Source organism: Schistocerca americana, chromosome 11, assembly GCF_021461395.2.
Source record: "Schistocerca americana isolate TAMUIC-IGC-003095 chromosome 11, iqSchAmer2.1, whole genome shotgun sequence".
Lineage (NCBI taxonomy): Eukaryota > Metazoa > Arthropoda > Insecta > Orthoptera > Acrididae > Schistocerca > Schistocerca americana.
Window position 1 is genome coordinate 9980480 of NC_060129.1, and position 72089 is coordinate 10052568.

The following is a 72089-nucleotide window of genomic DNA, read 5'->3' on the forward strand; positions in this document are numbered from 1 at the left end:
TTTCGTTTACTGAAAAGAGGAAAAATAGCACTTTAATTTGAAAGTGATCATTCCTTCCAAATATACCTATTAACTCATAAGACTTTGCTTTATGTATGAACATCTTCATCAGAATTTTGAAAATAAAATTACCAAAAGGCTTATGTGGATCTTAATACTTGATACAGGAGTGGTGCCGTCACCCCGCACTTCCCTCCAGTGCTAAACTAGTGATCCCTTAATGTCTCAGAATGCATCCTGTAACCAATCATTTGTTTTAGTCACCTTGTGCAGGAAATTTTTTTCTCTCCTACTCCATTTACCCATGTAATCTTCAACATTCATCTGTAGCACAACATTTCAGAAGCTTCTATTCTCATCCTGTCTACGCTGTTAGATATCTGTGTTTCACTTCATATATGGCTACAATCCATACAAATATTTCCAGAAAAATCTTTGTAACATGTAAATCTGTAAACATCTTGTGAATATTGCAGTTCTCTTTATTTCTGTGTCTAAGAAAATTGCAGAGAAATTTCCCCTTTTTCTGGGCACGTGTGTCGCTTCGTTCTCACACAAACCCATTCCAGCACTTTCTGTACTATCTGAAGATAGCAAAAAAGGTGCTGAAACACATCTCATTGAAAACAAAGCTACAAAGGTGTCTTGCATAAGTTGCAATTACTCTAAAACCTAAGTTTATATTCAATGTTACAAAATTTCTCTTCTTCAAAAACACTTTCCTTTCCATTCTCTCCCTACATTTTATATCATCTCTCTTTCATCCATCATTAGTGATTTTGCTGCCCAAATAGCAAAAACTGTCTACTAATTATTTGTCTCATTCATTAATCTAATTCCCTCAGTATCACCTGTTTTAATTAGACTACACTCCATTATCTTTGTTTTGCTTTTGTTGATGTTCATCTTGTATCCTCCTTTCAATACACCATCCATTCCGTTCAGCTGCTCTTACAGGTCCTTTGCTGTCATCAGCAAACCTCAAAGGTTTTAATTCCTATTCTGAACTTTTCTTTTGTTCTCTTTATGGGCTGCTCAATACACAGATTGAAAAACATTGGGAATAGGCTATAAACCTTTGTCACTCTCTTCCTAACCACTGCTTCCCCTTCATGCCGCTCAACTGTTACAGCTGCCATTTGGCTCTGTAAAAATTGTAAATAGCCTTTTTCTCCCTGTATTTGACACCTGCTTCAGAATTAGAGAGTATTCCAGTAACATTGTCAAAAGCTTTCTCTAAGTCTACAAATGGTAGAAACATAGGTCCACCATTCCTTAATGCATCTTCTAAGATAAGTTGTAGGGTCAGTATTGTCTCGTGTGTCCCTTCATTTCTCCAGAATGCAAAGTTATCATTTCGGAAGTCAGTTTCTGCTGGCTTTTTGTTCCGTCTGTAGAGAATTTGTGTTCATATTCAGCAACCACAACTTCCTAAACCAACAGTTTAGGAATACTCACACCTCCCACTACCTGATTTGTTTGGAATTGAAATAATTACATTCTTGGTGAAATTGTGAGTATTTCACCTGTCTCATACATTTAGCACAGCAGATGGAATAATTCTGTAATTACTGGCTCTCCAAAGTCTATCGGTAGTTTTGACAGAATGTTGTCTACCCTTCGTCCTTGTTTAAGTCTAGGTCTTCAATGCTCAGTCAAATGCTTCTCACAGTATATCTCCCATGTTATCTTCATCCGTCTTTTATAATGTTGCCATCAATTATATCTCCCTTGTATAGACCCTCTATACACTGATAAGCCAAAACATCACGACCACTGCCCACCGTGATGTTGGATGCCACCTGATGGCGTTACAGGCACACGACACGCTCACAAGGGTATGTAAGTGGGGAGCAGATGCATATGGGGAATCACCCTAGTGAAGATATGGGTTGCAAAAGGGGAAGTACATTGAGATAAATGACTTTCACAGGAGGCAGTATTCAAGTGAATCACTTTATATTGGCTGCTATTTCCAAGTTAATTACTAATTATGGTATTTGAATTTTCAGTACATTGAGGATACAATAAGAGCAGTTTAAACAGTCACTTTTTCATTCAGGACATGCCTCGAGATTACCATGCGACACGTGTCTCATTACAGCATTCGCTGTCGGGCACAAAGTGCAATCTGGCCACTATTTGGGCGTAGCTGGACTCCCTGCAGCAGGAGGCTGAGACAGTCAGAGGTAAGCACCCCAAGGAAAGGGAGCTCATCCAGGAGACGACTGAACAGATGAGACTCGTGTAGGAGCAGCTAACACAGATGGTGAGTAGTTGCAGCAATCTCTATTCTGTTATATATACTATTTCATTAAACTTTAGTTCCACAAGAGTTGTTGGTCCACCTCTATCTGTACACAGACCAGCCAAAACGTAGTAATCACTATCGAGGATGAGACAGAATGTTGCCTGGTTGTATTGCTGGCACATAATATGGTGAAGGAAGTATACCTGAGGGGAGAGATGAATGGGGGATCATTCTGGTGGTGATAGGGGTCGCAAATAAGGATATTGTTTGGAGAAAGTGATTTTGAAAGAGAGCACTTTATTGTGGCTGGCCCATGGGACAAATTCTCACAAGCAGTGGAGCTCGTGTGCCGTATGTGTGCTGCTGTTGTGTCTGTGGAAAGTGGTCGAAGGACTGTGAGGCCTCGAGTTGGCGGTGAAGTGCCGCATGTCCTTGCATGTTCATAAAATTTGAAGATCAGATACTTTTCCACTGTGTAGAGAAAAACAGGTGGCAGACTATATCAGATCCGATAACAGAATATAACACTGGCACAAAGCGAAATTTGTAAGAGCACTCAATTGGGTGTACATTGTCAAGAGTGGTCATTTGTACCAGATCACCACTAAAATCTGCTTTGTCAACCTCATGGCATTTGCATTAGATATGCAGAGCATACAGGGACCGAGAATTGATGTAAATTACTTGCCATTTGGGTGAGAGAGTGCTCGGAAAAAAAGGGTTATGGAAGCGGGCTACTGGAAGCAACATGGTGGTACTAGGACTGACAGAAGGATTCTTGTATGTGTTGAGAGAGCAGTGTGAGAGAACCTTTCTGCAGCTCTTTTCAGCAGAATTTCACATAGGGTTATGGATTGAATGGGTTGATTGTGGCTTTGTTGTCAGAATAAGAATAGAGAGCAGTGTGAGAGAAGCTTACTGCAGCTTCCTTCAGATATATTTCACTTAGTATTACGGATTGAATGGCCTGATAATGGCTTTGTTGTCAGAATAACAATAGAGAGCTGTGTAAGAGAAGCTTTCTGCAACTTACTTCAGAAATATTTCACGTAGCGTAATGGATCAAATGCAATGATTTATGCTTTCTTGTCACAATAACAACAAAGAGCAGTGTGAGAGAAGCTTTCTGCAGCTCTTTTCATCAGTATTTCACATAGGGTTATAGATTGAATGGGTTCTTCATGGGTTTGTTGTCAGAATAAGAATAGAGAGCAGTGTGTGAGAAGCTTTCTGCACTTCTTTCAGAAGTAATTCACAAATGGTAATGGATTGAATTCGATGATTTTGGATTTCTAGTCACTGTAAACACAGAGAGCACTGTGGGAGAAGCTATCTGCAGCTCCTTTCAGAACTATTTCACAAAGGTATATGTAGGGGTTGATCGTGGCTTTGTTGTCACAATGAGAATAGAGGTGTGAGAGAAGCTTTCTGCAGCTACTTTCAGAAGTAATTCACATAGGATTATGAATTGAATGGGTTATTCATGGCTTCGTTGTCACAATAAGAATAGAGAGCAGTGTGAGAAGATTTCTTTAGATTCTTTCACAAGTATTCCACATAGGGTAATGGATCGAATGGGCTGATTTTGGATTACTAGTCACTTTAAATACAGAGAGCAGTGTGAGAGAAGTTTTCTGCAGCTTCTTTCAGAAATATTTCACGAAGGGTAATGGATCAAATGTAATGATTTTGGCTTTCTCGTCACAATAAAAACAGAGAGCGGTGTGTGACAAGTTTTCTGCAGGTCTTTTCAGCAGTATTTTACATAGGGTTATGGATTGAATGGGTTGATCGTGGCTTTGTTGTCAGAATAAGAATAGAGAGCAGTGTGAGAGAAGCTTTCTGCAGCTTCTTTCTGAAGTATTTCACATAGGGCAATGGATCGAAAGCATTGACTTTGGATTTCTAGTCACTGTAAATACAGAGGGCAGTGTGAGAGAAGCTTTCTGCAGCTCTTTTCAGCAGTATATCATCTAGGATTATGGGTTGATCATACTTGTATTTGTATTTCTTTATTGGTCCTGTAAATCGTGTTTAGGTACATATTTTGCACAAACGATGTAGGACAATTCAGGTTGGTACAGTATATATATCATCATACACATTGTTATTTTGAAAGGATAAATAAATATAAATTATTTAATACATGTTGAATATTGATGAGAAATTTAATATAATAAAATAAAGTGATAGACTTATTAAGAATCTTTGAGCAATTACACTACACTTTTCTGATACTCTAAAAACTCGGAAACAGAATAGAAGCAGTAGTCAAGCAAGTGCTCTTTCAATTTCACTTTAAACTTTTGTAAATTTTGCATATGTTTCAGATAGGATGGTATGTGATTGTACAGCATTATGCCAGTATGATACTCCTCTCTTACAAATGTTTATACTTTCTGTATTGACATGCAAGTAATGTTTCTGCCTAGTATCATGTGGGTGGTAATCACAGTTATACTTGAAGATATTTCCATCTTTTAAAATACTTCCTTTTGTGAAATTTAATATTTCATACATATATAAGCAAGGAAGAGGCAGTATACTGAGATTTTTAAATATTGGTCTACAGGAGTCTGTTAGAATAATAAACTATGCTAAGTACACAATCTTTTTCTGTAGTCTAAATGTTTTGTTTGCATCTACGGAGTTCCCCCAAGAGATAATGCCAAACATCAGCAGTGACTGAATACTGCCATTGTACATTGTGATCACAGATGCACGGCTTGTATTTTGTGTGAGGATTCTTACTGCATACGTAAGTGTGTTTAGCTTTTTATTTACATGGTTAAGATGTGTCTCCCATTTTAGGTTTTGCTGTGTATGTATACCTAAAAATTTTGTGTCGCTCACAGATGAGACAGTTTTTCCATCAATCTTAAAAAGTGGTCTTGCAGGATGTAGTTTCTGTGAATTATGGAAATTCACTGTCACTGTTTTTCCATTATTTATTATTAGTTTGTTTGTTCTGAACCATAGTGTCAAATTTTGTATTATACCTGTAGCTGTTTTTTGTAGGCTTTCCTCATCACGTGATTTGATTTCGATATTTGTGTCATTGAAGGCTTTACTAAGGTCAAGAAATATGCCAGACACATGTTGCTTATTATCTACTGCAGTTAGAATTTCATTTAAGAAGGTATAAATAGCTGACTGTGTTGATCTGCCAGTTCTGAATCAATGTTGCGCATCACTTATTACGTTTTCTTTATTTAGAAAGGCTGTAAGCCTTCTAAGAAATAGTTTTTCAAGAATTTTACCAAAGCCTGACAATACTGATACAGGTCTATAGTTTGCAGCTTTATGTTTGTCCCCTTTCTTGTACAGTGGTGTCACTTTTGCCATTTTCAGATTTTTCGGGAATATACCACTCACGAATGATGAATTGAAAATATTCGTTAGTGGTTCTATGATAGATGTTACACTTATTTGATGATAATATCTGGTATTTCATCAGTACCTACTGAATGCTTATTGGGTAACCTTTTTATAATGACGGATAATTCCTGAGGTGTTGTTGGAGACATGAATAGGGTTCGTGTAAGAATTTTTGTATCCAACTGGAGTGTGTTGTTGTCTGGTTGTGAGTTGTAACGTTTGGTAATCAGGTGGTGTGCAACATTAGAAAAGTGGTTGTTAAATTTATTAGCCATTACTGTGGGGTTGATTATTTTATTGTTGTTTTCATGGAGTTCTATATTTTTGTGGGCTACTGATGTAGTACCTGCTTCTCTTTTTATGATACTCCATGTTGCTTTAGTCTTCATCCTGGAACTTTTTATTTGTTTGTCATTTTCCATTTTCTTTGCTTTTGTTATAACTTATCTAAGTATTTGTTTATATTGTTTAAAGTAACTGATAAATACAGGATTTGTGGTTTGCTTTGAGTATTCATATAAGTTCCTTTTATTCTGGCATGATATTTGTATTCCTGTTGTGATCCATTTATTTGGTTTGTGCACAGAATTCATAAGTGAAGTTTGATAAATTTATGGCCACATACAAACATTTTTTTGAAATAGTCTTTCCTAAACAAACTTGTCATCCGTGCTGTTTGAACTGAAACCATCAGTCCAGATTTCTCTTCTCAAGAGAGAACAAAAGTAATCTATGTTTTAATTATTAAACTTCCTCACAATAGTTCTAGTTTCTGGGCTTTCGTGTTTCCTGGAATAGTGATTGTTAGTATTTGGGCATTGTGATCACTAAAACCAGTGTTTGCAGTCTGTGTGTTGCAGATATATTTATCTGTGTTTACAAACACCTGATCTATGGTTGTTGCACAAGTAGTGGTTATATGATTTGGGTTGGTTGTAGGTTAAAGGACTTCAGTAAGTCTTTGATTTCATCTTTAAATTTACGGGGTTTGGAGAAATCAACATTGAAATCTCCCCATATTATCATATTCTTTTAAGGGTGTTGAAGTCCTCTAACAGCTCTTCCATATTATTATAAAAAACTTCTTTATCGCCAATTGGTGACCTATATACACAGATGATTACAGTATTGCTAGTTGGCAGTTCTACTATTGAGAGTTCAGTGTCTCTTTCTTTAGATAAGCTGTCAAATTTGGTTATGTTAGTGAAGTCTATATCTTCTTGAACATATATGCAGCTACCACCATGCCTGAGTACTTCTCTACAAAATGTGGCAGCTAATTTAGACTGAGGTAGGTGTGCTAGTTACATCATGTCTTTATTTAGCCAGTGCTCAGTAAAGCATAAAACAGTAATATCACTCATATCATTTAAGAAGATTTGTATTTCATTCAGTTTATTGGAAAGAAACTGAACATTCTGATGGAACAATTTAAAGTATGAAGCAGGGACTATATTGTGTCTTGCTTGGCCACTTACTTCTTTTTTACCTCTAGTATTGTTAGCTGTAAAAAAATCCTCCTTGATTTGAGGTGTGTCGGAAAGAATTGCTAAATGCCTTCCAAAAAACATCGCAGTGGCATTTCAGAATGGCACATAGACTAAGACATAAACCAGCAACGACAAAACAAATGAAATACAATAATTCCGGAGTATATAAGATTAAATGTGCTGAATGTGACAGTTATTATATAGGACAAACAGGGCGGAATTTTGAAATTCGATACAGGGAACATTGCAGTCATAGCAATCGGACAGCACTTGGAACACACGTAAAAGAGAATAGATATGAAGTGAGTAATATAAATGAACAAATGGAGGTGCTACATAAAGCTCCAAAAAGTGTCTATCTCAACGTGCTCGAAGAGATTGAAATATACGCTCATCAAAGGATAACCCCAGGCCTACTACTTAATGAGCAAAGAGGTTTTATGCACATGAATTATTATGAGATTTTTAAAGACCTGTTTTAAGCTTACTCTTGAAAGCAACAGCACACCCCAGTAAGAAACAGCTGCAGCGGAACGGCCCTCAGCGTACTGGCGGCGAGGTGAATTGGGCGTGGCGGAAGAGGACACGGCGTGGCGGTGTATACGTTCTGACGTAGGAAATCCACTCCACCACCAATCAAAACAAAGAAGAGGAAACGCACATTTTAGAAACAATATCTACATTTTAATTATATTCTAGGTTTCTTTAAAAAGAAATTTTAAATTAGTTTAAATTTTTCGTTTCATGGTCCACTCAAAAAAGATTATTCATATGTTATTGCCTTAAAAAATTGTTTTATTAAAAAGAATATTCGCCATTAATATATATGGTGAAATAATAACAGATGCACAATTGCTGTAGGTAGAGGGCACTTTTTACTGTTACCAATCAGGTTACTCTTAAAAACAGCGATATAAGGTTTTAACAGATTGAAATTTACTTTACTTATGACAGCGAACCTAGTGTTCTGTACGGACATGTTACTCTGTAACTACAATATATGGTATGTTGACATTTAATACGTTCCAAAATTTCTTTTTGTAAACTAAGATGTGATGGGCAGCTAGCCCAAAACAGGTAATTAAAAATAAAGTATAGCGATCGAAGACTGAAATGCCATATTTTATTAATGAATGATTGCGGAATTCCCATTCAGACAATTATGTCTAGTTTTGATAATTAATAATAAATTTATAAGTTTAATATGTCTGACTAATGAGGTGTCATTGGTATAAACTGTGCAAAACATTCCCTGTAGGAATTCCAACACAGAAGACCATCTCATGAATATATAAAGTAGGACCAAGAGTTTTCACATAAAAGGCAGGATAGAACTGTCAAATGGAAATCAATAATTGTAATAAGGAAATAAAAAAGAATTTGGCAAACATCAAATAGATATGGAAATGTGAGGGGGCCAGGGGTTCACATAGTAGGAAGCTCATTGAAGTGGAGAAGTTTGAAGAGGAGATGTAGGTGACAGTACTACTCAGCACATGCTGTAGAGAATGTTTCACAACTGTTTGATTTGATTTGATTTTTTATTGGTCCAGTTTTATCATATAGCACAAATTGTACAATTGATATTGGACAGGTCAAAGATAAGTTACAATAATACATAGTATTAGCAATTAAAATTAGGTACCTACTACAATTAATTTTGTTACTTATTCAGAAATTCTCTGACAGAATAGAAACAGTGCTTTATTAGAAATGCCTTTAGTTTACCTTTAAATATTGGATGAGTAGTATTTTTTATTTCCTCTGGTATCTTATTGTGTAGTATTACACCAATGTTAATTATGCTCCTCTGATAGGTGGTTGTTCTGTGATATTTTTGATGTATATTTGATTCCCTTCTGGTACTATAGTTGTGTACACTTTTGTTCTGTAGCAGTTTGCCTGTTTTCAGGAGGTAGTCCCTAGTCAACAAGATAGTTTCATAAATGAATAAACTTGGAACATTTAGAACACCAAGCTCAGTAAAATGGGATTTACAGGACTCCATCTTTTTAAGGCCACAAATTACTCTTAAAGCTCTTTTTTGCATTCTAAAAACCTTTACACTGTGAGTTGAGTATCCCCAGAAAATGATCGCATATCGATTAGTGAGTGGAACTGTGCATAGTATGCCTGCAGTACTGTTGTTTTGCTTGTTGTACCCTTTAAAATTCTTAGGCCATAGCACACAGAAGATAGTTTTCTACACAAGTTATTTATATGTGTGTCCCACTTTAAGTCTTGCTGAACCCAAAGACCCAAGAATTTTGTGACACTTACATTTTCTAGGGGATAATTTTTTAATTGGGCTTGAATAGACATCTGATTAGTTGGAGGAATTAAATGAAAATTGACACACACAGTTTTTTCAGTATTTATAACGAGTTTGTGGTCCACAGCAGAAAGTTCTATGAAAAGACTCTCTGAGAGGTTCACAAAAAACAAAGTTTCTGGACTGGATCCAGTGAGCAATATGCTGGTGTCATCGGTAAACAGGATAGTTTTTGTGGGACTCATATATTCAACTAAGTCGTCCACATAAATCAAGAAGAGTAGTGGACCTAGGATTGAGCCCTGTGGTACACCATATTTTATTGGTAATTCCCTAGAAAGAAAGGAGTTGTTTGTTGTTTTATTCATTTTGTGCAGTTCATACTGAAGTGATACTTTCTGCCTGCGGTTTTTTAGGTATGAACACAACCAGCTATGTGCTACACCTCTTACTCCTCGTCTTTCTAATTTTTCGAGCAGAATGTTATGGTCCAGGACATCGAAGGCTTTTGATAGATCTAGAAAAATACCTGCAGCTAATTTATGTTGATCAAGGGATTTTAAAATGCAGTCCAAGGATTCGAAAATTGCTGTCTGTGTAGATTTAGACTTTCTAAAACCATGTTGTTGTACTGTAAGAGGTGCATATTTATTTATGAAACTTAAAAGCCTGTCATAGAAGAGTTTTTCTAGAATATTTTAGAAGGAACTTAACTGTGACACGGGTCGGTAGTTTGATATTTTTTGAGAAGAACCTTTTTTTAGCAGTGGTGAAACTTTTGCTATTTTAAAAATATCTGGGAATACACCAGTTTTTAAAGAGAGGTTGAAAATTTTTGCCAAGGGGTTTGCTATGTGGTGAGCACATGCTTTTAATATGAAATCAGGTACTTCATCAAGACCACTTGACATTTTATTGCTTAATGATTTAATTTTACTTATAGTTTCATTGGGGTTTGTTTCATACACATACATAGAAGCATTGAAGGTCACTGACTTGCTGGAGAAACATGGGACTGGTCCTTGACCGTGTACTTGAATGAGGTATTCAGCTAGTGAAGTGAAGTATTCATTGAATTTTTCCACAACTGAATTTGGGTCTGTGACTTTTGAGCCTTCTAGTGTTAATGATACATTCTTTTTCTTTGGCACTGAACTACAAGTTTCTTTCTTTATAACTCTCCACGTGGATCTCATTTTGTTAGATGAGTTTCTTATCAAATTGTCATTCCACATAATTTTCGCCCCTTTGACTACTCTACCATAGATTCTTTTGTAGGCTTTTGAATAATCTGCGAATTCTTGGGTTACTCTATATTTCTTACAAGAGTACTTCATAAATCTGTTTCTCTCACTGGAAATTTTTGTGCCTTTAGTTACCCATTGCTTATTATTGTTAGGTTTTACTCTTTTTACTACTTTTGGAAATGCTACATTAAAATAGTGAACAAAGATGCTCTGAAAACTCATGTACATGCTATCAACATTGTTCTGAGTGGCGATGCTTTCCCAGTTTTCCTTCGCCAGTAAGAGATTAAAAATTCTAATGTTATCTTCAGAAAAGGTTCTTTTTTTAACTACTTTTCCGGAAGTGATACTACTTGTTGGCATTTCTATACACAGCAGCTGTGCCTCATGATCACTATAACCCATGCTCAATACTCTGCTTGTGAATCTGTAAGTTGTTTCTGAGATGAATATTTGGTCAATAATGGAATTTGTGCATTCTGTTAATCTTGTTGGACAGTGTATTGTGGATATCATATTGAATGTGTTGGTCATATTTATCAAAGCATCTCTGCTGTTGCTGTCTTTTGAAAAATCAATATTGAAATCCCCACAAAGCACTATCTTCATATTTAGTGTACTGATCTTGTTCAACAGAACCTCTAGTTTATTCATGAAGACTCACAGGTTTCCACTTGGTGTTCTGTATATGTTAATAACTATGAAATTAAGCTCTGGCAGCTTGGTAATGGAAAGCTCAAAGTCTTTTTCAGTTGAGTCAATATAACTTTTACTGACATTGCAGAACTTTATTTGTTCTTTCACAAAGATAGCAGAGCCACCATGTTTGGAAAACTCTCGGCTAAAATGATTTGCTAATCTATATCCTGAGATTAGCTACGAAATGACGAAGTAAAATTAACCTCAATGTTCAGTAATGCAAATTATATCTATGTTTAGTGCATACTGGAGTAGTGTGATTCTTATCCCTGTGCCTTAAAGTGCCTTGTGTACCTAGTGAGTAACTTGAATGTGCTTTAATCTTAATCACAATTTTAGTGATTATCACACTGATATGGACTGAGAATTTCTTAGTAGGGAGGATGCAGCACGTTATCTCAGATGCAGTGTCACCAACAGATATAGAAGTAAGTTTGGGTCTACCCCAGAGAAATGTACTGTATATTGATGATCTTGCAGACAGTATTAATACTAACTTCAAACTTTACTTGGTTCTAAATAGCTGCATTATCTATATAAAGTTTGAAACTGTATCAAGGTCTGACTGAATGTATGTACAGCTTTGTTCAAAAGGAGGAGGAGGAGGATGGATGGATGATTGATTTTGATTGATGGGGTTAAAGGGATCATCGGTTGTCAGTCCCTCATTCTTTTGTGTATCAGACTGGGGATAGCCCAGAGAGGAAGGACACAAAAGAAAAATCCCAACGGACTTGACTGTACCCAACAATAAAGGATGCAAAGACATAGAAGCAAGTAGAAGTGAGAGAGAGGAAGGTAGGAGAGTTAATATGCCCAGAAAGCAGCTGGAGACCCCTGGGACACAGTATCTGACTGGAGACATCCTCCGCATCTCACAGTTGCTTCCACATCCTTCATTTCCACACGAAAACCAGCTACACAGACAAGACAGATTCATCATCATTGTTCTCTTTCCTGGGATTTTGTCAACCATTGACAGATGTCCGAGAATAAGAAGAATTTTAGGGGTGGGAAGGGCAGGAGCCAGGGTGGACTGCTGAGAAAGGATAGCTGTGGGACCCTCGGGTTGGAGAAGGCTGCAGCACACACACCTCCAAATTCACAAGTGACTGACAAGGCTATTGTGCACTAAGACACAGAGAGGAGTAAAAACCACTTTCACAGATACAAAGTAAAACCAAATCAGCCACTTTGGTGTTGTCTGCTAGCACCAGAGGTAGGTAGTGTGTCAGCAAGTGTAACGCTTCATCTTAAGGTGCCAAATTAGGGCAACCTAGTAGGATGTGGTCCACTGTGAGACCCTTGAGCATGCCTGACATTCTGTATAGTCACATCTAATGGGTGTCAGAGATAGCACTAGTCACCAGCCTGTAGATTAGTCGAGGAGCCACTCTCAATTAAGAACGGCATGCAACTGTGAGAACGAAGGTGGCCAAGAGATCGAGCAATGGCCAACAACCTTGCAGTGAATAGACTGCATCTAACTGTCAGGGAGTGTAGTTCACTGTATCGTGAATCTGTGCAGCCAAAACTGGTTTGTCAGTTTGCTATTAAGCCATTAATATATACAAAACCTGAGTGTGGAAATACATGAAGAATGTCTAGGAACAGACAGTGGAAAACCATAGGGTCTACTTTAAAACTATATATGATTGAGGAGATATGATGGTGGCATGCACACCATTGGGGCGTATGGGATTGCTGACTGAGAAAATCTGCTTGGAAGCAGAATTAGTGACAAACCAGTCGATAGTAATTTATTTCCCTGTCCTGCAGGGTTTGAGGCTAGGTTGAATCCACACACTTTTCTTCCAGTTAAATTAGGAAACAACAGAATGGAAACAGCTTAAAGGGAAATAGGACTTTCTAATTTTGTCATCAAATGAGCCAGAAAAATGCCCATTGAGATACAGTTCCCCATGGCATTGGTTTCATCACATTAATACTATCTGTATCTCAATTAATACTATCTGTAAGGCACTATCCATAGTGATTTTATAGGGCATTTACTTGGAGATAGGGTTGTTAACAATATGAATGTGTCATAAATGTAAAACTTGCTGGCAGATTAAAACTGTGTGCCCGACCGAGACTCAAACTCGGGACCTTTGCCTTTCGCGGGCAAGTGCTCTACCAACTGAGCTACCGAAGCATGACTCACGCCCGGTACTCACAGCTTTACTTCCGCCAGTATCTTGTCTCCCACCTTCCAAACTTTACAGAAGCTCTCCTGTGAACCTTGCAGAACTAGCACTCCTGAACCGGGCTTGAGTCGTGCTTTGGTAGCTCAGTTGCCCGCTAAAGGCAAAGGTCCCGAGTTCGAGTCTCGGTCGGGCACACAGTTTTAATCTGCCAGCAAGTTTCATATCAGTGCACACTCCACTGCAGAGTGAAAATCTCATTCTGGAAACATCCCCCAGGCTGTGGTTAAGCCATGTCTCCGCAATATCCTTTCTTTCAGGAGTGCTATTTCTGCAATTTTTGAATAGTTACACTGAGCTTTGGACAACATGTTTGGTGCGAAAGCTATAGGCACGTCTTTATCTTCAATTCTGTGCGAAAGCACTGCACCGATTCCGTAAGAGGAAGAGTAAACTTGCAGTACAACTGGTTTGACAGGATCAAAGTGAACTAAGCATCACTCACTGAGCAATGCGTCTTTAAGTTTTTTGAAAAGCTACTCATCTGTCCAAACAAAGGGAACGCAGTCGATGCAATGGTGATTTGCGCAGCTTCGGAATGAACCGAATATAATAGTTCATCATCCCTAAAACTGCCTGCAGTTCTGTGATACTGCAAGGAACAGGCAAATCGCGTATGGCTGACAAATGCGACTGGAGAGGCTGTACACCTTGACTGTTTTTAAACCTGAGCTGCAGTATGTTGGTCCTGTCATTAAGATTACACTTGCCCAGTCTACATTTTAGTCCTGTCATAAAGATTACACTTGTCCAGTCTACATTTTAGTCCTGTCTCAAATAACACACGAAACAAACCGTGTAAATTTGCAATATGTTCTTCAGGTGTATGAGCTGCTACGACAGTCAGTTTGGTACTAGTGCAGTCAGGTGTTCCAACTGTCAGTGTGAAATGAAATGGCGGGTGCGGAAGCAGTGCCAAAAGGCAAACGCAAATATTTAAACGAGCCCAAATGAGTATTCACTACACACACTGTTTGAAATTCTTCGTCGAGCGGTATTTGTAGATAGGCCTATGCACTGCGCAAATCAATTTTTGAAAAGTAGCGTCCAGCGCCAAATTTGTCCATAAGATCCTCTGGGCGTGGCAATGGAAAAGTATCAATGGCAGTTTGTGCGTTGACTGTAGACGTAGTCAACACAGGGGTGAATGCGGCTTTAAGGAGTGGGGAGTAAAACTAGTGGACTAGCCCATTGACTAGCTGATGTGGGCGCAATAACTCCACTATGTTGCAAGTCTGTAAGTTCAGCAGCGACTCTGTCCATAATGCAATGGGAACACTTCTAGCCTGGCAAAATTTCGGCTGAACATTATCTTTCAGCGTAATAACTGCGACAAAATCGTTAGCTTTTGCCTAAACCTTCAGAAAAGAGTTCTGGGAATTCTTTTAGCAACCTAGCTACACTGTCTTTTGCATTGAATGCAGACAGTGATAATACGTCGTCTTGAATGTTAAAACCAAAAGAATCAAGACCAAATATGTTCTCATAAACGCGTGATTGTAGCACTGTAAAAGTCACTGTTCACGTATGCGAGCGATACATTGCAGGGAAAGTACATGTTCCGAGAAAGGGAATGTTTTTACCATTGTAAGACGTCAGTTGCGTGCTAGTTTTAGACAAGTGTGGGGAGCCGTAACAGTTCGTATGTGTGGCGATTTATCAGTGTAACAGAGGCACCCGTGTCCAACTGAAGTTTCACACATTTCCCACACATAAGTAAATGAACAGAAAGTTTGTTTGACTGACGAAACTGCACGCATGCTAGTTGCAGACTTGGAGTAGTATACTGCATTAATGACATGGGCCTTATGACTAGATTTTTGTGAATGGGCCGAATTCTTACGTTTGTTCCGTTGCAAACATAGGGACTGTACACGTCCTTTCCTACCATAAGCGTAACACTGAGCTTGCCGGGAGGGGCAGTCTTGGCGTTTGTGCCGTGAGTAACACCTAGAGCAGGACGTCATTCTGTTAGCCTGTGTAGCCACCTTTTCAGCGAGCTGCTTACACGGCGTGGTACGTTGTTTACTGGGCGTAACGTGCGTGAGCTGCCGGTGCAGAATGGGGCGATCACAAGCGAGGAGGGACTCAATCTGACAAACAGTTGGCTGCTCAAATTTAACAGGCAACAAGGCAAAAGAACCGTGCTGGTCTAGTATTTTCACTACTTGCTGAACTGATGGATCGGACTGTTTCAGAATTTGTTCTCTGAGTTTGACATCAGGTTCACTGTACACGATTACATCACGGAAAATAATATCTGAATATAAAACACTACAAGCACATTTAAATTTGCGTTTGCTTGTCACACCCTGAAAATCTGTTACCACAAATAAGAAAACAGAAAATCAAAGTCAGAAATTACAATTGAGTTTTTCCTTCCTACTCACTACCAATTTCAAACAAAGTCTGCATATGATTGTTTTTGCAGAATAAGTGGAACACACATACTTGGAACACCTGCAACAAACTATAGACACTTTTGTCATCTTGTCTTTTTCCTTTTTAGTGTTTTTACTCTTCAAACAGATGTGACATCTTCCTCTTCAATAAAGTTCAACAGACTGAACAGTTGCAGTAACGCTGCGCTGCATTTTCCCTTGAACACTTTTCACTGCAGAGATGACAGAGCAAAGCATATCACGGGTTTACAAAAGCCTCTCTTCCACAGCTGGCCTAAGGAGCTGTTGTCTTAATTCCAGCAGATACGGCCTTCTTATATTATGCTTTATCTTATTCCAGTTTGGGTTCTTTATCATGAAAATTGTTCCAGCTTTGAGAACTACCTTCTCGTCACTCGTTTTACTCAGTGAAGTCGCGTCATTTGATCAATGCTGTCTATGCCCGCTTTAGTTTCATTGTAGTAGAGATTGATGTTCGTCTTTTTTTTCCTCTGTCGATTCATCCACCTTGTTATGATTGTGTTGTGAGGAAAGAAGTGGGAGGTTCTTAGTAGGCTTCAGTTTGGAGGTGTATGAAACCAAGGTAACTGGTGCGCTACCTGTTTTCGCATCTGTGAATAAGAACTTAGAGGAAGATAGCTCTCGACCCTTCGTCTTCTAATTAGCTGTTCTGGTATGTGTGTTCTGTTACTCTTCAATGTTCCCACCTCGGCTAGGTCCATGGATATAACGATCTGTTGTTATATTTCTTCCATTTCTTGCCAGTGGATTCACCAGGCGTCTAACAACTGCCTTTGCACTCCATTGTTCGGCAGGTCGTTCATCCTTCCCTGCATAGACCTCCATTTTTAGAACATATCGGATGTGTGCATCTGATAACATCCTAATCAATATGCTGTACTTTCATAAAGACCATAAAATGACATCTTCCTCTAAATAAGGAGAGCATTTGATCGGTCGTTATATCTGAATTTGGTATGTAGTATTTCACAAACATGTCGTCAATTTTGTCGAAAATTTCACGGAGGTGGCAAAACTTAGCCTGCTTACGTCTTTCGGTTCTTGTTTTTTCATCATCAAATCTAATCAGGGACGGAAGTTCTCCACATTGAATACGACAAATTGTAGCTATGTAGATATTCTTTCCCTATATTCAAGAGGCAGACTACTGTCATTATTTGTGCCCATGCGTATCAAAAGACCAATGAAGGGGTACATTTCTTATATGGCTGTACGTTTTAGGCTCTTATTACGAGCTTCTTGGTTTGTATAGTCCACGATAATCTTAATTATTTCGGGCGTTACAAACATTTTGAAAGATTGACACGCAAGATGTCAAGCCTTCACGAGTCAAACCCTCACGAAAATTCACTATATTTTGTACTGACCTGCGTACTTGGCTTGTAGGCACAGTAATATATTGGTCATCAGGGGATGAATTCCGTGAACCTGACTCATTTTCATCTTCTTGTGAATCACTTTCATCACCTTCACTTGCTTCATTTATTACTGCTGACAGCTCTTCATCTGTGAGAAACCTCTGATACTGACGAGACATTTTATCAGAACTGCGAGTAATGTACAACTGCTCGAATAACAAAGATTTATTTCGAAACGACAAAAGCAACACAATACAGCGGTACCAGCGGCCAGAAAATGTATTTCTTTCTGCTGTACTGAAAAATATTTTAATGAGGAAAGTTGTCCCCCAAAAACTGCCCACACTTAAATGTATATTAAATAATTCACAAAAATTGTAAAATCATGACGATACATACTCCAGATATTTTTCTACAACTACCTAAATTCTTGCTTCTTCACTCCAACAAATAGATATATTACAGAAATAAAACAAATACGAGTGCAATTTTTGACCCCTCCCTCTTATTGGTGCTAGGGTTAACTTTGATTTTTATTGCCCGTTTCCCATCACTTGCGACATTTGTTCTAAATCCAGATTCTAGCTTGCAGTCCTTTGACTTTGAACGCATTTTATTGCTAAGCTTCACAGCTATGAGTATTTTCAAATAATGTTAGCCTTTGGCAAGGAAACATGTAATCTTATTTGTGCCTTGTTTCATAAGCATGTGTAAACGAATTTCCTTCAGAAAGATGTCTGTTTTTTAGCTCAAAGAGAAGTGTTTCCTCTATAAACGTACGAGGAATTGTCAATAAGTCGAGGCTTGAAAATAAAGGTTTGCGTGATTGTCTGTTGTTTATTCCAGTTATAACTCTGATAACTTTTTTGTGTAGCTTGAACACCATGAGGATGCTTCCTTTTTCATCGCCCCAAAAATTAGCCCACGTATTACAACTGATATAAAATATGCATGAAACACAATGCAACTGACTTAGCTGTTACGAAAATTGTTTAGAACCCTCACTGCATAAACAAAACTATTTGACTGCTTCAGCTAGCAAACCACATCATCAGTCCATGACAGATTTCTTGGTGTAACCATAAACGAAAACTTAACAGATACTGCAATGATCAGTTCTCTGTTTTCATAACTTAACTGTGTTGATATTCAACAGTTTGTTTGGTCCTGAAGTGTACAATGTATTCTTGTTAGCTTTAGTTTCGTAGTATTAATATTTATCCAAGTTTCTAGTTGTTGAAGACTTTGTTTAGTTTTCTGTGCTAATTCTCCAGTGTTTTGTACAGCAGATAACAATCATATGCATACAGAATCGTATCTGAAGTTACTTTATCTGGCATGTAATTTACACAACATTGAAATAGTAATGGGCCTAGTATGGACCCTCGGGGCTCACTTGCTTGTATTTCCTTCCAACCAAAGCAAGCGTATCCTCTCTATATACTAAAAGAACAATAACTGGTGATAGTGTTCTTTCCAGGGCATTTGATTGTGTTGATAATGACACACTCTTAGAAAAACTCTATTTTTATGGAACTGACGGTTTTATGCACAACTAGTTTGAATTAATTAGCACAACCTTTTGCATTCTCTTGGTCCAGTATAATTCAGACAATGTAAGAAGGCTGACAATTTTAGTGGCTGAGGAAAATCATAAATGGAGCCCTCACAGTCCAATTTTGGGTCCACTCCTATTCCACATATGTGAATAACTTTCTGCTGAACATTGTTATAATACATCCGATTAGAGATAAATCAACTGAAGAGTTAGCAAATGATATTTCCCTATATTAAGTGGTTCTCTGAAAATGAACTTCCCTAAATTTGAAAAAAAACACACTACATTCAGTTCTGTACAACAAATAGTCATACCAATAATTGCAAATGAAAGAGCGAATCGTCGAGAAAGTTTCGCTGTTATGTATTCAGGAAGGCTTAGAGGGTCTTGCTGGTATTTTAAAATCAGTTAAGCGATTGTGTTCTGAGACTCTGTTGGTAGAAACTTCAAATCCCAACAAGTTAAGAACTCCCAGAAAGCTCATTGCTTTGGGGAATCTTCCATCGAAATTGAGCTGCAAACCACCTTAAATTGTAGCAAACGTGTTGTGATGTGCAGGAATCTGGTGGACATTACCAACGATGAACTGAAAGATGAGTGGACTGTAGAAAGTTTAGTCGACAGAAAAACATTATGAAGAGTGTGGATTGCGATCTTGTAAAATCCATCTCCCTTATCCTGATGTTCAGTACCACGAAATTTCTCGAGCATGTCAAAACTGCATGCTTAAGCAAAGACAACATGCCTTACGTCTAGAACGCAGTGCGTGAAGTCAAATGCGAGCACTCTGAATGTCAGGGGAGGCCATGTGGAATGCCCAGCCATTAAGGAGTGAATTGCTCTGGGGCTCACCTTGTCCAGTGTCAGGACTGCATTCTACCTCTAGAAGAGCAGGATGTACAGGACATTAAGATTACAAAACACATCCCATGTGGTGAGGCCAAAAAGATGTATGAGAACCAAAGGAAAGGTGGTAGCGAACTTTGCTGGTGGGTGGGGGGGTGGGGGAGGGGGGGCAGCATGGCTTTAAACAGCCAACGCAAGAAGCCAATGGTACTACACAGATTAAGATTGCTAGTGTCATCACTAGTACCTGTGTTTGTCAATGTGCTTATGCTGCTGCAGCTATTTCGACACATTGACTTCCCCACAGCATTTTAGAAAAGTCCACGGTTGTCAATGTTGCAGTGCTCCCTGACCCACCAAAGATTCATTTTGGTACACCATCCACTGCTGCCACTAACAAAACCGCGCTTTTGGCTCAGAAGCCTACCCAGGGAAAAAGCTGGAGGCAAATAGTCCACTACTGTCGGAGTCGGGAAGTAAGCAGTCCAATGATGTGGACATCATCCGTTCTGAGGTCTCTCTCTCTCTCTCTGTCCCTTGCATCTTTTTAGAAGCAATGGGCCTATGGACCTTGATATTGGATGGCAACTATCTCGCCCCAAGACTGAGCTTCTGCCTACTGCGACCTCCCCTCCCCAGCAGGAAGTCACAATGAAAGTTCTACCCTCACGATAGATATCTCCCATCCTACAGTGGAACATTGTGTTCGGAACACTTGTGGAGCAACTGAAAATGCTAGCGCAGGAGCGCCCTCAGCACGTGTGTCTGCAGGAAACGTATTTTAAAGATCCTGTGATAGAGTGTATACCTCCATAGGAAAGGGACAACAAAGATGAGTGGGGAAAGGACCAAGGGACGAAATGCTTTCTTTGCCAATAATGCACACCAATCTGCTCTCAACCGAGCTAATGACATGCAAGTGATTGCATTTAAGGTTCATGTATGTCAGAGGAACGCTGATTGCTCACTATATTTACCTCTGCACGTTGTAATTGACTCTGAGGATCTAAAAGGTCTTCCAGAACGGTCCCCTGGCCATTTCTTCTACTGGGAGACTTCAGTGCCCATCATACATTGTGTATTCGACTTCTACTTGCCCTCGGGATTGGGTTTTGGAGAGCCTCGTGACGTCTTGTGAGCTGTGCATTTTCAGCAGACTAACTCTCACTCATTTCTGTGCTACTATTGGGTAATTCTGAGCCATCGATCTATCTTTCTGCTCTCCAGCCCTCTTGGACGCTTTCAGTGAGAAATCACTGATGACCTTCATCGTAGTGGCCACTGGATGGAGCTCTTTCTGGGAGGCTGCAGCCGCAATGATCAGCAGAGCAAAGTGCATGTTGTTAATCCAGCTGGTTGGGTTTGACTGCTGTACAGCATCCAGGAGTGCTCGGGTCACACCATAGGAGTAATCCACTGTGCCGCCGACTTCTCCATCTGAAAGCCCTCTCGTAATCGTAGGTGGACGTGTGTCGCTCAGTAGACTGAAGAATGCCACTCGGTCATTTGGGTCAGACATTCAGCTGAACGGCGGAAAATCTCGCAACCCCTCGACTAGCGAGGGCAAAAGCTTGCTGCATGACCACAGAGAGCAAGAAAAGTTCGTGGCTAGTGTTCCTAGATCTACCGACCATTCCACTTGTCTTACTAAATCATGGAAGGCCGTGAGGAGGATTTCTGGTAATGCAGTTAGTTACCTAAAACAGTGTTATTTAATCACGGGTGGCTCCAAACGACACCTGCAGATGCAGCACAGATAGTGGCAGAGCATTTTGGGCCAACTGTTGCCTATGTCAGCCAGGATCCAACATCCTGTCAGTACTGTGCCTCCACAGTATGGAGTGAGTTGGACTTCAGAGCCCTGCAACTGCCCATTCTGCGTGTGGGAGCTGGGTTCAGCACTGTCTGTGGCTCACGATACTCTGTCCAGTGGCAATCAAATGAGATACAGCACACTGCGGAAATTGGAGTCAGTGTCAAAGGAACTCCTCCCTCAATGTTTTGATTTGATATGGCAGACACACGACTCTTGGAGGGAGGCAGTTTTGATATTTCTCAAACGAGGAGTGGACTAAACTTGCCCCTGTGGTTACCAGAGCATCGCCTTAACAAGCTGTGTAGGAAAGTCCGGCTAGAGGTGGCTATTCAGCAGGCCTTCCTACGTAACTAACGCTGCATAGATATATTTGTTGACACCAGTAATGTGTATGTCACTATTCGACATCGTAGTATTCTAGGGCAGGTCCACCGGTTGGGCTCTGTGACCGTCTCCACTTCTTCATTCGCTCCTTCTTATCGAAGCAGTGTAGAGTAGGTGACGTGCCGTCAGATAGTTTCGAGCAGCAGAACGGTGTCCCTCAGGGCAGTGTTTTACTTGTCGCTCTCTTTGCAATAGCCATAAACGGTATCGTGTGTACGGTAACGAGTCCTGTACGACGTTCCTTATTAGTGGACGATTTTGTAATTTTCTGTTCCTCCTCCAGTACTGCGAGAACTCCTCAGTCGCGACTTACAGTAGAAAGACTGGTAGGCTGGGCTCGGGAGACTGGTTTTATATTTTTTTAAGAGAAGTGGGAATGTCTTCAACGTAAGCAATTCACATAAATTAAGAATACAATGAGAACGATTAAAATGAACGCCATGTTCCGTTTTAAAGACTCTGGAGTAAAAAATGAGGCCCAAAAACCACACAAACTGTCTCGTTACTGTACCCGGAGGACCCAAAGGCGAGGTCCCAGAAGACACCGAACATTTTGAAGTGCCTAGCCACAGGTCTCGGGGAGTGGACAGAGTGCACCGATCCAGCTTAACAGGGGTTTCGTGCGATCATGGCCGGACTACGGCTCCACAGTGTACGGGTCAGTAAAGTCTTGTGTCCACTGTGAGGGTATCGGGCTGGCCAGAGGTGCTTACAGGACCAGCCCTGTACCCAGTTGTCTGCTGAGGCTGGAGAAATGCCGTTTAACACCCAGTGGCATCTTCTGACGGTGTGTCAGACGTGTCAGTTCCCCAGTCGCCCAGTGTACCGTGCGGTCGCTCGTCCAGCTACGGCTCGCCTCTTTACCGACGTGCGCCGGTAACGAGGCAATTTGGGATGTGCAAAGTGTGTGTTGGAGTCCAGGTTTTAACCAACTGTCACCCTGGTTATTGCATATGCCCAGAGTAATTTCAGATTTAGTGGAGTATAGGTGAGACTGTGCTTCAGGCTCTTTTTTTAATACGCTATTTTTTGAGATTTCAAATGAGCATCTGAACTACGTACCTCTATTCACAGACGGACTCTGTCGGTTGCTCTACTGTTTTCCAGATCTCGTCCTCGAGATCCGGTTGCCTCCCGAGTTCACTGCAAAGAAAACTACGTAAGCCGAGCACGTGGGGATCGGCGATTACGCTAGCGACGATATGTGTTGCAAATGCAGAAATCCGCCGAGATAAGCGACTTTGCCAAAGGGCAGATTATCATTAGGAAGGGCCTGTAGCGAGTATCTCGAATGTTCACGAGAGCATCTACAGAAAGTGTTAAGAGGGCAGTGAAACTACCACTGCGCACGAAGTGGCTGGACATCTACGACTCTTCACAGAACGTGCAGTCTGGAGGCTCGCCTGCTCTGTAAAGTGGCGCAGGTGGCAGTCTGTGGCGCCTCTGCGAGTGCCGGTGGAGGCACACGCGTCTCTGAGCACACCGTCCGGCGCACTTTGTCGAACGGGGGGCTCTGCAGCACTCGACGCTACGTATTCAAATGTTGACCCAACGACCACGTCAATTACGGTTGTATTGCACTCGAGATCGTCGACATTCCACCGAGCATCACTGGAAGTGTGTCGGCTTGTCGGATGAACCACGTTTTCGCGACGCCAGGTTGACGGTCGTCTTCGGAAACGCAGTCGTCCAGAGCGACGACCGCTCCACTGACGCAGGCTGGTGAGAGCAGTCTTGTGCTACGATACACATCCTCCCGCGCTTCTATGGGACCCGTGGTAGTGATCGGAGACTCGCAGACAGCTGCGAACCACCAGCATCCCCGTCAGGCTCGATGTCTTCACTCGCGACAATTTCATCGTTCAGCGGTACAATTGTCAGTGTTTCGAAGCCGAAATCGTGCTACTGTGGTTCGAGGAGCACGATAGTGAAATGACGTTAATGTCTCGACCATCAAATGCGCCAGACGTGAGTTCGACGATTCCCATCTGCGACGCTATCGAGCGCCATCACCGCATACACAAATCAGCGGCCTGTTATATACGGGAACTACGTGACTTGGCCTTTTTAGGATAATTGAAACATGGACATGTGACCGTCTTCATTCATAAAGAAGTGCAGTGTGGTGCGTCAGTGCGATACACTTGTGATGGTTGAGGTTTCTGTTCTTCTCATCGTGACGATTGATTACTACAACTATTTTGTTTAAGTATACATTTTCTGCGGATTACATTGCATTTTGAATAAAGACGTCTGTCCGTATGTAGGATTTCAGTTACGTTCCTGTAGCGCCAAAAACGTGCAGATGTGACGCCTAGTTTCTAAACTCGAAGGGCTTCGTTTGAGACTACATTTCAGCGCTACACTTAGGGTTAATCGTTTTTCCGCACCCTGTATATACAGGGTGTTCCGCAGATAGTGACCGGGCCAAATATCTCACGAAATAAGCGTCAAACGAAAAAACTACAAAGAACGAAACTCGTCTAGCTTGCAGGGGAAACCAGATGGCGCTATGGTTGGCCCACTAGATGGCGCTGGCGTAGGTCGAACGGATATCAGCTGCGTTTTTTAAAATAGGAAACCCCATTTTCACTACATATTCGTGTAGTACTTAAAGAAATATGAATGTTTTAGTTGCATCACTTTTTTCGCTTTGTGATAGATGGCGCTGTAATAGCCACAAACGTATAAGTACGTGGTATCACGTAACATCGCCAGAGCGAAAGGTATTTGCTTCGTCATACATTGCCCGTGTTAAAATGGACCGATTACAAATTGCGGTAAAGGTTGATATCGTGTTGATGTATGGCTATTGTGATCAAAATGCCGAACGGGCGTGTGCTACGTATGGTGGTCGGTATCCTGGACGACATCATCCAAGTGTCCGGACCGTTCGCCGGACAGTTACGTTATTTAAGGATACAGGAAGTATTCAGCCACATGTGACACGTCAATCGCGACCTGCAACAAATGATGCCCAAGTAGGTGTTTTAGCGGCTGTCGCGACTAATCCGCACATCAGTAGCAGACAAATTGCGCGAGAATCGGGAATCTCAAAAACGTCGGTGTTGAGAATGCTACATCAACATCGATTGCACCCGTAGCATATTTCTATGCACCAGGAATTGCATGACGACGACTTTGAACGTCGTGTACAGTTCTGCCACTGGGCACGAGAGAAATTACGGGACGATGACAGATTTTTTGCACGCGTTCTGTTTAGCGACGAAGGATCATACACCAACAGCGGTAACGTAAACCGGCATAATATGCACTATAGGGCAACGGAAAATCCACGATGGCTGCGACAAGTGGAAAATCAGCGATCTTCCCGGGTTAATGTATGGTGCGGCATTATGGGAGGAAGGATAATTGGCCGCCATTTTATCGATGGCAGTCTAAATGATGCAATGTGTGCTGATTTCCTACGTAATGTTCTACCGATGTAACTACAAGATGATTCACTGCATGAGAGAATGGCTATGTAAGGTACTTCCAACATGATGGATGTCCGGCACATAGGTCGCGTGTGGTTGAAGCGGTATTGAACAGCATATTTCATGACAGATGGATTGGTTGTCGAAGGCTGCACGTTCACTGGATCTGACGTCACCGGATTTCTTTCTGTGGGGAAAGATGAAGGATATTTGGTATCGTAATCCACCGACAACGCCTGACAACATGCGTCAGCGCATTGTCAATGCATGTGCGAACATTACGGAAGGCGAACTATTCGATGTTGAGAGGAATGTCGTTACACGTATTGCCAAATGCATTGAGGTTGACGGACATCATTTTGAGCATTTATTGCATTAATGTGGTATTTACAGATAATCACGCTGTAACAGCATGCTTTCTCAGAAATGATAAGTTCACAAAGGTACATGTATTACATTGGAATAACCAAAATAAAATGTTCAAACGTACCTACATTGTGTATTTTAATTTAAAAAACCTGCCTGTTATCAACTGTTGGTCTAAAATTGTGAGCAATATGTTTGAGAATTACAGCGTCATCTATCACAAAGCGAAAAAAGTGGTCCAACTAAAACATTCATATCTCTTTGCGTACTACACGAGTATGTAATAAAATGGGGGTTCCTATTAAAAAAAAACAAAAAAAAACCGCTGTTGATATCCGTTTGACCTATGGTAGCGCCATCTAGCAGTCCAACCGTAGCGCCATCTGGTTTCCCCCTTCAAGCAATACGAGTTTCGTTATTTGTAGTTTTTTCGTTTGGCGCTTATTTCGTGAGCTATTTGGCCCAGTCACGATCAGAGGACCACCCTGCATACACTGAGGTGACAAAAGTCGTGGGATACCTCCTAATATCGTGTCGGACCTCCAGTGCAGCGACATTTTACGTCGCACGGACTCAACAAGTCGTCAGTCGTGTGAAGTTAGCACCCCTTTTTCGAGAAATATACATTTTTTTCAGAGTTCTTTACAGATATGGCATAGTTTGAGTTCTTTGTACAAAATTTCAATAGTTCTGCAGAATTTAGCGAAGAAAACAACAAAATTCGAAAAAATTTTCCTATCGAAAACGTTCTTTGGCAATTTCCGCAAAATGTAAATAAGTACAAGAGTTCTGAGCACAGTTCTGAACAGAGCTACAAGAGTTCTTTCGAAAATCCCAGTAACATTTTTTTGTGCAGCTAATAGTTTACGAGATAATTGCATTTTAATGAGAAAATCTTTTCACTTACTGTGAAGTTGGCACCCTTTTTTTAGAAATATATTTTTTTTTCAGAGTTCTTTATAGATATGGCATAGTTCTAGAGTTCTTTGTACAAAATTTCAATAGTTCTGCAGAATTTAGCGAAGAAAACAACAAAATTCGAAAAAATTTTCGTATCGAAAACATTTTTTGTCAATTTTCGTAAAAATTAAACTTGTACAACAGTTCTGAGGACAGTTCTGAACAGAACCCCAAGAGCTCTATCGAAAATCCCAACAACATTTTTCTATGGCGATAATGGTTTGAGATAAATTGATTTAATATGGGACACACTTTCTTTACGGAAAATATAAATATATTCGTACAACAGTTCTGATGACAGTTCTGGACACCACGTGAAGAGTTCTATCGAAAATCCTAGTGAAATTTTTTTGTGCAGGTAATAGTTTAAGAGGTAATTGCAACTTAATTAAGAATTCCATAAGAGCTCCTACTGTGAAGCTGGCACCCTTTTTTTCAGAAATGTATACTTTTTTCGGATTTCTTGATAGATATGCCATAGTTCTAGAGTTCTTTGTACAAAATTTCAATAGTTCTGCAGAATTTAGCGACGAAAACAATATTCGAAAAAATTTTCGTATCGAAAATATTCTTCGTCAATTTTCGCAAATTGTAAAAAAGTACAACAGTTCTGAGCACAGTTCTGAACAGAACTCCAAGAGTTCTATCGAAAACCCAAGTAACATTTTTTTGTGCAGCTAATAGTTTACGAGATAATTGCAATTTAAGGAGAAAATCTTTTCACTTACTGTGAAGCTGGCACCCTTTTTTTCAGAAATGTATATTATTTTCAGAGTCCTTGATAGATATGGCATAGTTCTAGAGTTCTTTGTACAAAATTTCAATAGTTCTGCAGAATTTAACGAAGAAAACAACAATACTCGAAAAAAATTTCGTATAGCAAACATTCGTTATTAATTTTCGCAAAAAGTAAATTCGGACAACAGTTCTGAGGGCAGTTCTGAACAGAACCCCAATAGTTCTATAGAATATCCTAATTACAATTTTTTGTGCAGCTAACACGTTACGATATAATTGCAATTTAATTAGGGAACCTCTTCACTTACTGTGAAGTTGGAATCCTTTTCTTCAGAAATATATATATATTTTCAGAGTTCTTGATAGAAATGTCATAGTTCTAGAGTTATTTGTACAAAATTTGAATAGTCCTGCAGAATTTAGCGAAAAAACAACAATACTCGAAAAATTTTTCGTATCGAATACATTCTTTGTCAATTTTCGCAAAAAGTACATTCGTACAACAGTTCTGAACAGAACACCAAGAGCTCTATCGAAAATCCTAATAACATCTTTTTGTGGCGATGATAGTTTATACGGTAACTGCTTTGATGTTAGACCCACATTCTCCACAGAAAAAGTAAATTCGTTCAACAGTTTTGATGAACAGTTCTGGTTAACACGTCAAGACTTCTATCTATAATCATAATAACATTTTTTGTGGTTGTAATAGTTTGTATGGTAATTGATTAATTGTGGGGCACTCTTACTCAAAAAAAAAAAAAATTATGTCTGTTCGTATGCTCTGATGCCAGCTCTGGATAGCATTGTAAGAGTTCTATCGAAAAAACTAGTAACATATTCTGTGCAGGTAATTGTTTACGTAGTAACTGCCATTATTAAGGAATGCTTATGAGCATTTCCCGTGAAGTTTGAACCCCTTTTACGATAAATATAAATTTTTTTCACAGTTCTTGATATATATGCAATAGTTCTAGATTTCCCTGCTCAAAACACGAATAGTTCTACAAAATTTCGGGAAGAAAACAATAACACGGCAAAATTTTGGTATGGTAAAAAATTGTCAGTTTGGAAAAAATAAATTTGTATAACAGTTCTGTTGGCAGTTCTGGATAGCATCGGAAGAGTTGCATTGAAAATGATAAGAACATTTTTGTGGCGATAATAGTTTATACAATAATTGTTTTAATCTGATACTCACTTTATCTAATATAGCAAAATTCGTAGAATAGTTCTGATGACAGTTCTGAATATCACCCACAGAGTTCTACCAAAAACTATAATAACATTATTTGTGACGATGACATTATATGAGATAATTACTGTGGGACTCACTTTTGTCATGTAAAAGTAATAAATTCGTACAAAAGATCTGACGGCATTTCTTAATACGACCCTAAGAGTTCTACCGACAACTGTAATAACATTTTTTGTGGGAATAACAGTTAATGAGATAATAGCATTTTCGAGAGACCCACTTGGTCTACATTATAATAAATTAGCACAACCCTTTTGCTGACAGTTCTGGATAGCACCGAAAGAGTTCTTTTAAAAACCCTCATAACATTTTTATGGTGCCAGTAGATTATGAAATAGATTGTGTGTTCACTCTGCAGTGGGTGTGCGCCGATGTGAAACTTACTGGCAGATAAAAACTGTGTGCCGGACCGGGTCTCTAACCCCAGGCTGTGACCAAAGAATATCGTCACAATATCCTTTCGTCCAGGAGTGCTTCTTCTGCAATTTTCGTAGGACAACTTCTACGAAATTGGGAACGCAGGAGATGAAGTACTGCTGGAAGTACAGCTATGAGTACGATCGTAAATTCTCACTTTTATTTTGGAAAACCGAAAATCGAAAACCGGATGTATATTCTACTAAATACAAAAAGTCTAAATGTTCAGCACTATACAAATGCCAGTACACCTTCTTAAGACTGACTGTAGTAACTGTAGGTGGAAGCGTGGGATGTGCACGCTTAGATGATTCAAGGAGAGAAGGCTCGTCAGTGCAAAACAAACAGATGGCTGAGAGAGCAGATACATTCACACGCGCCACTAACCAGATGGTGTCACACCTGTCGAGAATCGCACCAGAGGTACAATGAGCTGTGGTGGAGTGCTGTTGGCGTGGTTACTATGCAACTTACTTGATGGGCATCAATACACCGTTATATTAATGTACAATACTTGAGAAACAATGTCATTCACACACTCCGAGTTCCTTATCACTCAGTACTAGACTAAATTACCGGCCTGGTGATAAGCAGCCTATGTACCTCACCGACTACACATCTTCGTGTTATAAGAAAAAAAAGAGAAAAATACCAAGGGACACAAAATATGATTCCGGATAAACCGGAAATCCGGATTATTGAGGACCAAATAAACGAGGTTCTTATTTACAAATTTCGAACTTCTTATTAACTTTAATACTGTATCCCCTCAACATTATAACACCTCTATCAGTCATGTATTGAATTAGGATTTAAACATACTACTTAGTTCGTTTGTACGATATATTCAGTAAATATACTTACATTTCTATACATTGTAAAGACTTTTAACTCTCGCTGTAGTGTAACTCATCAAACTTCCACACCTCCTTTCTAACTAGAACAAATGTTTGCAACAATATTAACGACATCAATTTCAAATTTATTCGTTACACACAGCACATGTTTTTATGTATCCTAGCGGCTGGTGATGTTGCAATATAACTTTCATCCATGAGGGTCCTGGGCATATTTTTAGCTGTTAGTGGGTCCTGGATGTCATGAGAGCTCAAAACAATTACTGTTTTACGTGATAAAATTCATCTGGTTCTTCCTGATTATAAAAATATACACTTCATGTGTGCCTTTCATTGTTGTATGTATGATTCAGTATCGACGCTAATGCTCTCTTGATGAGATATGAGCCGATTGCTCGTTTTTATCCACTGTGCCCTTTCGTATTTCATTTCAGCGATTAGTTTATTTGTTTATCAACGTAGTAAGTAGTACAAAGCTAATCCAGAATGTAAACTGAACTTAAATTCTGTTTGAACTGTTTAATAGTCAGTGTCCACTGTCTGAACGTCAAATATCAGATTAATACACTGCGCCTGGTTGCGTTATTTTATAGGAATTTTATTATTTTAAGTGGGAAGTACTAGATAATGTTGAAGAAATTCGAAGCATATTGTTCGAAGAGCATAATATTATTCGAAATTTACCTGTACCAATAGGTGCAGCCAAAACAGCATTTGTGATGCTGTAATTACCTCATAGATAACGATATTTGTCTATTGTAGTTTTGTATTCCAATCAGAATTTTGAGTGCATGAAAGCCTCATTTCAGCGTGAGAGAGGGGTGAAATCAATAGATGATATTGAATTGAAAGCCTTCATCAGTCTCTTGTTTTTAATTGTTGTTAACAAAAGTAACAGATAAAGCCTGGAAGATCTGTGTGGAACTGATGGTGATGGCATTGAAAAATTTCACCTCGCAAACGAACATAAAACGTTTCAAATTTATTCTGGAGAGCCTTAGATTTTACAGTCGCGCTATTCGTGATGAAAGGAGACAATTAGACAAGCTAACAGCTATTCGGGAAATATTTACTGTGTTTCTACGCAACTACCACAAATCTTACACCCTTGGAGAAAATGTTACAGTAGGCAAGAAGCTGGAAGGATTCTGTGGAAGGTACAGTTTTCGCCAATATGTATCAATCAAAGCAAACGAGTATGGATTCTTAAGTGTGGATTATTAAGTATTTTACCTGTACAATTTGGAAATATACGCTGTGTTGCAACCAGAAGGATTTACCAACTGAGCAATAAACAATTTGATGTTGTTCTGTGACTGTGTAAACCTATATATCAGTCAGGTCGAAATGTGAAAGCGGACAACTGGTTTACTAGTACTGGAATGATAATAGAGCTATGAAGGGAGAGTTTTTCTTTTGTTGGCATGATGAAGAAAAACAAGTGTGGAGATTTCTCTAGAGTTTGCTATCAGTAAAAGAAGGGCTGCCCACATTTCCTTTTTTGACTTCCACAAGACTGAACTCTAGTTTCCTCCGTACCTAAAAGGGGAAGTGAGTGATCCAGGCATCACGTTTGCATAAAGATAATTCGATAGGTGCTGACATTGTAGATAAACGGAAGCCATCCACCGTAAATTTTAAAATAGCGTTAAGTGTGGTATTTTCACAGCGGATAAGCCGAATGCTTTGTACAACGCTGCAAGAAATGTGCGCCGCTGGTCAATGGTTGTATTTTTGTAATGATCAGTACAGTTGGAATCTATGCACAAGTGATTTATTGTGGCAACAGGAAGAATTGTATCAAAAGGAAAGGGTTCCTGAATCAGCTTTGTTATACAATGTTGTTTTCTTCGCTAAATTCTGCATAACTATTGAAATTTTGTACCGAGATCTCTATAACTATGACTTATCTATCAAGAACTCTGAAAAAAATATATATTTCTGAAAAGAAGGGTGCCAGCTTCACAGTAGGAGCTCTTATGGGGTTCTTAATTAAGTTGCGATTACCTCTTAAACTATTACCTGCACTAAAAAATTCAACTAGGAATTTCGATAGAGCTCTTCACGTGGTGTCCAGAACTGTCATCAGAACTGTTGTACGCATATATTTATATTTTCTGTAGAGAAAGTGTATCCCACATTAAATCAATTTATCACAAACTATTATCGCCATAGAAAAATGTTATTAGGATTTTCGATAGAGCTCTTGGGGTTCTGTTCAGAACTGTCCTCAGAACTGTTGTACCAGTTTAATTTTTGCGAAAATTGACAAAAAATAATTTCGATAGAAAAATTTTTTCGAGTATTGTTTTCTTCCCTAAATTCTGCAGAACTATTGAAATTTTGTACAAAGAACTCTAGAACTATGGCATACCTGTCAAGAACTGTGAAAGAAATATACATTTCTGAAGAAAAGGGTGCCAACTTCACAGTAAATGAAAAGATTTTCTCCTTAAATTGCAATTATTTCGTAAACTATTAGCTGCACAAAAAAATGTTAATTGGGTTTTCGATAGAACTCTTGGAGTTCAGTTCAGAACTGTGCTCAGAACTGTTGTACTTATTTACAATTTGCGAAAATAGACGAAGAATGTTTTCGATACGAAAATTTTTTCGAATATTGTTTACGTCGCTAAATTTTGCAGAACTATTGAAATTTTGTACAAAGAACTCTAGAACTATGCCATATCTATCAAGAACTCTGAAAAAAATGTATATTTCTCGAAAAAGGGGTGCTAACTTCACACGACTCAAGTCCCCTGCAGAAATACTGAGCCGCGCTGCCTCTGTAGCCGTGCGGGACTTGTGCACGAACTGAGCTCTCGATTACGTTCCATAAATGTTGGATGGTATTCGTGTAGGGCGATCTGGGTGGGCAAAACATTCGCTCTAACCGCCCACAATACTCTCGAAATCAGTAGCGAACAGCTGTGGCCCGGTGAAATGGCGCACTGTAATCTGTAAAAAATCCATCAGTGTGTGGGGAAAATGAAATCTACGAATGGCTGCAAATGGTTTCAAAGTATACGAACATAGCCAGAACCCTGTCTGTTCCGTGTAAACAAAGGGCACGACATTTTGGAGACGCCATCAGCTCGCACAGTGCCTCGTCGACCACTTCGGTCCACAGCTTCGAGGTGTCTGCGCCCAACCCGAACCGTACCTCCACCTCTTCACCGCCCGAATCGAGAATCGTCTGACCGGGGCACTGTTTTCCAGTCCTCGAACATCCTACAGATACGGTCACGAGCCCGGGAGACGCGCTACGGGCGATGGCGAGCTGTTAGCAAAGGCACACGCACCGGTGGTCAGCTGCCGTAGCCTGTTAACGCCAAATTTTGCCCCAGTGCCCTAACTGTTGTCGGTCGTCTGTTTCGACTGACAACTTGCGCAAACGCCGCTGCTGTCGGTCGTTAAGTGAAGACCGTCGAACCCTGCTTTGTCCACGGTGAGAGGTAATGCTTGAAATTTGGGACTCTCGAATCACTCTTGACGATGTGGATCTCCCGGTACTGAATTCTCTTACGACTTCCGAAACGGAATGCCCCATGCATCTAGCACTAACTACCATTCCGCGTTCAGAGTGTTAGTTCGAGACGTGCCGCCGTAATCACGTCGGAAGCCGTTGCACACGGCCCACCCGAGTGCAGACGACACCCCTGCCAGTGCGCTGACCTCTTACACTTTGTGTGCGCGATGTTAGCGCCACGTGTATATGTGTGCATATCGCTATCCCACGGCTCCCGTCACCTCAGTCTATACGAACGAGAGTAATCGTATTGGCTCCACTACGAAGAAAAACATTTCGTATTACCCCCACACCCAGAAACATTACTCCTTCTCAGTCTGTGAAAGAGATCGTAAAATATTTTACTGATCCCAGACGTTCGATGAATTTGACAAAATCTATTGTTTATAAGGAAAAGTAATCCATTCGAATTTAGACGATTTCCAGGTGCTCTGTCAAATAGTTTAACGAGCAAATCGCGCTCGATTGACCACATTTTACCTCTGTCAAGCGTTTCCAAGAATTTGTGCACTGAAAATAATTCGCAAGACGTGCGCACAAACAATCTAGTCGAGAAGCAAAATGCAATTTCTTCTACGTCGTTATCAGATCCACTGAACTCTGATTATCGCTTGCTCGAGATACGTAGTCGGTTAGTGGATGCACAAATAAATGTGGTGAAGCTATTCATTTAACAGTACTGGAGTGGTACCATAACGAGAAGTACTGTACTGTCACCTTGAACGTGGACCTCCCTGCGATGGAAAACCTGTAAGTCGGGATCGACGTGTCGGCCTGCTGTCTCCACGCTCATAGCATGGAGGGTGGATCAGCAGCACACAGTGTGTGTGTGCGATTCCACCTGGCGGCGGCATCGCACTTGACTACAGTTGTGCGGACTCTATTGTTAAAAAAAAAAAAGATTCAAATGGCTCTGAGCACTATGGGACTTAACATCTATGGTCATCAGTCCCCTAGAACTTAGAACTACTAACGCCCAGTTATCACGAGGCAGAGAAAATCTCTGACCCCGCCGGGAATCGAACCCGGGAACCCGGGCGCGGGAAGCGAGAACGCTACCGCACGACCACGAGCTGCGGACAGACTCTGTTGTTGAGAGGAATTTTAGTGCAATCCGTCAGATCGCACTATACTCTGTAACGTCTAGAGAAACAAAAACAATATATTATGTAGTAATTAGAGAATTAGATGTATCATATTGTGTCATTGTTTAAAATTATGTAAATTTTTTTTATTATTTATTTCTGAAAACGTCTGCGTCGGCGAGTAATAAAACCGACACAGAAGATAAATGTTAAACAGAGATTAAAAAAGGAACTAGTATATAATACGTGTTGAATATGAATGTCATTGTCGTCTTAATTTGGAAGTTGTGCGAGTAAGATCTCCTGTTGTTGTCGTAGAGAACGTCAATGTAGCATTCTTTTGTCGAGACTAAGCAATGTACGCCATTACGTGTGAATTCACAAAGGTCTGTAATCACTGAGATATTTAAAGGTTTTAGTAGAGGTGTTTAAATGAAAATTTGTATTATTTATTGTTAAGCTTGCTTGCATATTATCCCATCCTGTTGAGACATTTTTCAGTTATATAAATATTATCTGTGGTGCTGAGCTGCGTGGAGAACGAAGAGCCGCTGCCGCGGCGTATTTAAACGACTTACGATATAGTTGAGCATACCGCAAGGAAGCGGTAAAATAATAGTAAAATAATATTATTTCTTTTAGCTCCCAGACTGGCAGTGAAGATCAGCAGATTTTATGATGTGTTGCAGATTGACGCGGGCTGCTGGTAGGATATAATTTACAGTGCAAATAATTTAATGTACCTTCAGAATCTGATAGTAATCTTGCTGTGCTCCGTTCTGATCTGGCAAACTTTATAGTGACAACGTATTTTTTTAATGAGAGTCTCATATTCTTGGGCTAGTCGTGGTATGAAATAGCATTTTAACGAGAAATAAAATCCACTGCGAACTTGTGTTTTTGAACGATCACACGAACTGCAACATCAGTGTTCATAACAAAGTAATTTCAACTTTTAATCACTATGAAGTAGGGAAGATATATTGATTCTTAGCATGAGTTGCAGTTATGAAAAATCGTTCCTTAAATTGTAGGCCAGATACAGAACAATAAGACTTCCATATATACATTTTATTCCGCTAAAAGGTAATGATGATAAAGAAAAGCAAAGCACAGCATTGCTAAAAGTATTTCACGTAACTCTTTTCGTAAATGTGTTGTTACAAAGAGAATAAATAAACCAAAGAGCAACAATTTTACAATCCGCGAGAGAGTTGGACGGGAAACTGTCGCCCAAAAACGCGGGGCCCGAATTTACAGTGGCCACAAATATAAAATTTTATGTATTTTTCTTTCAGTGTTGATTGTTATGTATGTGTAGATATATATGTATTTAGTGATAAATGTATGTATGTATATCATGATCAATGCTATGTTTTAATGAATGTGTAAATACTCTTTCATGACAAACCGTACTACTGCAAACGAGTCTGAGAAGACGATCCTGATAGTACTGAGAAGCTGTAACGACTACGTAATCCGGGGGCAGCCGAACCCCGAGATAAGATAAGCTAAAGGTAAGACTACAGTGTAGTTGTCCTGTTTGTAGAAGTCGAGCTCCAGTGAAGTGATCTCATTTCGCTAGTGGTGTGCATATTGTGCGTGGTTTGATGTTAGTGTTTGTGACAGGACAAAGTTGATGGTAGATAGTAATTTTTAGTGTGCAGTTAGTGTAGATAAATTAACGTATTTTGTGTGCAAGGGGCAAAACTGTCAGACTTTGTGGTTTAGTAAGCAATTTATGAATATGGTTAAGTTGCGTAGTCAACGTCCGAGCAATATGGATACTGAGGAACAACAATTAGTTAGTGCAGGAAATGTGGAACCGGGTACCTCAAGTAGTACTAGTACTCTCTTTGAGGATATAACATGTGAGAATGTGGGGGCAGGGGCACAGGAAGTGGTGCCACCGCCCATTAGTCCTCAAGGGGATGTAGAGAAAGAAGTTGTACCACCACCAGAAAAGCAGGAACCAGAGAGTGGTAATCTGCCTGGTGGGTATTCGCTTCAGGCTATATTAGAGCGCGTGCTGAATTACCAGGCAGAATTTGCGCAACAGCAAGTCGAGCGAGACCGCCAGCAAGCTGAGCGAGATTGTAGGCTAGCAGAAAATTTACTTGCCCAGCAAGCTGAGCGAGATCGCCAGTTAACAGAAAGGTTCCTTGCCCAGCAAGCTGAGCGAGATCGCCGGCAAGCTGAGCGGGACCAGCAACTTGTGCAATCGTTAGAAAACATGAAAAAAGAGATTGCAGATATGAAACAGAATTATGAGTCGATACCTAAGACCGTGCAGGAGCTGACTGAACAGGTCAACAACCTGCAAGTAGCAAACACTAACAGGGTAGACGAAATAGGTGTATTAGCCAATCGAGTAGAAAAGCTAGAAACAGATTCCACGCAGCTTGTAGAGCAGAAGTGGAACGAACAAGCAACTAAAATTGAAACAGAATTCAACTCATGGCTAGAAGTGAAGGAGTGTGAGATTGACAAGAACATTAATTCCAAAGTACAAGCAGCCATAGCAAATAGAGGATCCGAATCGTTCAGTACCGCAGTGAATAGTCAGGTACAGAACGACGTGCAAACCATCAAACAAATACTCAGTGAGGATATTCCGCAGTGGCAAGTGAATATGAACAAACGGATATCCGACCTGGAGAAGGGTTTAGCACAAAGCAGAAAACATTTGGAACAGGAACCTCTGTCGCCAACAGCCCATGGTTTTGGCAACGCACAAACTTATACGCGATACAACAATGGGGAATCTGTAGTCGATAATGCGAAGAGCTGTAGCTTCGGCTCGGAGCACACAGCATATGTCCAAGGAGCAAAACCATGTAGTTCAAAAGTATTAGTGGAAGAAAGTTTAATCAAAAATAGACAATTTCAAACGTTTACTACTGAACGGAAATCAGTACACCCAGTAGTATTCATAAAAAGCTTTAAAAATATCTTGCCCAGTGTGTGGAACGAAACACAGAAAATTCAATACGTAATGTCGTACATTCAAGGTGATGCAGCGTTGTGGGCTACAGAAGTAGCAGACAGCTGCATGACATATGAACAGTTCGAAAGGGCATTTCTATCGAAATATAGGTCGCCTTGTATACAAGAGCGGCTAAGAAAAGAAGTATATAATCCCGAACCGTACTCACCTCGTCTGGGGAATTTGAGACGGTATTTTGAAACATATATAAACAAAACACGCTACTGGGACGAGCCTACATCACCAAGAGACATAATAAGACTACTAAAATCACATTTACCCATTCATATCAAAGAGAAATTAATACACGTACCAGAAAGCGATATGGAAAACTTCCTGTCTGTTCTAGATTCTATAGACTTGATACAGGAAGACGCAAAATCAGCGTGTGATCACTCGCGGAATAATGGGTCAGGATATAAACATGACAGAAATAGTAGTGCACAAAACCACAACCATGGAAATGGTGGGGGTGGTAACAAGCGGCAAGAACATTCGCAAAATGGTAGTAATGGTAGAGGCCAGAACGGGTATGGACAAACAACCTATAACAAAAGGCGTCGATTTGACGACAGGTACGAATCTGGAATGTCAGGGACCAACTGCGGGAAAAATGCGCGAGGTCAGTGGCACAGCAATTATAGTGATAGTAATCGAAATTGGCAGCAAAATCAGCGAAGGAGCCCAGAGCGACAGGGTAATGACCGGTATGACAACAATAGACCACCGCCGCAAAACGCGCCTATTGCGCAGCCGTGGCGGCCGACAAATCAGAGTGTACATATAGTGGAGGTCGCGGACAATAGACTTCCAAGTACTTCACAAGTAACTAATTCAACAAACTAGAATCGGCCTCGATATGCTCTCCATCGATGGCCGAGGGATGGAGTGAGAGCAACACGAGTGATAATAATATACCTGGGATACGTGTGCTGCGATACAACGATGGTGTCAGTATGGATAAAGATCTACTGAACGAACCACACGAATGTAAGAAAGATAATAACGAAAATGTGCAAGCTATTATCGAAGCGAAAATCAATAATGTTGCAGTGAATATAATCATCGACACAGGTGCCTCAGTAAGTGTAATGAGTATGGAGTTGTTTAAGGCACTGGGAAAAGGACATAGCATTCCGACTTTCCCGGTTAATAATTGTAAGGTGTCTGGAGCCATTGGTGCACAGAGCCAATCAGTTAAGTACCAGGTGCAGGTGGAGATTTGTAAGGAGGGCGAAGCCATAGTGAGCTCGTTCCTCGTTGTTAAAGGATTGAAGGTGGCCTGCATTCTGGGAGTAGATTTTCTCCGTGAGAGGGATGCATTGGTCGACCTCTCCTTGGGGAAATTAAGCATAGTTAATAGGGGTAGGAGGATTGAGTTATCTATGATGAAATCGAAGGAGGTACTTGTGCCGTGTTGTAATCGAATCAATATCAAGGGTAGGAACTCTTGGGTACTACACCTTGATGATTTGTCACATGCAGCAGACCTCTATTACCCGAATTTAGAGGATCGAAATTTTGAAACAAATGTTGAGGCATTTCAAACCAAAGTGCAGGAATCTGAAGGTTTAAGCGATAAACAAAAGCAACAGTTGACGCAGCTGCTATCGGAATACACTATGGTATTTACCGACCGATCAGGAATAGTCAAAGGGTACCACTATCACATAGAGGTGATGCCCCACAAAACATACTGTCGCGCAACTTACTCCATCCCTTGGTCGAGGAGGGAATTATTAGCTAAAGAGATTCGGAAGATGTTAGATTGGGATATCATTGAGCCCTCCTTCTCTCCATACAGTAGTCCTCTTGTAGCAGTGGCGAAAGCCAATGGAAAAATCAGGCTAGTGTTAGATGCGAGGGACATTAACAAAATTATCATACCTGTCCGGACTCGCCCTGAGAATTTAGATGAGCAGATACAACTATTTCATGGAGCACAGTACTTGACATCGGTCGATCTGAACTAACGAACAGAAATATAATGTAGGGGATCTAGTACTTATTCGTAACCACGCTAAATCCTCAGCCACCTTAAAACAGAATAGTAAGTGGCAATTGCTATATTCAGGGCCTTTTGAAGTAATAAGCGTGCCACACGAATGTAGCTATTTGTTAGCACATCCCCATACGGGGAAGATCAAAGGATTGTATCCACGTAAAGATGTGAAGTTATTTATTCAGTGACATATCACATATAAAGAGTAATAGTTGTAAGAAGATTTTAATTGTGTTTTAGAATATAAGTATGTTAGTATTAAGAAAGAAATTTGTGTGTAATGAAACTTGGAGGAAGTGGATTCAGAAAGTAGGCAATAGCTTACACAGGAAAGATTTTGTTTACAGACAATTAGAGCCATTTAAAAATTATAGGCTCATTAAGCAACGAACAGTCTTCTTGTTGATAAAGGGAGGATTAATTTCTTGAATCATTATACAAAGGATTAATTTCTTGAACCATTTTCTATGTGTAGTATGTAAGTGCAATTAATGATGCAATCTAATATAGCAAGGTAACTGTTGTAATTGTATTAGGATAAGGAACCCTGAGAGAGAGAGTCTTGACTAGCCAAACATGGACTCTGTAATATGCAACAATTATGTGATGTTTGCTGCCAGTAGTGATATGAGAACGACACTGGAGCATAAGCTAATCAAAAAACAAGCCCGTTCCGTGGAAAATCCGCTTTGTATATAACAATGCTTCAATTGAAGCCTGTGTACTTGGTACACGCCCTTGAATATTCATTACACGATACGCGAATTAAGTCAACCAATGTGGAACCTACACTGTAGTCATATAGGAAAAATTATCAAAAATAATGCTAGTGCTAAATGAAGAATTTATTGATCAATATGCCCAAGTCAAGCTGTTATGCACATGGTAAAATCTGTTTGATAGATGGGTGATAACCAGGCAAGCTACACTGATAAGAAAATTAAAAAATTTTTACAAAAGGGCTGTATACGCCTAGTAACAATATGAAAAGTGTGTTGTGATAAGGTAAAAACAAATAGACGCCATGTAGATGAGAGTGAGTATGCGAAGAACAGTTAAAAGGTATTAAAAAATAAACTGTGTGCATAAACAATGGAGGAAAGGACGGAATATTGTGTGTAGCAGGGACAGAAAATGACTGTTGTATCTGCACCAATATATACGTCGATAAGTCTAGTGTTGAGTGACAGACTGTCCTAGTGCAGTGCTCAACGAACAAGAGACAGTGTATAAAAACAGTAGTTATTGATCCGTTCGGAGTCGAGTAAAAACGAACATCGCTCGACGGGGACATTTAGTATGTGTGTTACGAAACATTTTCACGTGTTGAAAGACGCTCTGGCAGTGTACCAACCGTGGAGTGAGTGAAAATGTGTAGTACAATGTGCGTGTGACGAACCTTGAATACCAGTGTCACAATGCCACAAGAAACCTGTTATCACGCCAAACCATCCTGTGCATACCAGTGAAGCGACGGCTTACTGAACAATAAACGCTTTTAACAAGTTGCATCTTCTTCCACAGCTAGTAATCTGTGCCCTTAAAGACAGTACACCGTTGTGGAATGTTTGTTTCATGCGCTACAACGGGGAGCCATGCGGAGAAGCCGAGACGAGTGCCGTGCTGCCAGCCAGCCGGTCGCAGTAAACCACTGCCACTCGCCGACATCGGCGGATGGTTCGCCGCGATTCGCGACTGCTTGGGCGCCACGTCAGCACGACGTCGCTGTTACTGAGAGCCGGTCGCCGAACCCAGCGGCCGTCGGCACGCGGCGTTCCAGACGACGCTACTCAACAATTGCTTCGCGCCGCCCGCTCCGTACAACATTGTTGTCATTCAAATGAACTATCAAATATGTGTTTAATGCACTAACATGAATAGGGTTTAGTGGACACGAAATGACGTGACAAACATTTGTTTTTTTTCTTGAGTTATTCACTACGGGCTCAAAGTATTCATTGGTTCAGTGATATATAGATATAATATGTTTTCGTCATGTTAATGAAGTATACTCGCATGAATGCTGGACATTTTAAACCAATTGTCGCGAGTAAATGGAAGGACGATTCATGATACTACTGTAAAAATGTGTAACAAGTGACTTTCATTACAATCCAAAACACAAATATTATATGGGTAACAAAGAGACTAAAGGTTTAACATGCTCTCACAAAAAGCCTTTGTTATATGTGAACATTGGATAGAATCTGAACTTTTTGTGATCAAACTGGGTATTAAAACAAACCAGACGAGATGACCGTGGCTCCGGCGCAGTTTTCCCAGCTTTTCTGATCGCACGTAGCCCGAATGGGGGAGCCAAATAAATGTAATGACCCTGGGACTAGGTTGACGGTCACCTCGCAAAGTGAAAGAACAGTATAAAAAGTGTAATTAAACCTACAGTGTAAAAGAACTAAAAAGTGTAAAGTGAATGATCCAACCAAGGTAACAGACAATAACCAAACAGACGTTAGTGGCAGCATATTGCCGAACATTTCCAACGTTAGTCAATTGCTGCCAGGGGGCATTGTAACGTCTAGAGAAACAATAACAATATATTATGTAGTAATTAGAGAATTAGATGTATCATATTGTGTCATTGTATAAAATTATGTATTTTTTTTTTTTATTATTTATTTCTGAAAACGTCTGCGTCGGCGAGTAATAAAACCGACACAGAAGATAAATGTTAAACAGAGATTAAAAAAGGAACTAGTATATAATACGTGTTAAATATGAATGTCTTTGTCGTCTTAATTTGGAAGTTGTGCGAGTAAGATCTCCTGTTGTTGTCGTAGAGAACGCCAATGTAGCATTCTTTTGTCGAGACTAAGCAATGTACGCCATTACGTGTGAATTCACAAAGGTCTGTAATCACTGAGATATTTAAAGGTTTTAATAGAGGTGTTTAAATGAAAACTTGTATTATTTATTGTTAAGCTTGCTTGCATATTATCCCATCCTGTTGAGACATTTTTCAGTTATATAAATATTATCTGTGGTGCTGAGCTGCGTGGAGAACGAAGAGCCGCTGCCGCGGCGTATTTAAACGACTTACGATATAGTTGAGCATACCGCAAGGAAGCGGTAAAATAATAGTAAAATAATATTATTTCTTTTAGCTCCCAGACTGGCAGTGAAGATCAGCAGATTTTATGATGTGTTGCAGATTGACGCGGGCTGCTGGTAGGATATAATTTACAGTGCAAATAATTTAATGTACCTTCAGAATCTGATAGTAATCTTGCTGTGCTCCGTTCTGATCTGGCAAACTTTATAGTGACAACGTATTTTTTTAATGAGAGTCTCATGTTCTTGGGCTAGTCGTGGTATGAAATAGCATTTTAACGAGAAATAAAATCCACTGCGAACTTGTGTTTTTGAACGATCACACGAACTGCAACATCAGTGTTCATAACAAAGTAATTTCAACTTTTAATCACTATGAAGTAGGGAAGATATATTGATTCTTAGCATGAGTTGCAGTTATGAAAAATCGTTCCTTAAATTGTAGGCCAGATACAGAACAATAAGACTTCCATATATACATTTTATTCCGCTAAAAGGTAATGATGATAAAGAAAAGCAAAGCACAGCATTGCTAAAAGTATTTCACGTAACTCTTTTCGTAAATGTGTTGTTACAAAGAGAATAAATAAACCAAAGAGCAACAATTTTACAATCCGCGAGAGAGTTGGACGGGAAAACTCCTGCATTCATCTCTAATGCGGGCTACAATGGCATTGGCGGGAACTGCGTATTCAGAGAGGTAAGCAAAACACTTGCTGTTGATTTCTTGTGTACTACCTAAGGATTCCCCCCCCCCCTCCCCCCATGATCCATGGACCTTGCCGTTGGTGGGGAGGCTTGCGTGCCTCAGCGATACAGATAGCCGTACCGTAGGTGCAACCACAACGGAGGGGTATTTGTTGAGAGGCCAGACAAACGTGTGGTGCCTGAAGAGGGGCAGCAGCCTTTTCAGTAGTTGCTAGGGCAACAGTCTGGATGATTGACTGATCTGGCCTTGTAACAATAACCAAAACGGCCTTGCTGTGCTGGTACTGCGAACGGCTGAAAGCAAGGGGAAACTACAGCCGTAATTTTTCCCGAGGGCATGCAGCTTTACTGTATGATTAAATGATGATGGCGTCCTCTTGGGTAAAATATTCCAGGGGTAAAATAGTCCCCCATTCGGATCTCCGGGTGGGGACTACTCAGGAGGATGTTGTTATCAAAGAAAATTGGCGTTCTACGGATCGGAGCGTGGAATGTCAGATCCCTTAATCGGGCAGGTAGGTTAGAAAATTTAAAAAGGGAAATGGATAGGTTGAAGTTAGATATAGTGGGAATTAGTGAAGTTCGGTGGCAGGAGGAACAAGACTTCTGGTCAGGTGACTACAGGGTTATAAACACAAAATCAAATAGGGGTAATGCAGGAGTAGGTTTAATAATGAATAGAAAAATAGGAATGCGGGTAAGCTACTACAAACAGCATAGTGAACGCATTATTGTGGCCAAGATAGATACGAAGCCCACACCTACTACAGTAGTAGAAGTTTATATGCCAACTAGCTCTGCAGATGACGAAGAAATTGAAGAAATGTATGATGAAATAAAAGAAATTATTCAGATAGTGAAGGGAGACGAAAATTTAATAGTCATGGGTGACTGGAATTCGAGTGTAGGAATAGGGAGAGAAGGAAACATAGTTGGTGAATATGGATTGGGGCTAAGAAATGAAAGAGGAAGCCGCCTAGTAGAATTTTGCACAGAGCACAACATAATCATAGCTAACACTTGGTTTAAGTATCATGAAAGAAGGTTGTATACATGGAAGAACCCTGGAGATACTAAAAGGTATCAGATAGATTATATAATGGTAAGACAGAGATTTAGGAACCAGGTTTTAAATTGTAAGACATTTCCAGGGGCAGATGTGGACTCTGACCACAATGTCAATGTCAACTGAAGAAACTGCAAAAAGGTGGGAATTTAAGGAGATGGGACCTGGATAAACTGACTAAACCAGAGGTTGTACGGGGTTTCATGGAGAGCATAAGGGAACAATTGACAGGAATTGGGGAAAGAAATACAGTAGAAGAAGAATGGGTAGCTTTGAGGGATGGAGAAGTGAAGGCAGCAGAGGATCAAGTAGGTAAAAAGACGAGGGCTAGTAGAAATCCTTGGGTAACAGAAGAAATATTGAATTTATTTGATGAAAGGAGAAAATATAAAAATGCAGTAAATGAAGCAGGCAAAAAGGAATACAAACGTCTCAAAAATGAGATCGACAGGAAGTGCAAAACGGATAAGCAGGGATGGCTAGAGGACAAATGTAAGGATGTAGAGGCTTGTCTCACTAGGGGTAAGATAGATACTGCCTACAGGAAAATTAAAGAGACCTTCGGAGAAAAGAGAACCACTTGTATTAATATCAAGAACTCAGATGGAAACCCAGTTCTAAGCAAAGAAGGGAAAGCAGAAAGGTGGAAGGAGTATATAGAGGGTCTATACAAGGGCGATGTGCTTCAGGACAATATTATGGAAATGGAAGAGGATGTAGATGAAAATGAAATGGGAGATACGATACTGCGTGAAGAGTTTGACAGAGCACTGAAAGATCTGAGTCGAAACAAGGCCCCTGGAGTAGACAACATTCCATTGGAACTACTGACGGCCTTGGGAGAGCCAGTCCTGACAAAACTCTACCATCTGGTGAGCAAGATGTATGAAACAGGCGAAATACCCCCAGACTTCAAGAAGAATATAATAATTCCAATCCCAAAGAAAGCAGGTGTTGACAGACGTGAAAATTACCGAACTATCAGTGTAATAAGTCACAGCTGCAAAATACTAACACGAATTCTTTACAGACGAATGGAAAAACTAGTAGAAGCCAACCTCAGGGGAAGATCCGTTTGGATTCCGTAGAAACACTGGAACACGTGAGGCAATACTGACCTTACGATTTATCTTAGAAGAAAGATTAAGGAAAGGCAAACCTACGTTTCTAGCATTTGCAGACTTAGAGAAAGCTTTTGACAATGTTGACTGGAATACTCTCTTTCAAATTTTAAAGGTGGCAGGGGTAAAATACAGGGAGCGAAAGGCTACTTACAATTTGTACAGAAACCAGATGGCAGTTATAAGAGTCGAGGGACATGAAAGGGAAGCAGTGGTTGGGAAGAGATTAAGACAGGGTTGTAGCCTCTCCCCGATGTTGTTCAATCTGTATATTGAGCAAGCAGTAAAGGAAACAAAAGAAAAGTTCGGAGTAGGTATTAAAATCCATGGAGAAGAAATAAAAACTTTGAGGTTCGCCGATGACATTGTAATTCTGTCAGAGACAGCAAAGGACTTGGAAGAGCAGTTGAATGGAATGGACAGTGTCTTGAAAGGAGGATATAAGATGAACATCAACAAAAGCAAAACGAGGATAATGGAATGTAGTCTAATTAAGTCGGGTGATGCTGAGGGAATTAGATTAGGAAATGAGACACTTAAAGTAGTAAGGGAGTTTTGCTATTTGGGGAGCAAAATAACTGATGATGGTCGAAGTAGAGAGGATATAAAATGGAGACTGGCAATGGCAAGGAAAGCTTTTCTGAAGAAGAGACATTTGTTAACATCGAGTATAGATTTAAGTGTCAGGAAGGCATTTCTGAAAGTATTTGTATGGAGTGTAGCCATGTATGGAAGTGAAACATGGACGATAAATAGTTTGGACAAGAAGAGAATAGAAGCATTCGAAATGTGGTGCTACAGAAGAATGCTGAAGATTAGATGGGTAGATCACATAACTAATGGGGAAGTATTGAACAGGATTGGGGAGAAGAGGAGTTTGTGGCACAACTTGACAATAAGAAGGGACTGTTGGTAGGACATGTTCTGAGGCATCAAGGGATCACCAATTTAGTATTGGAGGGCAGCATGGAGGGTAAAAATCGTAGAGGGAGACCAAGAGATGAATACACTAAGCAGATTCAGAAGGATGTAGATTGCAGTAGGTACTGGGAGATGAAGAAGCTTGCACAGGATAGAGTAGCATGGAGAGCTGCATCAAACCAGTCTCAGGACTGAAAACCACAACAACAACCTAAGGATTTCACCTGTAACTAGTCAAAGGAGTAAATACATTAGTAAAAACGTAGCAGATGAAGCGTGCAAAACAGAATACTGACGTCTAAAAAATGACAGTTTTAGGAGGTGCAAAGTGGCAAAGCAGGGAAAAGCAGTCTAGACAAGCAAAGCTGTCGGCGCAGAGATAACTGCTCAGTACTGGTTTGCCCCACGATCTCTTGATACTCTTACGGCTCTTTGTCTTTACTCTGTAGCCTTCTGTAATTTTCTTGTATGCAGAATCATTTCGTACAATAAAGAGGGGAAGGCAGGAAGGAAGGAATATGCAGAAGCACTATATAAAAGGAAAGAAATTTGAAGATAATACGTAGGCAAGGGAAGAATGAAAGTGAGATGGGCGACACTGTAATGTCAGAAGAAATGAACAGAACACTGAGTTATTTAGAATGAAACAAAGCACCGGAAATAGACGAAATTACCTCAAAGTTACTGAGAGCGTTGTCAAACCAATCGCGATATAACATTTACAGACTGTGGTATCCAGTCAAGGTAGGACACGGAATATAACTTCAGAGTTTACGAAGAACGTAATAATCCCAGTGTCGAAGAGCGTGGGTGCTGACTGGCGCGAGTAACTCAAATCTGTCAGTATGATCGAAGTGTGAAAAACACGAAATTCTCTGATACACAATTCCTGTTAGTCATTGATAGAAGCCATACTAGGCAAGGTTCAAGATTAGTGCCTAAATACGCAGTCAATGTGAAACCTACGACTTTTAGTAGAAGATAGACTGGAAGAAACGATTTGCTGATTTAAAAAGCCTTTTGACAATGCTGACAGGAATACCTGAACATTGAAATCTGGATGTAATTTATCCCTCACGATATAATTTGTACGCTGAAAAAGCACTAACGGAAACCGAAAAGAAATACACACACACTATCAAAGTTCGAGGTGAAGAAGTAATGAAAGAAATGACTTGTCGATGACATTATAATTGTCAGGGACGGGAAAGGACTTGCCGAAACGGCTAAACAGTATGAGTAATGCCTTCAAAAGTGGTTATAATGTGAGCATCAACAAATTTAAATCAAGGGTACAGGACCGTTGTCGAATTAAACCAAATGACGCGGAAGGTATTACAGTAGGAAGCTAGTTACACGAACAGACGAGTTTTGGTATTTGGGTAACAAAACAACGGAAGAACGCAGAAGTGAAGAACCTATAAACCGGAGACTGGGAGCAGCAAGAAAATCTCTTCCGAACAGGAAACTATGTGGTAGGAAGACGTTTGTTCGAGGATTTGTTGGGAGATTTTTCTGGAACTGTTTGTGTGGAGGGTAGCCTTACATGCAAGCGAAACTTCTACAATAAACGGTTTTAGCAAGAAGATAGTAGAAGCTTCTAAAATTTGGTTTTACACAAGATTTGATGTGTGGGTCAGATAACAGAGGTAGAGCCTACTGAAGTTAGTCGGGAAGAAAATATTTTAATGACGGTTTTTCACTAAAGGAAGGGATCGGTTGATAGGACATTATTCTTAGACAGCAAGAAATCAACTGCAGTTGAACTTTCTTGTAAGAACATCGGCTATAACGACGAATGGGTCATAACGTTGTGATTTCTATGCTACAGCCATATTCTTCGTAAGGAACATACTTCTCATCCAATTTCAGTCTTAGTTATCAACAAGATATTCCAAATCACTGTACTGTAGAAGGAAATCTGTTGTAATATCGCAGCTTGGCGTATTCACCTCTCTGCCCTTCCGTCAACAGTAGGTACAGTACAGACTCCCCAGTCCTATGTCACCCTAGCGCAGCAGTTATACTGTTGAGGAGTCCTGTGATCATCGCAAGTGATGTCTGTTTCGTAACAATTCGTTACGAAGTGGACGCATTTTATAACAGCATAGCCACTAAAAGAAAAGTTTTAACGGTGGAAGTAAAAGTGAAAAAGATTCATGAAATCGAGAATGGAGCTAAACAGGTTGACGTGTGTCGTCAACGTGGCCTCCCCCCCTGCGGGTCCAGGGTAAGAATAGGCCCGAGGTATTCCTGCCTGTCGTAAGAGGCGGGTAAAAGGAGTTTCAACCGTTTCGGCCTTCCATATGATGGTCCCCCTTGGGGTTTGACGTCCATTTTTCAAAATTCTACAGAAGTACGAGCCTTTTGGGAAAGGACGCCTTATGTGGTGTACCACTGGTCCTCAGTGCACTAAGACCTTGGCACTCAGCATTGTAACAGCGTTGTAACCATACCCACTATTCCTCAAATTGGGCCTAAACGCCTGATGGGTTGCACAAGTCACGCCCATAGTGCGTCCCCATCTGCACCTACGATCATGATGGACTTTCCATGGCACCCGAAATCCAGCACGGTAGCCAGCCCATTGTGGTAGGGTCGTCATGTACCCTCTAGGTTGTAGCCCCCTGACTACAGAGGGATCGTACTGCCGATACCTGAGCTGTACCCTCCCCACGTCGGCCAAGGAGTAGATGCCCGTTTCCTTGGGGCATCAGGACTCCCGGCAATGGTCATCCTGCCAGGTGGCCCTTGCTGAGGCTGGGTGGCGCCCGTGGGGAGAGCCCCTGGTCGGAGTGGGTGGTATTGGGGCGGACGTTTCGCGGATGAAACGTCAACATGTATCAGGCCGCTCTGCAGCCGAGTCTTTTAAAAAGAAAGGTACTGTCTCTGGTTCTGGTTCTCCTGCCCTTTCCCCCTTGGCCACTCCCTGGGAGGAGGGACAGGCCCGCCGGCTTGGGGCGAAGTACTTCCCCCGCTATTTAGTCTGTTCTCGGACCGATGGGGGGACGTTCGCCACCTGCAAGCCCATGTTCTTTGTCCAGTACATCGAGGACATCTTCGGGGAAATCGAGGCTCTCAGAAAAATGCGTTCGGGCTCCGTTCTTATAAAGACCACCACCGCCACACAGTCGGCGGCGCTCCAGGTGTGCGACCGACTAGGGGACATTCCAGTGTCCATTGTCCCGCATCTGGCACTGAAAAGGACGCAGGGGGTTATTTTTCATCGGGACCTCCTGCTGCAATCTGATGAGGAGCTCAGGGCCAACCTGGAGCGCCGAGGTGTGCATTTCGTCCAGTGAGTCCAGCGCGGCCTCAAAGACTGTCGCGTCGACACCGGGGCCTTTATCCTCGCCTTCGAGGGGGACGTTCTCCCGGAGAAGGTAAAGGTGATGTGCTTCCGGTGTGACGTGCGACCTTACGTCCCGCCTCCTCTGCGCTGCTTTTGGTGTTTACGCTTTGGGCACATGTCGTCACGGTGTGAGGCTGAGCCCATTTGTGGCGATTGTGGACGTCCTCTTTGTGAGGAACATACATGCACCCCACCACCTCAGTGCATCAATTGTCCTGGCATCCACTCGCCTAGATCTTTAGACTGCCCCACGTATCAGATGGAGAAGAAGATTCAAGAATTAAAAACTTTGGATCATCTCTCTTATTCTGAGGCCAGGAAGAAATATGACCGCCTCCATCCCGTGACATTGACAACTTTGTTTGCCTCAGTCGTGTCCACTCCTTCCACAGTATCCTCACCCCCTATCCTGCCCCCCCTCCACCTCCTCACCCCATCCGAGGGCTATGCCTCTGCCTCCCAAATCCCTCCCTTCCAAATCCTCCTCCCTCACGGCCCCTGCCCCCTCTGCCCCAGGGTCCACCCTTCCTCCTCCTCCCCCTCCGCCACCTGAGAAGCGATCCTCTTCTCAGGCGTCCATAGGGGAAACGATCCGGACCCCGGCTTCCGAGGTCCGGTGTTCCAAAACGGACCCCACGCGTGAGGACCTTCTTCGGGTCCAGCCCACCATCCCCGTGCCTCATCGGACTTCCAAGAAGGCCTCCAAGAAGAAGTCTTTATCCCCCTCTCCACCCCGGCGCGTTTTGTCTGACGCTCCATCCGCGAGTCGCTGCTCCCGGCCATCCTCTGTTTCGCCAGGACGCTCTGCTGGCCTCTCGTCGGCGAATGATGCTGCCCCTCTTGCGCAACCTGGGAAAGCGGCCGCAGCTGGCGACGACTCGATGCAACAGGATCCGCCTCCCGCCGGTTGTAGCGTTGTTCCCTCGAAACCTGGCCCTCCACGGCCGTCGAGGTGACCCGCTCTTCACCCGTTTCATTCCCCCTTTTTTCTGACTAGCGATGGCTTTGTTACATTGGAACATAAGAGGTATTCGATCCAATCGGGAGGAATAACAACTGCTCCTCCGCCTGCACTGTCCGCTCGTCCTTGGTCTCCAGGGAACCAAATTGCGCCTGACTGACCATATTGCTTTTACCCACTATACCTCGGAGCGGTCTGACCTCACCCCTGTGGACGGTATTCCATCTTATGGTGGGGTCATGTTGCTCATTCGGGACGATGCCTATTACCATCCCATCCCATTGACCACCCCACTCCAAGCAATAGCTGTCCGTATTACTCTTTCTGCCTTTACTTTTTCTGTTTGTACTGTCTACACTCCATCGTCATCTGCAGTTATTCGGGCTGACATGATGCACCTGATTGTTCAGCTTCCTCCGCCGTTTCTATTGTTTGGCGACTTCAATGCCCATCATCCCCTTTGGGGCTCTCCTGCATCCTGCCAGAGAGGCTCCCTCTTGGCAGATGTCTTCAACCATCTCAGTCTTGTCTGCCTCAATACTGGCGCCCTGACTTTCCTCTCGAACTCTACTCATACCTACTCCCACTTGGACCTCTCGATCTGTTCTACCACTCTTGCCCGTCAATTCGAGTGGTATGTCCTTTCTGACACCTATTCGAGCGACCACTTCCCCTGTGTCGTTCGTCTCCTGCACCACACCCCATCCCCACTTCCTTCGAGCTGGAACATACCGAAAGCTGACTGGAGACTTTACTCCTCCCTGGCGACCGTTCCGGACCACGATTTTTTCAGTTGTGACAGTCAGGTCGAATACCTCACGGCTGTTATCATCAATGCTGCCGAACGTTCCATTCCTCGTACTACCTCTTCTTCACGTCACGTTTCCGTCCCCTCGTGGAATGAGGTTTGTAGAGACGCTATCCGTGCTCGACGACGTACTTTACGCACCTTTCGCCGCCATCCTACGTTGGCGAATTGTATTGGATACAAACGACACCGAGCGCAATGCCGTAGAGTCATCAAAGACAGCAAAAAACTTGTTGGGCCTCTTTCACCAGCTCCTTTAACAGTTTTACTCCCTCTTCTGTCGTCTGGGGTGGCCTGCGCCGGCTGTCGGGCATTAAGGCCCACTCCTCGGTACCTGGCCTGACTTCAGGTAATGAGGTTCTTGTTGATCCTGTGGAGGTCTCCAACGCCTTCGGCCGCTTTTTCGCGGAGGTTTCAAGCTCCGCCCATTAACACCCTGCCTTCCTTCCCAGGAAAGAGGCAGCAGAGGCTTGGCGACCTTCCTTCCACTCGCTGAATCTGGAAAATTATAATGCCCCCTTTACTATGCGGGAACTTGAACGTGCACTTGCACTGTCCCGGTCCTCTGCTCCGGGGCCAGATGCCATTCACGTTCAGATGCTGGCACACCTTTCTCCGGCAGGCAAAAGCTTCCTTCTTCGTACCTACCATCGCGTCTGTACCGAAGGTCAAGTCCCCATGCGTTGGCGTGACGCCGTCGTTGTTCCTATACCCAAACCCGGGAAGGATAGACACCTTCCTTCTAGTTACCGCCCCATTTCTCTTACAAGCTGTGTCTGTAAGGTGATGGAGCACATGGTTAACGCTCGGTTAGTTTGGATTCTTGAATCTCGATGGCTACTTACCAATGTTCAATGCGGCTTTCGTCGCCGCCGCTCCGCTGTTGACCACCTTGTGACCTTGTCGACATTCATCATGAACAACTTTTTGCGAAAGCGCCAAACGGTAGCCGTGTTCTTCGATTTGGAGAAGGCTTATGATACAGGTGGGGTCTACGCGGTCGTCTGCCCCTTTTTATTGATTCCTTTTTAACAGATCGAAAGTTTATGGTACGTGTGGGTTCCGTATTGTCAGACGTCTTCCTCCAGGAGAACGGAGTGCCTCAGGGCTCTGTCTTGAGCGTAGCCCTTTTTGCCATAGCGATCAATCCAATTATGGATTGCATTCTACCTAATGTCTCAGGCTCTCTTTTTGTCGATGACTTCGTGATCTACTGCAGTGCCCAGAGAACATGCCTCCTGGAGCGCTGCCTTCAGCGTTGTCTAGACAGCCTATACTCATGGAGTGTGGCAAATGGCTTCCGGTTCTCTGAAGAGGAGACGGTTTGCATCAACTTTTGGCGATATAAAGCGTTCCTTCCGCCATCCTTACATCTTGGTCCCGTTGTTCTCCCATTCGTGGAAACAACAAAGTTTCTAGGGCTCACACTGGACAGGAAACTTTGTTGTTCTCTGCACGTCTCTTATTTGGCTGCCCGTTGTACACGTTCGCTTAATGTCCTCAGAGTTCTTAGTGGTTCATCTTGGGGAGCGGATCGCACTGTCCTGCTTCGCTTGTATCGGTCCATAGTCCGATCGAAGCTGGATTATGGGAGCCTCGTCTACTCGTCTGCTCAACCATCCCTCTTACGCCGTCTCAACTCCATCCATCATAGGGGGTTACGACTTGCGACCGGAGCATTCTACATTAGTCCCATCGAGAGTCTTTATGCTGAAGCTGCCGGATTACCATTGACATACCGGCGCGACGTACTGCTTTGTCGGTATGCCTGCCGGCTGTTGTCATTGCCCGACCACCCCTCTTGTCAGTCCTTCTTCGCCGATTCTCTCGACTGTCAGTATGGGTCGTATGTGTCTGCCCTGCTGCCCCCTGGAGTCCGCTTTCGTCGCCTGCTTCGACAATTGGATTTTGCCCTCCCTACCACCTTCAGAGAGGGTGAGAGCCTGACACCACCTTGGCTCCAGGCTCCGGTTCATATTTATCTTGACCTCAGCTCGCTCCCGAAGGAGGGTACTCCGGCTGCAGTGTATTGCCCATGGTTTGTCGAACTTCGTGTGCGGCTTGCCAGTCACACCTTTAATTACCCTGATGACTCCAAAACTGACGATGGTGTCAGCTGTGCCTTTGTCGTTGGGGCCGTCGCCGTTAAATACCGGCTCCTCGACCAATGTTCCAGCTTTATGGCCGAGCTTTTTGCTCTACATCAGGCCGTTCAGTATGCCCGCCACCACCGCCATTCATCGTATGTACTCTGCTCTGATTCACTCAGTGCTCTTCAGAGCCTTGGAGCTCCATATCCGGTCCATCCCTTGGTGCAACGGATGCAGCAGTCCCTCCATTCTTTTGCTGCAGATGGCTCTCCTGTCAGCTTTCTGTGGGTTCCTGGCCATGTGGGAGTGCCTGGGAATGAGGCTGCTGATGCTGCAGCCAAGGCTGCAGTCCTCGTGCCTCGGCCAGCCTCCCATTGTGTCCCGTCATCTGACGTTAGTGGGGTTGTTTGTAAGATGTTTGTGTCGTTGTGGTGGGATACTTGGTCATCACTTCAAGGAAACAAGCTCCAGGCAGTAAAACCGTTCCCAACTGCTTGAACAACCTCCTCCCGACCATCTCAGCGAGAAGAGGTCCTTCTGACCGGGTTGCGGATTGGGCATTGCCAGTTTAGCCACCGCTACCTGCTCTCCGGTGACCCAGCCCCGCAGTGCCCTTGTGGTCATGCATTAACAGTGCGCCATGTTTTATTGTCATGTCCCCGTTTTAGTCAATCTCGTGTTGTCCTGTCTCTGCCATCTACTTTATAGGATATTTTAGCTGATGACGCTCGGGCAGCTGCTCGTGTTCTGCGTTTTATAACTTTGACTGGCTTGTCCCAAGACATCTAACTCTTTCACTTATTTTATCTGCATCTTTGTAAGAACTTTCTGGTGTCCCCCCCCCCTTGAGTTTTACTAGATTCTATGTGCTCTAACAATTGTGACTGGGCGCTAATGACCTCAGTAGTTGAGCGCCCTTAAACTCAAAAAAAAAGAAAAAAAAGTGGCCTCGTTCTTCCAAACCGTTTGGACTGTGGAATTTACAAGGATAAAATTGTTACTGAGTTTGAACAAAATGCATCCAAAACTAAGCGGTTGCGAAAATCTGAACGCAGCAACGTGGATGAAGAGCTGCTTACATGGTTTAAGTGAAGGGAAAGCATCAGTGTTCCCATGAGTGGACCTCTCCTTATGGTGAAACCAGAAGAATTTGCCAAGAAATTAAATGATGGGAGAGTTGTGAAGAGGAGTTGATGGGTTGACAGATTCCAGGAACGTCACGGCATTTCTTTTGGCAAAGTGACTGATGAATCCAATAGTGTGATACTGAAACAATCCAACAATGGCTCACTATCGTCTGATCTAAAATGCATGAAGGACATGCTGATGTGACATTTTTAATGCAGGCAAGACTGGCATCTTCTTTAAATGGACACCTCACAAAACCGTGAACTGCAAGGGCGAAAAATGTGTTGGTGGCAAGTAATCTAAAGAACGAATAACAGCTCTGGTTTGTGCTGATGTAGATGGAACTGAGAAGAAAAAAATTGCTAGTGATAGGCAAATCAAAAAATCCTAGGTGTTTTGAGCGTGTAGGCAATCTGCCAGTGCACTACAATGCATGGATGACCTCCGAACACATTGCCTCTGACATAAGCATTGGGATCGGAGGTCAGAAGTCAGGAAAGGAAGATGGACACAGTCCAGCACATCCTGCACTCTCTGGTCTAAAGAATACTAAACTTGCTTTTCGCCCCACGAATACGACAAACTTATTGCAGCCTACGGACCAAGGAGTAATTGGGAGTCTGAAATGCCACTATTGTAATCTCATACTATTGAAAATGATACAATTCATTGAGAAGAAATAGGGTTATTCTATTAAACTGATGGATGGGATCAAAAGCATTACCAAAGCTTGGAGCCAAGTCACAGCCCAATCAATCAAGAACTGTTTCTGTAGTGCAGGATCACAGCTGGAGGAATAAATACCGCCGAAACTGTAGACACGTTCGATGATACAGATGATGTGCCGCCATCTGCATTGCTGCCAGATATCAACTGTGATATTCTCTATAAATGCGGCTATGAAATAAAAAGCAACAACAGCTGGTGACCTTGTTACAACCGAAGCGCAAAATGAAGACGAAATGGCAAATGAAGTGAGAAATCAGGGCCGCAATGACCACGAAGTGAATGAGGGAAATGAAGAAGAACAGGAAGAAGAAAGACATAAAGTGAGTGACGCTTTAGAAGCCACTAAAATCGTAAATACATTCTGTGAAGCTAGGAGCAGTGAAATTGCAAATGAAATAAGGAACAGAACGTAATTTATAAAGTGTGTGTTGGGCAAATAGACAGCAGAGTAAAACGACTGATTACTTTACGCCCAAGTAAAGAAGTTTGCTGAGCACTCGACATACTGCTGTATACACTGCATTCATGTAAGCTTAAGAGTGAATACAGTATGTAAAATAAAACCAGGCTTAAATAAATTTGTTCACTACCATTCGTCACCAGAATAGACTGAAAATACGAATCTCAGTTACAACGACACTCGATTACTACAGGTCCTTTTGTGACACTTCGCATTGCTGCCTGCTGGCACTTCTACATAATGTCCTTTTCCTGTGCCCAGCCGGTATTCTTCACCTTGTCGAGAACATGAAAATGAGGCGACACATTGCAGTCAATATTTGCTGATCAATAAGTTTAAATTCAAATTAACACCATCGGTTGGCTGCGTAGTTTAGCGGTTTCTGCTAAAGATGCTCATTAACCGTTATCAGGAGCCCTACTCGCTTTCAGAATGATCTGATTTGCATAGTCCCTGTACATCTAATTAATTCCTTCAAAGATCCTATGGTTCATTTAACCCAGCACGATGTTTTGCCCGTTGAAAACTATTCCTTTTAATATTAATGTTGGATAATGTATTATTATTACTCTTGTCCAGAGAGAATCCAACATGCGCTCCACTTCTCGTGATACTGTGTTTTTATTAACACACTTTCTTTGATATGATTCACTACAATGAACGGTCATACTTATACCTGATAATAAATGTCCAAATACACTCTATAATCGAAAGTCTAAAGTAAATTTCTTTAATTTTCCCGACTCCCAACGAAGTTAACTATTTCATACAGTGGTGACTGAACTTGAGAGACGCGAATATTTAGGACTCTAGCTTTTGGGATTTTAGTGTCCGAGCTTTCAGCGCTAAAGTCTCACAGAAGCCAAAGACGGACACACAACGCAAGAGACGTTAACAATACGTGGGTTGTGTTTATATCATAATGATGAAATAATAGGGACGTTCATTAGAACTCTTTGAATAAACCCCCTTGCTACTGTCCATATAATACTCTATTCCATTGGTTGTTGTCATTCTTTTATTTAATTTTCTCTGCTTTAAAGCGGGAATTCGTGATTCTGTACGAAATATGGGAATTTTTCTTGACCAGATCGAATAAATTTTTGTTTCAAAAAGACCAGATATGAACGAGGCGTTACACTTTGAATGTTGTTATAGCCACGTTGCATTGTACCCTCGAACGCTTCCCTTCTTTATCAAGTAATCGTTATAGAGGCAGAACAGGGCTGGAGGGCAGTAAGCAGGGTCAAAAGGACGTGGCTTGCTGTGGTCATGCAGAGATGAAGAGATAAAGAGATCTGCACAGAACGGACTAGCGTGCAGAGGTGAACCAAATTAGTGTTGCAACTGAAGACCTTAACAAGAGAAAGTGCCCTGATGGCAAAAGGAAATTCGGGTGCACTTTGATTATAATCCTCTGATAGCCTTAAGCTCTAAATTACAGATTCCCTGTGAGCTTTTCGGGCCATGACGGCGAGGGAAGTTTTGGGTGTGCATTGGCTTCGAAAAGAAGACCTGCCTTACTAAGCGTCGATGCCTGGTCGGCAACGGAGTGGCTGTCCCAGCAGCAGCACGTTCTGGGCGAGCCGGTGCCGTAAGCTGGACAGCAGCGCAAGTACGTAAGTAGTACTACCGGGAGCTGGAACTTGTTGTACAGTTCTCGCAGTGTGAATTACCTTCCCGAGTCCGGGTCTGCAGACGATGTGTAGGCTACAAGCTAAAGTTGCTCATTACATGAATAGGATTAGTGATTGCTTAGGAGTTGTTATGGATGAGAAGGTTGTGGAGTAAAGTGAGTTCGAGAAGAGGTGGGCCCATCAATGTTTTCAATGCTCGAACCGTGTTGACTGAAACAACGTCATCGAAAATGATGTGACGCAAGGGGAGTTGTCAGCAAGGTAGCTATAGAGTTAGACACAGTTTTCCGGAACTCCTCTCTCCATAACGGCACCATTTTATTATAAGCATTTCTCTATTGATTGCATATCTGATATGGTCAAATGTCTTTGTGATGTGTTGTGGTTGTCTAAACAAAAGAATATTTAACTGTAAACTTTCTATGGCCCGCAATTTAATGTATCCACGTTCTAAGAGTAATTGGGAAAGTAGGATAGTGAAGGATGTGGTGAAGGGGATTCGTCGAAAGACACCCACCAGCTGTTACGTTATAGCCGGCCGGTGTGGCCGTGCAGTTCTAGGCGCGTCAGTCTGGAACTGCGTGACCGCTACGGTTGCAGGTTCGAATCCTGCCTCGTGCATGGATGTGTGTAGTGTCCTTAGGTTAGTTAGGTTTAAGTAGTTCTAAGTTCTAGCGGACTGATGACCTCAGATGTTGAGTCCCATAGTGCTCAGAGCCATTTGAACCATTTGTTACGTTATACCTGCGCGTGCTGTGAAAAACATCACTGAGTCACTTTATGGACGCGAGCGAGCAATTAACCAGGTCCGTGCCGCTGCGCCCCACTTTGTATACCCGAGATTGTTGCTCGTATTATGGAAAGCATTAAACCAGACGATAGAATGGGGGTGATGTTCGTGCGACTACGTCGTAAGCTCAGTGATCCGCGAAATTAGCGAGTGGTATTGAGGGACAATGGTATGTAGAGCAGTGTGGAGAAAATTAATCTCCACGGAATACATTTGATGACAAAGAGACACGAGTGTTACAGGTGTCGGTTTTGATGAGATGTGAAGGGACATTTCGAGTGTGACTGCTCGCAACAAAGGGAGACGCCTGAACCGATACGAGACGGGTGGTCAGGTGTACCTAAGGAACTGCATTAAGCTGGGTCGGGCGCAGTTGACGCCGAACGGTAAGCTCCCACCACGCTTTTGGGGACTTCGGAGAGAGTGTGCGGGTTGTCAGTCCGGTCTCAGGGCTGATTTCTGTATATCTACTCTAGGCAACGCGGGGCACACTTCCCTCAGCTCAAACCAGCTTCTAATATTAACTCGGTTCAAATGGCTTTGAGCACTGTGGGACTTAAATTCCGGGGTCATCAGTCCCCTAGAACTTAGAACTACTTGACCTAACTGACCTGAGGACACTTGTTGTTTGCAGTAAAGCTTATTTTGATGCCAATGTAGTGAACAAAGTTTTTGTAAAGGCTTTGTAAATTATTGAAACTTTGTTTTGCGAGTAGTTTGTTAACTGAGGGTGAAAGGAAAACTGCTTTTTCTTAAGAAGACTTGCCTTAGTCTTACTTCTTGTATGTAAATACGCAATAATATAAATACGTCGTTATTCTGAGATGACCATACTATTGTCTGTTTAGAAACTTTTGTAGAAATAGTACCTCAGTCTAGAGTTGTCGGTCACGTGTTTTCCTTATAAATTCAATATAGAAGTGATGATGAATGTGAGTGAAACTCATTAGGTAGTAGTACAAGAGTTTGTTCATTAATACTTTCAGAGTCCTTGTGCCATTAGTAAGGAAGCATATATGTTACCCTTATTCTGTTACAACAGATATATTTTGTTGTTCACATGTTACTATGATGGGCGTACATATGATTATCATGATGGCATTGATATTGTGAATACTAAGACAACATTGCAGTGATATTTTAATGTTACTGTTGTTCAGTACTGTATCATCAAGATCTTATAAGTGTAACAGTAAATTACTGATATTTTACAGTTTCTAACTCAGGTGCATAAAATAGCATCAAAATTCTGACTGCTTAGCAAATGAGCTAATGTGATAAATATTTCATGCAAAGCGTAATTTCAAACTTTTATTTAATGTTTTCTTCCTTACATGCTTGAAGTTCATCAGAAGTCTGCTCACATGTGCAAATATCCAGATATTATTCATCGAGTATTTCAGGATGAGTCTCCTTATAGTTATACCAAACTTTTAACACAAGCTTATACCTCTTAATGAGTAGTTATTGGCAAATATTAAAGTGGGAAACAGTGTGCTTGTCAAAGCAGCATGTCTTATTGTGTTCAAGTCAGTCAATACTAATTGGAAATATTTTTGTAATTCGTGGAAGGCATTAATTAGGCCACTTGCAACTGGTACCGGGTTCCTGGACTGTTCCTGGATATTCAGCTGAATCTCCAGTGTTAGAGTTACCTTGAAGGTCAGTTACTAGAACAATGTTAGTTTAATAAGTGACAATGTCATTCATTGTTATGTAAGTGACTTTTGTGCCTAAACTGTTAGTTTTGTTATACTCTCTATTTGAAAGCGACATTATGTGGGAAAAAAAGCCTTGAGTTATTAACATCAGTGTGTCTTAATCTGCCTCACTTGCCTGTTTTTATTACACTAGATATTGGCTACAGATTTTTCTCCATCAGATGCATCTATTCATGCATGTCCTCTCTCTGCATGTTTCTTACTTGTCAGAATTTGGGGTAAGTGTGTGTTAACTGTCGTCATTTGAATATCAACTTTTGTTAGTGTCTAAAGGAATCTGAGCATGTCTGTGTGGACTCCCACAATCCAATGGCCCACAAATACTGTCAAAGGTGTGGGATAGTTATTACCATAAATGGTACCACCCTGATTTAGTTGTAACTGTAAACCAGGTATACTATGACCACTGAAGCACAAAAAGCTTTACATCTCTCTGTTGGCCCTCAGTTGCATCTTCTGCAAATACTCTTTGGTGGAAAAGTTCCATCAATATATGCTAGATGTCACACATGTAGTGCCAATTTTCTTTTACAGCAGTTGCCAAACCTATTGAGACCTAAAGTTGTTTACAGAAAAGTGCATTTAAAGTTAGATGTGAAAAATCCACCAACATCACATAACAATAAAGCCATCGGTGGATTGTTTTTTTGTTTTTTTTTTAATACATCTACCAATATATTACTTTTTCTGAGGTCATGTGAGTGACGTCTCTTTTTTGGGTTTACTTTGACTGCCCTGGAAAGGAGAAAGGAAGCCAGGAACAAATGGCTGAAGGAGACAAATCTGGCACAGGCCAAAGCACAATTTGAGGAGATCTGAAAGACTACACAAGCAATTCTGAGAAGAGCAAAGAAGAAATACATAAGGAATATCATCACTAAAGCAGAAAGACTTCAGAGGAAAAAAGATGAGGGAAATGTTTCTGAGGGTGAAGTACCTCTGCAAAGGTCACCAGGCCAAGCAAAATTTTGTCAAAGACTCCCGTGATAAGATCCTGACAAACGATAGGGACATAGCTGAGAGATGGAAAGAGTACTTTCGACAGCTGCTAAATTGTGATGAACCCGAACTGCAGTTTGATTTCCAGTACCCAATTACAGCCGATGCAGACTATCCCCCACCTACCCTGGATGAGATAAAAACCAGAATCAGACACCTTAAACAGAAGAAGAGTCCAGGTCAAGATGGAATACAGACTGAAATGATCCTGGCAGGAGGAGAGAAACTTGCAGAAAAAATACACCGACTGATACAGGCAATATGGACGAAAGAAGAACTACCAGGAGCCGGCCGAAGTGGCCATGTGAATAAAGGCGCTGCAGTCTGGAACCGCAAGACCGCTACGGTTGCAGGTTCGAATCCTGCCTTGGGCATGGATGTTTGTGATGTCCTTAGGTTAGTTAGGTTTAACTAGTTCTAAGTTCTAGGGGCCTAATGACCTCAGCAGTTGAGTCCCATAGTGCTCAGAGCCATTTTTTGAACTACCAGGAGAATGGAAAACAGCTCTGATTTGTCAAATACATAAGAAGGGTGACAAACTGAAATGTGACAACTATCGAGGAATCGCCCTGCTTAATGTCTACTATAAGATCCTGTCCAATTGCCTCATACATAGAATTCAGCCAGTGGCAGAATCGGTGATTGGGGAGTACCAGGGAGGTTTCTGGCCAGGACGGTCAACAGTAGATCACATCTTCAGTCTCCAGCAGCTCACTGAGAAACTGGGTGAATATGGTAAAGATTTGCATATTTTATTCGTTGATTTTAAAAAGGCCTATGATTGCATACATCGCAAGAGCCTGCTCAACTGTTTAAGGGAGTTTGGCATAGCAGAGAAACTCATCAATCTGATAAAGATCTGTCTGAACGAGACACATGCAAAGGTGAAGATGGGAAATCGCATAACTGAGGAATTTGAAATTGTGACAGGACTCAGGAAAGGAGATGGGTTGTCCCCTATCCTGTTCAACTTTGCCCTCAAGAAGATCATACACGAGACCTTCCAAGAGAACGAAGGGATTGAAATCGGAGGAAAGAGACTGGCATACTTAGCCTATGCGGACGACATGTGTTTACTCTCTAGGTCAGAAGAGGAGTTGGAGCAAATGACCAAAGCACTAAAGGAGGCTGCCAGCAAATTTGGGCTAAACATAAACAAAGCTAAGACAGAGTACCTCGTTATGACGCGTGGTCATTGTCAGACTCCTGATCATCTACAATCACTGCAGGTTGGGGACCATTCCTACAAGAGAGTGCAAGAATTCAAATACCTAGGGGCACTTTTCACTGAGAACTCGTCAGGTGAAGCAGAGATCAATGCCAGAATACAAGCAGGAAACCGATCTTACCACAGCCTAGCACAACTGCTTCGGTCCAAATCTCTCTCCACACAGTTCAAGATTCGACTGTACAAAACCCTGATCCAGCCTGTTGTTCTATATGGCTGTGAGACATGGAGTATCCGGAAGCAGGACTTCCATAAGCTCCTTGTCTTTGAGAGAAAAGTGCTTCGGAAGATCTTTGGTTCGGTTCTGGATGCAGATACAGGGGAATGGAGGATCTGATACAACCAAGAGCTTGAGGAACTATACCAACAGCCCAACATAGCAGGAGCTGTCAAAGCCAAACGAATGCAGTGGGCCGGCCATGTGGCCCGGATGGAGGATCACAGATGGCCTCGGAAGCTCCTGGATTTCACACCTACAGGAAAGAGACCGCCAGGGAGACCCAAGAAGCGTTGGAGGGATGGACTCCATGAAGATTTAAAACAAATGTCAATAGATGTGGACGAATGGCGGATAGCAGCAATGGACAGAATACAGTGGAGGAGGAAACTTGTAGATGCGTGCGGTCCACTGGGCCTGATCACGTAGTAGTAGTAGTAGTAGTAGTAGTAGCCAGTCAATGTTACCCCAGGATTACAGATAGACTCTTGTCATTGTGTTCTTATACATCTATAGTTCTCCTACACAGGTACAATGTGCTGAGAAGTCACAGAAAGGTGCCTGGAGCAAGACAGTATAACACTTATATTGAAGAAGATGTGCAGACTCCGTTAGATGAAATTAAAAGTAGCACAATTTCAATGAATGCAGAAACAAAGAAATACAGTATTGCAAAAGGAATACTATATAATAAGGCGCATTTAAAACATGAACATAAATGTGGAAGACCTGTGTATTTACAAATGAAGAAGAAAAAACAATGTTTGTTCATTATGCTTTGACAGTTAGTGAATGGGGTTTTCGTTTTGATATGCAAGACTTGTGATATTTGGGAAAACTATATTTAGATACAAGAGGAAAATAAATATCTCAATTTGGTCCAGCAAATACACCTGATGTTGAATGGGCCTGCAGTTTTATGATGCGTCCTAAGGATCTCTTATCCCATTGGAAATGCCAAAACAGAAAGACCTCAAAGGCAGAAATTACTGCAAGTTCACTTCGAGAGTATTTTGATCATCTCAAAGTCTCATTAACCATAAGAAATTCCACTGATATGACACCACCTTGTAGAATCTTCAATTATGATGAGACAAACTTATGTGACAAACTTATGTGACAGTCCAGGAGTGAAGAAATGTGTTTTAAGTGTGGCGTTAAGTATGCAGAATGCGTGAAGGACTATATAAGATCAATTGTGTCAGTTATGTTTTGTGGCTGAGCATCAGGGCACATTCCTGCACTTTATGTGGTGGACAAAGCTGAACACATGTGGGACTCTTGGACAGAACGTGAACCAAAATTTGCTTGGTACTATAGAAACCAATCCGGCTGGTTTGATGCAAATATATTTTGTGACTGGTTTAAAAATTTATTCATCCTGCATGTAAGAAAGTTTGACATTGAAGTTGCTCTGATTGGTGACAAATGTCTGTAAAGATTGTCATCTCATGTGTTACAATTAGCAAAGGATCAGAAAATTGTCATCATATGCCTTCCCAAGAATGCAAAACATTTGTGTCTACCACTAGATGCAGCATTTTATGGTCCTATGATGAAGTATTGGAGGCAGATCCTTGTCACATGGAAACAAAGGCAAAGGAGGAAGTACCAAGCAATCACGAAGGAGAGCTTTCCCAAGATTTTGAAAAGTCTTTGTGAGAGAGTCTGTGACATGAAGCAAGGAGATAACGAATCAGTATCCCAAAATTTCATCGTGGACTTCAAGAAATGAGGGTTTGTGCCTTTAACATGGATAAAGTGATTGAACGCTTGCCTGATAATCCTATTGTTTCAAATTATGCTGTGAAAATCTTGCAAAACATGAGACATGGAGGTGAGGGCAATTCTGGTAACGCTAATAACAATTGAAGAAAAATAAAGGTTCCCCCAGGACAGGGAATAACACCACACACCACAGGATATTGACACTTCCTCAAGCTCTGATGCCAAAATGACTGAGAAGAAAATAAACAAAGGAGAGAAAAGGAGATGTGCACGAGAAAGTAGCATGTAATCAGATGCTGAATCTGTGAACAGCTTAGATATTTCGTATATGGATAGCTCAGATTGTGGCTATGCAGAGGAACTCAACATAGATGAGGCATGATGTGGAGGTACTGGAGGCCAATGATATAAGAGATCAGCACCATTCTGAACATAATTTTGACAGTGTAGAACTCAGAAACACAAACATTAACTGTCAGTATATAGATGAAGGTTCATTTGTGATTGTTGAAGTACCTACAATAAATAAAAACCAATTTCAGCCATACGTTGCTCAAATTATGTGTTTGTGGTTTAAGCAGTGGTTCAGGTGTGACAAAAAATGTCAAATATCTTTGAAAATAAGGGTAGAAGTTTATTTGACCACTAGTGCCAAACACAGACTTGATACGTGAAGAACAGGTAGTCCTAATTCTCACTGCACCAGATGCTCTAAAATGGGGATTTAGGTTTAATTGGGATGAACTTGAGGGTATTATGCTGAACTAATTTTGGGTCTATATGTGTAGTACTCCGTCCTGGTAACTTTCATAATTTTTATAATATTGATGGTGGATGACACTGTTCCATTTATGTACCTCACTATGTTTTCTCTTTTATAAATCTTAATAAGACACCTAAAATAAATTTAGACCAATGTATTTATTTCTGGGTGATCAAAGTTTCACTGTGTTAGTGAAACATTGACCACAGATGGAATTGTAGTTGACAGTTGTGGCAGAGATAGAGGCCAGTCAATATAACCCCTAACCCATGGCAACTTTCACCACCAACAATTTTTCCCATAACTATCTCTGCATTTTATAAAATGTGTTGTACTGATTACTATTTAATCCTTTCATACATGCCCCCAAACTGAGAAACTTAAACATCACGCCAGTTAAAAAATAATCATGATAATCGCATCTGAATCTGAAAATTGGTCAAAACATACCCAGTTTACAGAACTATTTCAGTGGATCAGATCGGGTCATTGCTGAGATTGTGAGCGGCTGTAGGTTTGATTTAGTGGTTTACGCCCATAGACTGGTTGCCTCACAAGGTAGGGGAAGTTTGAGTACTGCCAAGACATGTTTGCACATTTCCATTGTTCCATTATTTCCGTTTATTACTGTGACTGCCTTCTTTTCAGCTGTAAAGGTACTGAAAATGCTGGAGCATTTCTCTAGAATGTTTCTAAATATTTTAGATGTGACTATTTAGAGTGATTGCTACACACACTTTCATTTTCTGTGGTTGATTAAATATACTAACAGTAACAGTGGGAAGGTGTTCCACATTGTCTTATAGCCAAATACCATCGAATTTTGCAACAGGACTACTCTCCACTTTAATGTACTTAAGGAAAACTCAGTCGCAGTGAACGTTTGTACACAACAATAGAGTAACCCACACTCTTGCTGCAACGGGCTGTTAATTGCTTCACAATTCAAATCAGCAGTCCAGCAGACCACATCCACCAGTTTCTTGCTGTTTCCAACTGAAGTAGAACTGTTTAACCATCAGCAAATGAGATACACTTACCTGCTGTTACACTTCTTAGGGCAAAGCGTTCATCTGCTTTGCACTTTGTGTGTTACAGCATCATCATCAAATGGTATTCTGGGTTACATGACCAGAAACTCTAGGAGGATACAGGTTGTATAGGCTGAATATCTATTTAGTGTGATGAATGGCAGCTTGTTCTACACAAAAAAAGTGAGTAAATGCAGATGCATAGGACAAGTGAGCCCATAACATTTGAATACTATATCAGTACTGTGATGTCAAACAGAATCTACATCCACATGATTATTCAGAATTTCAGATTAAAATGCATGGGAATGGGTTTGTCAACCCACCTTCAAGCTATCTTTCTCGTTCCACTCACGGATGGTCTGAGGGAAAAACAAAAGCTCTGATTTAATCAGTCATGATGATCATTTCCCCTGATGTAGGTGTGTGCAAACAAAATATTTTCACACTCTAGGAGAAAGTTGGTAATTGAAGTCCCATCAGAAAATCTCACAGCAATGAGAAACAACTTTGTTTTAATTTTCCCCTATTTCACAGTAGTAAAAAAAAAAAAAAACAAAAAACAAAAAAAAAAACACAAGCAGCCTCAAACAGTAATACTTCAGAAGAGGGCAGACAAGCTTGATGTAAGCAGTCTCTCTTGTAGACCTGAGGCACTCTCTAAGTGTTCTGGCAATAAATCACAGTTGTAGGTTTGATTTCCTCACAACATTGTCTATATGATTGTTCCAATTTAATTTGCCCATAATTGTAATATCCAGGTATTAGGCTGAACTAACAACATTTACATTCATGTATTGTGAAATGGAAATTTAGCGGGCATCTTTTCGTATTCATGTGGATTATCTCACATCTCTTTATTGAGACACAATCGCCACTCTTCACACCATACAGATATGTTGCCTAAATGATTTTGCAATTAGTTTTGATTATCTGCCGACTTTACACAAAGGTAAATGATGGCATCATCTTGTAAGAGTCTAAGAGGAATGCTGAGATTGCCTCCTAAATTGTTTGTGTAGATCAGAATCAGCGGAGGGCCTATAACACTCCCTTGGAGATCACCAGATACTACTTGTGTTTTAGTTGATAACTTTACGTAAATTAAAACGATTTTTGGCCTCTCTGATAGATAATCGTGAATCCAGCACACAACTAGGAGAATAATACATAGCTATGCAATTTTATTAGAGGTGGCATCTGATGCATAGTGTTCTCTGCACATCTAAAAATATCAAATGAATTTGAGATCCCCTTATTGATAGCACTCATTATTTCATTAAACTAAAGCACTAGTTGTGATGTGTTGTTTCATGAGAAAGATGTTTTCTGAATCTTTGCTGACTGGGCATTAACAGATAATTTTTCTTGAGGTAAATCATGATGTGCAAACACAATTTAAGTTCCAAAATCCTGCTGCAAATCTGCGTTAGTGATGTGGGACTGTAGTTGAGCAAATTACTCCTGTTCCCTTTTTTTGGGTATTGATGTGACTTGTGCAACTTTGCTCTTCGAAAGATCTACACCTGAAGACTGTATACAGTTGTATATGATTACTAAATATGGAGTTATTGTATCAGCATATTCTGAAACGATCCTGACTGGTATACAATCTGGACCGAAGGCCTTTCTTTTATCAACTGATGCAAGCTGCTTCTAAACATGGAGGATACCTATTACTACATTAGTCATGTTTGCAGTCATTCTTGATTTGAATACACAAATATCTGTTTAGTTACAAAACGTGGTTTTTCGATATTCTTTCAACAAAGAAATCTAAGCTTCAGTGCCACTTCACCACTGTTATTGCACAGTGAAGGTATTGATTGCATCTTGGCACTGTGGTACTTTACATATGACCAGAATATCTTGGGATTCTGTCAGATTTCAGAACAGTTTCACTTTGGAAAGTATTGCAAACCTCTCACACTGAAGTTGGCGCTATATTTCCAGCTTTTGTAAAACTTTTTTTGCAAGTGTTGGGATTTTACTTTCTTTTATATCTGGCATGCATTTCTTCATAGCTTCTGTAATAGTCTTGTGACCTGTTTTGTGTACCATGCAGGATCTCTCACTAATTTATTTGGTATATATCACTCAACTGCCATCGATTCTATGCATATATGAATTCAAAAGATGTCTGGTCTATGCTGTCTCATGTGTGTTTTTATCTGCACTCTCTCTCTCTCTCTCTCTCTCTCTCTCTCTCTCTCTCTCTCTCTCTCTCTCTCTCTCTCTCTCTCTCTCTTCACGTTTATTTTTGGTGGGTGTGGATCTGAGGATAAGCATGTGGACACTAGCTCCTGTATCTGTCATGATGTTCCCTGTTTGCTCAGGATTATTTGTTGATAAGATGTCAGTTATGTTTTTGCAACAATTTACACTTAAAATGGGCCCCTGAACTAATAATTACTGTTGGAAATACTTCTCTGAGAATTCTTTCGGTACAATTTTGGATGACATCTTATTCCTACAATCGACTTGGAATATGTATTTTAGCCAAGATGTGGAGGGTAGATTGAAGTCATCTCCATCTGTAATTGTATGAGGGAAGTACCTGCTTGAAAGACTGAGCTCATCTTTGAGCTGTTCAGCAATTTGTTCACATGGCTTGTAAAATGAACCAATTATTAATTTGTTCCAGTTGTCAAATATAACCTATCCATACTAACTAACCTAACAATAAACATTCCACCACCAACTGTATTTAATCTACCCTTTATGAACACTGTTCAGTCCTCAGTAAAAGTTTCACCTGAATTTATTTATGGCTTTAGCCACATTTCCATACCTGTAATGACTTGAGTTTCAGTGCTTCCTATTAGCGATTGGAGCTCTGGTTCTTTCCCAACACAGCTTTGACAATTTGCAGGTACAATAGCAGCTGCTGCTAGAACTACCTTTGTCTTATTTTTGCCCTTCACACTTTTAGACTGACGCCCTTCCTGTAGCTTACTGTGACCCCATAACTCAAGTGGAGACCCCCTAACCTAAGAAGATGGCCAGTCACCTCTGCGCAGTCCCCACTGCCCGAGTAGTCACCTCCAGGGTGTAGTGGACCACTAGTAAGCATAACCCAGGAAAACCACCACCCTAAGGTGCAAATCGAGGAATCTGCAAACTACATAGGTGCAGAACTGTCTTGGCGTATGATACAGAGCTGAATTGATGGTACGAATCAAAGGACCATGGTCACTTCTGTCACAATGCTACAGATAGTGAGGTCCACCTTCAAATAGGAAGACTGGCAATCTTTACCACTTCACCCAAAACCGGACACACACCGATCTGATCCAAAGCAACACACAGTGTTTGTACTGACATGAGCCATCATCTGCAGTTGGCTGCAGCCTCTGCTCACCATAGTATCCAGAAGCACCTGTTCCATATCTGTAACAACTACTCCTGGTATGCAAACGTACTTCCCTTCCTTGGCAGCCAAATCCCTAAGGGGCCCCATTACACACCTACTGTTGGAGCTCCCAACTGCCAGCAATCCCACCATTGGTGATTCCCAGACCATGGAAAGTCAAGGGCTTCCTGTAGAATAGTGCAAGTGACAGCTTCTGGCTCAGGATCTTTGTCAGCCACAGATAATGCCCTAACCTGTTCACCAATGAACTGGGCGCCCCTCCAATTGGTCCCTTGGAAAGTTTTCCTCCGTCTGCCACACCTCAGAATCACTGCCCAAGAGACAACGGGTGAAAGCCCCAGGGATCTCCACATCTGGCTCCCTGAAATAATATCCATTGACAAGAGCATCAGGCTGTGTGATTGAAGCCAACACCTTCTGGAGCTGTGAGAGAAGGAACACGAACTCAGCTCACATCTGGACACAGAAATTACAGTTCCTATCCATACTGAAGAAGGTGGACATATACTTCAGACAGTTAATGCAAGGTGAACCCGTTTCTACAAAATATAGGAGATTTAAGGGAAGTTAGAAAATTATATATATAAACAAAGATGATGTGACTTACCAAACAAAAGTGCTGGCAGGTCGATAGACACACAAACATACACACAAAATTCTAGCTTTCGCAACCAATGGTTGCTTCATCAGGAAAGAGGGAAGGAGAGGGAAAGACAAAAGGATGTGGGTTTTAAGGGAGAGGGTAAGGTGTCATTCCCATCCCGGGAGCGGAAAGACTAACCTTAAGGAGAAAAAAGGACAGGTATACACTCGCGCGCGTGCACACACACACACACACACACACACACACACACACACACACACACACACACATATCCATCCGCATGAACACAGATACAAGCAGACATTTGAGAAGGCAAAAACTCTTTGCCTTTACAAATGTCTGCTTGTGTCTGTGTATGTGCGGATGGATATGTGTGTGTGTGCGAGTGTATACCTGTCCTTTTTTCCCCTTAAGGTAAGTCTTTCCGCTCCCAGGATTGGAATGACTCCTTACCCTCTCCCTTAAAACCCACATCCTTTCGTCTTTCCCTCTCCTTCCCTCTTTCCTGATGAAGCAACTGTTGGTTGCAAAAGCTAGGATTTCGTGTGTATGTTTGTGTTTGTTTGTGTGTCAATCGACCTGCCAGCACTTTCGTTTGGTAAGTCACATCATCTTTGTTTTTAGATATATTTTTCCCATGTGGAATGTTTCCCTCTGTTATATTCATATCATTAATTTGAACCCAACAATTGTGTGTGTGAGTGTGTGTGTATATATATATATATATATATAATCACTTATAAACTCACATGGAAAGAATTTTTTTTTTTTTTAAATATAATCTACACCGGTTGATAATGACAAATTTTTTATGTGCCTTATTTCAGGATCTAATGAAATCAGTATTTTTTTTTTATATGGAAGGCTGTGGATTGCTGTGCTATAAAGGTTAAATTACGTGTTTGTATTTGTCACGTCCAGAAGAGGATGGGCACCAGGTTGAGGAAGCTGAAACAAAGTTTGAGAGACAAGAAACTTTCTGATGGTAAAACCATAAGAAGCAGGCTGGCAGACTAAATGACTGATGAATTACAGCAGTATTATGGGATGACCATTAGAAATAATACTGAGGATCTGTTGAAAATGAAGCAGACAGTATGGGCTACCATCTTCCACAGACTGCCAACTGATGAAAAAATGTTACACCACCTTTGCCTTTCTGGTCCTGATTTGTGGTGCAATTACCACAATGCCCAGTACTCAAACATTTCATGCAGCCTTAAACATTCCATCCCAGCAGCAGTCATGGATATCATAAAAACTATTTACAGAGACCAGACTCAAAATCCAAATGAGTCATTCTGTGTGTGTGTGTGTGTGTGTGTGTGTGTGTGTGTGTGTGTGTGTGTGTGTGTGTGTGTGTGTGTGTAAGGGGGGAGAGGGGACTGGTAAGATGAAAGTGCTACAGCGTATGGGAATGAATCCTGGAGCAAACTGCATCAGTGAACTGGAACAGATGGACAAGATTTGCATTGATAAAACAGAGTATGCATCACTGTTGGCCACTAAAGAGTGTGGAAAGAAGAAAAAACCTGGAAAAAGATCATGACAATATACAGTATGGTGCAGGGTGCTTCTGAGTAACCAAAAATAAAAAAAATGAAGCATATATTAAGTGAGTTACAGTCTTTTGAAACTTTAGAAGCCATTCCTGAAAATTTACATTTTCTGTTGCATTTTTCCCTAAATCTCAGAAACCACTTTGAGCAGAGTATTCAAATTTTCAGGGAGTAATAACATACATATCCGGAGTCTACTGAACTAAAAGAAGAACATAATGTTATGTATAATAATAATTCTTTAGGGTAACATACAAAAAAGTACACAAAATTTTAATCATGTAATTAAAAAAAATATTTTCAAAAGCAATGGCTGAAATACAATTATTGTAGTTCAGTATACTCATAACAAACAGTTTAATATCCTATAAAAGTTTCATGTCAATGGCTTCAGTGGTTCCTGAAATACAGGGAAGCCAATTCACTAAATTTAACATTGTCTGGTTAGGGCATTCAAACTCCCCT